At 41.6% G+C, this 60,948-nt stretch overlaps 1 protein-coding gene across 1 annotated transcript; it reads right to left on the reverse strand.

Moving 5' to 3' along the window:
• Nucleotides 1–25,432: 25,432 nt before the first annotated feature.
• ATOX1 (antioxidant 1 copper chaperone) lies at nt 25,433–60,325 on the reverse strand. Its single transcript, XM_077137457.1, has 4 exons — nt 60,160–60,325; nt 52,503–52,578; nt 27,915–28,084; nt 25,433–25,579 (listed from the first exon to the last, which is right to left on the reverse strand). Exons 1-3 carry the CDS (start codon nt 60,163–60,165, stop codon nt 27,960–27,962), a joined length of 207 nt encoding a protein of 68 aa, XP_076993572.1. The 5' UTR covers nt 60,166–60,325; the 3' UTR covers nt 25,433–25,579; nt 27,915–27,959.
• Between the last annotated feature and the right edge of the window lie 623 nt (nt 60,326–60,948).

Consider the following 60,948-nt stretch of genomic DNA (forward strand, 5'->3'; position numbering starts at 1 on the left):
CCCTCAGATTATTCATTACTAGTGTATAGAAACACTGCAGATTTTTGAGTGTTGATCTTGTAACCTGTCACTTTGCTGTACTCATTTATTAGCTCTAGTAGTTTTGCTGTGGATTTTTCAGGGTTTTCAACATATAGTATCACATCATCTGCAAACAGCTTCCTTTTTTTATTGCTTCCTTTCCAATTTTGACGCCTTGTATTTCTTTTTCTTGTCTAATTGCTCTGGCTAGAACTTACAACACAATGTTGAATAACAGTGGTGATAGTAGACATCCTTGTCTTGTTCCTGATCTTAGGGGGAAAGTTTTCAATTTTTCCCCATTGAGGATGTTAGTTGTGGGTTTTTCATATATTCCCTTTATCATTTTGAGGAAGTTCCCTTCTATTCCTGCTCTTTGAAGTGTTTTCAACAGGAAAGATGTTGAATTTTGTCAAATGCCTTTTCTGCATCAATAGAGATGATCATGTGGTTTTTCTGCTTTGATTTGTTAATATAGTGTATTGCATTAATTGATTTTCTTATGTTGAACCATCCTTGCATACCTGGGATGACTCCTACTTGGCCATGGTGTATAATTATTTTAATGTGCAAAATTCGATTTACTAGAATTTTGTTAAGGATTTTGCCTCTATATTCATTAGAGGGATTGGTCTGTGGCTTTCTTTTTTTGTAATATCTTTGTCTGGCTTTGGTATGAGGGTAATGTTGGCTTTGTAGAATGAGTTAGGTAGCTTTCCCTCCTCTTCAATTTTTTTGAAGAGTTTGAGCAGGGTTGGCACTAATTCTTTCTGGAATGTTTGGTAGAATTCACTTGTGAAGCCATCTGGTCCTGGACTTTTCTTTTTGGGGAGCTTCTTAATGATTGATTCAAGTTCTTTACTTTTCATTGGTTTGTTGAGATCGTCTATTTCTTCTCAAGTAAATGTTGGTTGTTCATGCCTTTCTAGAAAGTTGTTCATTTCATCTACATTGTCGAGTTTATTAGCATAAAGTTGTTCATAGTATCCTCTCATTACTTCCTTCATTTCTGTGGGGTCAGTGGTTATGTCTTCTCTTCCATTTCTGATTTTATTTATTTGCATCCTCTCTCTTCTTCTTTTTGTCAACATCACTAAGGGTCCATAATCTTATTGATTTTATCATAGGACCAACTTCTGGTTTTATTGATTTTCTTGATTGTTTTCATGTTCTCAATTTAATTAATTTCTGCTCTAATCTTCGTTATTTCTTTCCTTTTGCTTGCTTTAGGGTTATTTTGCTGTTCTTTCTCTAGTTCTTCCAAGTGGACAGATTATTCCTTGATTTTTGCCCTTTCTTCTTTTTTGATACAGGCTTTTAGGGCAAGGAATTTCCATCTTAGCACTCCCTTTGCTGCATCCCATAAATTTTGATGTGTTGTGTTTTCATTTTCATTTGCCTCGAGATATTTACTGATTTCTCTTGTAATTTCTTCCTTGATCCACTGGTTGTTTAAGAATGTTGTTGAGCCTCCACATATTTGTGAATTTTCTGGCACTCTGCCTATTATTGATTTCCAACTTCATTCCTTTATGATCTGAGAAAATGTTTTATATGATTTCAATCTTTTCAAATTTATTGAGACGTGCTTTTTGACCTGGCATGTGGTCTCTCCTTGAGATTGATCCATGCGCACTTGAGAAGATAGTGTATCCTGCTTTTCTAGTTTGCTAGCTGCCAGAATGCAATACACCAGAGACAGGATGGCTTTTTTAAAAAGCGGAATTTATAAGTTGCTACTTTACAGTTCTAAAGCCGAGAAAATGTCCCAATGAAAACAAGTGTATAGATTGTCCAATCAAAGGCATCCAGGGAAAGATACTTTGGTTCAAGAAGGCCAATGAAATTCACGGTTTCTTTCTCAAGTGGAAGGGCACATGGCGAACACAGTCAGAGTTCCTCTCTCAGCTGGAAGGGCACATGGCAAACACGGCATCATCTACTAGCTTTCTCTCCTGTCTTCTGGTTTCATGAAGCTCCCTGGGAGGCATTTTCCTTCTTCATCTCCAAAGGTCGCTGGCTCATGGACTCTTTGTGGTGCTGCTCTCTCTGAATCTCCCATTTTCCAAAATGTTTCCTCTTTTATAGGACTCCAATAAACCAATCAAGACCCACCCAAATGGGTGGAGACATGTCATCACCTAATCCAGCTGAACAACCACTCTTGACTAAATCATATCATCAAGGGAGATGATCAGATTACAGTTTCCAACATACAGTATTGAGTAGGGATTATTCTACCTTTATGAAATGGGATTTTGATTAAAACATGGCTTTTCTAGGGGGCATATATCCTTTCAAATCAGCACTCCTGTTGTTGTGGGGTGTAATGTTCTATAAATGTCTGTTAAGTCTAGCTCATTTATTGTATTATTCAAATTCTCTGCTTCTTTACTGATCTTCTGTCTGGATGTTCTGTCCATTGATGAGAGTGGGGACTTGAAGTCTCCAACTATTATGGTAGATATGTCTATTTCTCTTTAAAGTGTTTGCCTCATGTATTTTGGAACATTCTGGCTCAGTGCATAAATATTTCTGATTGTTATGGCTTCTTGTCGAATTGTTCCTTTTATTAATACATAATGTCCTTCTTTGTCCCTTTTAACTGTTTTACATTTGAAGTCTAATTTGTTGGATATTAGTATAGCTACTCCTGCTCTTTTCTGATTATTTGCATGATACATTTTCCCAACTTTTCACTTTCAACTTATGTTTATCCTTGGGTCTAAGATGTGTTTCCTGTAGACAGCATATAGATGGGTCCTGTTTTTTAATCCATTCTGCCAGTCTATGTCTTTTGATTGGGGAATTTAATCCATTAACATTTACTGTTATTACTGTATGGGTAATACTTGCTTCTATCATTAAATTTTATATGTCATATCTAATTTTTCTTCTTTTTACCTTTACTGATAGTCTTCATTTCTACATTCTTCTCCACACCTCTCTCTCCTGTCTTTTCATATCTACCTCTAGTGCTCCCTTTAGTATTTCTTGCAGAACCAGTCTCTTGATCACAAATTCTCTCAGTGATTTTTTTGTCTGAAAATGTTTTAATTCCTCCCTCATTTTTTGAAGGACAGTTTTGCTGGATATAGAATTCTTAGTTGGCAGTTTTTCTCTTTTAGTAATTTAAATATATCATCCCACTATCTTCTCACCTCCATGGCTTCTGCTGAGTAATCTACAGTCTTATTGGGCTTCCCTTGTATGTGATGAATTGCTTTTCTATTGCTGCTTTCAAGATTCTCTGTTTCTCTTTGACATCTGACATTCTGATAAGTAAGTGTCTTGGAGTGCATCTATTTGGATCTATTCTGTTTGGGGTACACTGCACTTCTTGGATCTGTAATTTTAAGTCTTTCATAAGAGTTTGGAAATTTTCTGTGATAATTTCCTCCATTAGTGTTTCTCCTCCTTTTCCCTTCTCTTCTCCTTCTGGGATACCCACAACATGTATATTCATGTGCTTCATGTTGTCATTCAATTCCCTGAGTCCCTGCTCATATTTTTCCATTCCTTTCCCTATATTTTCTTTTGCTTTTTGGATTTCAGATGTTCCATCCTCCAGTTCACTAATCCTATCTTTTGCCTCTTGAAATCTGACATTGTAGGTTTCCATTTTTTTTTCCATCTCTTCTATTGTACTTTTCATTCCCATAAGTTCTGTGGTTTATTTTTTCAGACTTTCAATTTCTTCTTTTGGTTCATTCCTTGCCTTCTTTATATCCTCCCTCAATTCATTGATTTGGTTTTTGATGAGGTTTTCCATGTCTGTTCACACATTCTGAATTAATTATTTCAACTCCTGTATCTCATTTGAATTGTTAGTTTGTTCCTTTGACTGGGCCATATCTTCCATTTTCCTAGTGTGATTCATTATTTTTTGCTGGCATCTAGGCATTTAATTACCTTAATTAGTTTATTTTGGAGATTGTTTTCACTTCTTTTACTTAGGATTTTCTTTGTTGGGTGACTTTGTTGTCTATATGTTCTTTGGCATTCAGTTCAGCTTATTCTTGACCACTAGCTTAGGTTTTGTTTAATAGATCAGAATTTTTCAGTTCTTGTTTTTTTGTTTCTTGCCCTGCCTGTGTGGTGCCTTTCTGCCCCCCACCCTTAGGAGGGTTTACTTAGGTATTATAAACCCCAGCCAGATTTTCCCAGGCCAAATTGGCCTCCTGTCAGGAGGAAAGAGTTACCTACATCAGTTTTCCCTGAGGGTGAGACCCAGCAGTTTGAAAGACTTTCCTGTGAAGTCTCTGGACTCTGTGTTTTTCCTTTCCTGCCCAGTATGTGGTGCTTTTTTTCTGTGGGTCCCATCAGCATAAGGTGATGTGGTACTTTTAACTTCAGCAGACACTTCCTATTGGGGGTGTGGGGAGACAGAAGAGAGGTTGTAGGGTGGCTTTAATCACTTCAATTTTCCAGACCCTGGAGTCCGAATTCTTTGACAGAGGGATTCCACCTGAGCTGGGCCCCACTTCTCTCCTAGGGAAGGCACAGACTCCAGACAAGTTCTTAAACAAGCTTGTCTCTGCCTATGCCTGGGGCAGCTGCAGCCTGAGAAGCCCTGCCACTGTATCCAAAGGTAGTCAAGCCACAGAAAGACAAGCACAAAGAAGAGAGAGAAAAATCCTTCTCAGAGTAGGCCTCTGTTCCTTAGGTTTGCCAGCCAAGAGCATAAGTTGGTATGTTGATTTGTGTACCTTCAGATCCTACGTGCCCCCTCCTTTCCTTCAGGGCCCAGACCCTTTCAAAATCACATGCTATCTAATCCACAAAAGCCTCTGTTTCTTTTTTCTTTTTCTGTCAGCCCTGCCCCCTCAGCGCAGGGCAAAAATCAGCAACCTCCAGTTTGACATGAGGTTCAGTTGAGCTGGGGGCCTATTTTTAGCAGTCAGAATTTCTGCATTAATTCCACAATAGGAGCTTTGTTGCGCTCAGCCCCTGCTGCTGGTAAAGTCTCTTTCCTTTTCCCTCTGGGAAGCAGCCTGCAGGGGAGGGGCGCTGGCCGCCGCGGCTTGGGGAACTCATGGTTCTGGAGGGGCTCACAGCCCGTCCAGCTAGTCCAGACTGGGGTATGCTGTGTGTCTGGTCACTGTCGTGGCCCAGCAGTTGTTCTGTACTGTTCCTGGCTATTTAGTAGCTGTTCTGGAGGATGAACTAAATCCCACACTTCGCTAAGCCGCCATCTTGGCACAGCCCCACAAATCAAACTTTTTTAAAAGTAAAAAAAATATTGGCAGGAAGGAGGACAAGAGCAAATTCCACAAATCATGCATGGGTGAATAGTTTTGTAGCATTTCCTAACAGCTGGGAGAGAGGAGTGATGAGATGAAAGAATTTGATAGGAGTAAATGTAGAATTTTCTATGTGTTATTAATTAGACATATAAGTAGAGACTGTGAAGCTTCAGACATGTCAATTTGGAACTTTGCTTTTTGAATTGTGGCTTTGATAGACTGGGCCATATGAAGCTTTGGGATTTCCCTAGGCCGTGCAGGTAGAGCACTCTTTCCAAAAGCAAGAGGTCAGCTATGCTGGTTCCCTTTCATTATTCCTGTTCCCCTACCCCCACTCTATCCATTTTCTGAACAGGTTTCCCAGAACCTCCAGCCCAGTGTTCCTCTCAGAAGAGTTGTCAGAATAAGGACAAAAACAACCCCCTCTTCCTGCAGGCCTTTCTAGAGGGCATATAGTCTCTAAGGCCCATTATCTCATATCATCTTCCATTCATCTCTGAAATGGATCAAAAGCCTCCTGTGCTGGAGGACAGGAGAGGCCAGAAGAGCAGGGGATAAGCTAAACTGCTTAGACTCTCCACCATACTTCTCACCCAGAGAACTTCCTGTTGTCCCTTTGCCCAGATGAGTGGTTTCTCCCACTCCTTTGCACAGGGAAAGAGTGATAGCAGGTGGAAAGCACAGCTGCTGCAATACCACCTGCATGCTGTTACTGCTGCCCAGTGAGTCCAGTAATGACCTGTCTTTGGGGAGGCTGAGGTCCCCACATATCTAAGGTACAAACCTTGGTAAGGTTTGAAGCTCTATCAGTTCAGTTTATAACTGAGAAAACAGGATTTAAGGGATGCTTTTGATTACTGAATCATTATATAGATAATTCCTGTTTACTTTCTGGCATATTAGAATAGACAGAGGGAAATTCCTGAAATCTCTGAATTGTAATACAGCTGCCTTGATCTCTGATAATGATTGTATGGCCCTCATCTTCTGCCCCTGTCATTGTAGAAATCTTGTGACTCACCTCCATTTGAACCCATATCCAGTTGTTCAACTTTAGAGTCTTACAATCACTAACGGTCCCTGATGTTTATTAATGAAAGGTCTTGGGTCAGCCCAGAACTAACCCACCCCAAGTTCAAAGTAATCTTGATAACCAGGACTGAATCTAGCCAAAATGGCCCAACTGACATATGGAGTTGTTCAGACTTTAACCTACAAGTCACCTATACCTCATCCTGCCATTTTCCTATGCTCATTCTGTAACTAAACAGGTATCAATCTGTGCGTGCTCAATGATTAGATTACCTTTAATTACATTGTCTGGAGCCACTGTGCTCATTATCCTAAAACCTGCCCATCTTTTCTCTAATAAAACTATCATTTTGGGGAGACAGATTCTGGGCCAATAGGCCATCTGCTCTCCTACTACACGCCGAGTAATAAACTTTCTCTTTGAAACCCGTGTCTCAGGAATTGGTTATTGAGCACATCAGGCAAAAGAATCTAATCCATGGCCTTTGTCCAGTAACAAGTTTGCAATGTCGGGGGCTGACCCTCACTGGCAGGGTGAGACAGATGCTCTTAGTAAATGCCAATGTACCCAGGTGCTCTGGTGGATGGGCTCCTGTGCTGGCAGAAAGTTTTGCATCCACACCTCAGGGCATGTTTCCTGAGCCAACATGCTGAATTTTTAGATGTCAAGAGATTTTTGGAGGTATAAACAGTTGAGATATAGGAACGTGTCATCCGAGGGGCACGATGAAGAGTTTGTGCTCCATGGTGAAGTCTGTCCTTCTCCTCAAACAAATAGCAATGCTGGGATGCAGTAGTTTTTTTTTTTTTTTTTTTTTTTATTAATTAAAAAAAGAATTAACAAAACAATTAGAAATCATTCCAATCTACATGTACAATCAGTAATTCTTAATAACATCACATAGTTGCATATTCATCATTTCTTAGTACATTTGCATCGATTTAGAAAAAGAAATAAAAAGACAACAGAATAAGAATTAAAACAATAATAGAAAGAAAAAAAACAAAAAAAACAAAAACAAAAAACCTATACCTCACATGCAGCTTCATTCAGTGTTTTAACATAATTGCATTACAATTGGGTAGTATTGTGCTGTCCATTTCTGAGTTTTTATATCCAGTCCCGTTGTACAGTCTGTATCCCTTCATCTCCAATTATCCCTTCTCTTTTTTTTTTTTTTTAATTAACGGAAAAAAAGAAATTAACCCAACATTTAGAGATCATACCATTCTACACATGCAATCATTAATTCTTAACATCATCACATAGATGCATGATCATCATTTCTTAGTACATTTGCATTGGTTTAGAAGAACTAGCAACATAACCGAAAAAGATAAAGAATGTTAATATAGAGAAAAAAATAAAAGTAATAATAGTAAAATCAAAACAAAACAACACAAAACAAAACAAAAACCTATAGCTCAGATGCAGCTTCATTCAGTGTTTTAACATGATTACTTTACAATTAGGTATTATTGTGCTGTCCATTTTTGAGTTTTTGTATCTAGTCCTGTTGCATAGTCTGTATCCCTTCAGCTTCAATTACCCATTGTCTTACCCTGTTTCTAACTCCTGCTGAACTCTGTTACCAATGACATATTTCAAGTTTATTCTCGAATGTCCGTTCACATCAGTGGGACCATACAGTATTTGTCCTTTAGTTTTTGGCTGGATTCACTCAGCATAATATTCTCTAGGTCCATCCATGTTATTACATGGTTCATAAGTTTATCTTGTTTTAAAGCTGCATAATATTCCATCGTATGTATATACCACAGTTTGTTTAGCCACTCTTCTGTTGATGGAGATTTTGGCTGTTTCCATCTCTTTGCAATTGTAAATAATGCTGCTATAAACATTGGTGTGCAAATGTCCGTTTGTGTCTTTGCCCTTAAGTCCTTTGAGTAGATACCTAGCAATGGTATTGCTGGGTCGTATGGCAGTTCTATATTCAGCTTTTTGAGGAACCGCCAAACTGCCTTCCACAGTGGTTGCACCCTTTGACATTCCCACCAACAGTGGATAAGTGTGCCTCTTTCTCCGCATCCTCTCCAGCACTTGTCATTTTCTGTTTTGTTGATAATGGCCATTCTGGTGGGTGTGAGATGATATCTCATTGTGGTTTTGATTTGCATTTCTCTAATGGCCAGGGACATTGAGCATCTCTTCATGTGCCTCTTGGCCATCCGTATTTCCTCTTCTGAGAGGTGTCTGTTCAAGTCTTTTTCCCATTTTGTAATTGGGTTGGCTGTCTTTTTGTTGTTGAGATGAACAATCTCTTTATAAATTCTGGATACTAGACCTTTATCTGATATATCATTTCCAAATATTGTCTCCCATTGTGAAGGCTGTCTTTCTACTTTCTTGATGAAGTTCTTTGATGCACAAAAGTGTTTAATTTTGAGGAGTTCCCATTTATTTATTTCCTTCTTCAGTGCTCTTGCTTTAGGTTTAAGGTCCATAAAACCGCCTCCAGTTGTAAGATCCATAAGATATCTCCCAACATTTTCCTCTAACTGTTTTATGGTCTTAGACCTAATGTTTAGATCTTTGATCCATTTTGAGTTAACTTTTGTATAGGGTGTGAGAGATGGGTCTTCTTTCATTCTTTTGCATATGGATATCCAGTTCTCTAGGCACCATTTATTGAAGAGACTGCTCTGTCCCAGGTGAGTTGGCTTGACTGCCTTATCAAAGATCAAATGTCCATAGATGAGAGGGTCTATATCTGAGCACTCTATTCGATTCCATTGGTCGATATATCTATCTTTATGCCAATACCATGCTGTTTTGACCACTGTGGCTTCATAATATGCCTTAAAGTCGGGCAGTGCAAGACCTCCAGCTTCGTTTTTTTTCCTCAAGATGTTTTTAGCAATTCGGGGCACCCTGCCCTTCCAGATAAATTTGCTTATTGGTTTTTCTATTTCTGAAAAATAAGTTGTTGGGATTTTGATTGGTATTGCATTGAATCTGTAAATCAATTTAGGTAGGATTGACATCTTAACTATATTTAGTCTTCCAATCCATGAACACGGTATGCCCTTCCATCTATTTAGGTCTTCTGTGATTTCTTTTAGCAGTTTTTTGTAGTTTTCTTTATATAGGTTTTTTGTCTCTTTGGTTAAATTTATTCCTAGGTATTTTATTCTTTTAGTTGCAATTGTAAATGGGATTCGTTTCTTGATTTCCCCCTCAGCTTGTTCATTACTAGTGTATAGAAATGCTACAGATTTTTGAATGTTGATCTTGTAACCTGCTACTTTGCTGTACTCATTTATTAGCTCTAGTAGTTTTGTTGTGGATTTTTCCGGGTTTTCGACGTATAGTATCATATCGTCTGCAAACAGTGATAGTTTTACTTCTTCCTTTCCAATTTTGATGCCTTGTATTTCTTTTTCTTGTCTAATTGCTCTGGCTAGAACCTCCAACACAATGTTGAATAATAGTGGTGATAGTGGACATCCTTGTCTTGTTCCTGATCTTAGGGGGAAAGTTTTCAATTTTTCCCCATTGAGGATGATATTAGCTGTGGGTTTTTCATATATTCCCTCTATCATTTTAAGGAAGTTCCCTTGTATTCCTATCTTTTGAAGTGTTTTCAACAGGAAAGGATGTTGAATCTTGTTGAATGCCTTCTCTGCATCAATTGAGATGATCATGTGATTTTTCTGCTTTGATTTGTTGATATGGTGTATTACATTAATTGATTTTCTTATGTTGAACCATCCTTGCATACCTGGGATGAATCCTACTTGGTCATGATGTATAATTCTTTTAATGTGCTGTTGGATACGATTTGCTAGAATTTTATTGAGGATTTTTGCATCTGTATTCATTAGAGAGATTGGTCTGTAGTTTTCTTTTTTTGTAATATCTTTGCCTGGTTTTGGTATGAGGGTGATGTTGGCTTCATAGAATGAATTAGGTAGTTTTCCCTCCACTTCGATTTTTTTGAAGAGTTTGAAGAGAATTGGTACTAATTCTTTCTGGAACGTTTGGTAGAATTCACATGTGAAGCCATCTGGTCCTGGACTTTTCTTTTTAGGAAGCTTTTGAATGACTAATTCAATTTCTTTACTTGTGATTGGTTTGTTGAGGTCATCTATGTCTTCTTGAGTCAAAGTTGGTTGTTCATGTCTTTCCAGGAACCCGTCCATTTCCTCTAAATTGTTGTATTTATTAGCGTAAAGTTGTTCATAGTATCCTGTTATTACCTCCTTTATTTCCGTGAGGTCAGTAGTTATGTCTCCTCTTCCATTTCTGATCTTATTTATTTGCATCCTCTCTCTTCTTCTTTTTGTCAATCTTGCTAAGGGCCCATCAATCTTATTGATTTTCTCATAGAACCAACTTCTGGCCTTATTGATATTCTCTATTGTTTTCATGTTTTCAATTTCATTTATTTGTGCTCTAATCTTTGTTATTTCTTTCCTTTTGCTTGCTTTGGGGTTAGTTTGCTGTTCTTTCTCCAGTTCTTCCAAATGGATAGTTAATTCCTGAATTTTTGCCTTTTCTTCTTTTCTGATATAGGCATTTAGAGCAATAAATTTCCCTCTTAGCACTGCCTTTGCTGCGTCCCATAAGTTTTGATATGTTGTGTTTTCATTTTCATTCGCCTCGAGGTATTTGCTAATTTCCCTTGCAATTTCTTCTTTGACCCAGTCGTTGTTTAGGAGTGTGTTGTTGAGCCTCCACGTATTTGTGAATTTTCTGGCACTCTGCCTATTATTGATTTCCAACATCATTCCTTTATGGTCCGAGAAAGTGTTGTGTAAGATTTCAATCTTTTTAAATTTGTTAAGACTTGCTTTGTGACCCAGCATATGGTCTATCTTTGAGAATGATCCATGAGCACTTGAGAAAAAGGTGTATCCTGCTGTTGTGGGATGTAATGTCCTATAAATGTCTATTAAGTCTAGTTCATTTATAGTAATATTCAGATTCTCTATTTCTTTGTTGATCCTCTGTCTAGATGTTCTGTCCCTTGATGAGAGTGGTGAGTTGAAGTCTCCAACTATTATGGTATATGAGTCTATTTCCCTTTTCAATGTTTGCAGTATATTCCTCACGTATTTTGGGGCATTCTGATTCGGTGCGTAAATATTTATGATTGTTATGTCTTCTTGTTTAATTGTTCCTTTTATTAGTATATAGTGTCCTTCTTTGTCTCTTTTAACTGTTTTACATTTGAAGTCTAATTTGTTGGATATTAGTATAGCCACTCCTGCTCTTTTCTGGTTGTTATTTGCATGAAATATCTTTTCCCAACCTTTCACTTTCAACCTGTGTTTATCTTTGGGTCTAAGATGTGTTTCCTGTAGACAGCATATAGAAGGATCCTGTTTTTTAATCCATTCTGCCAATCTATGTCTTTTGATTGGGGAATTCAGTCCATTGACATTTAGTGTTATTACTGTTTGGATAATATTTTCCTCTAACATTTTGCCTTTTGTATTATATATATCATATCTGATTTTCCTTCTTTCTACACTCTTTTCCATATCTCTCTCTTCTGTCTTTTTGTATCTGACTCTAGTGCTCCCTTTAGTATTTCTTGCAGAGCTGGTCTCTTGGTCACAAATTCTTTCAGTGACTTTTTGTCTGAGAATGTTTTAATTTCTCCCTCATTTTTGAAGGATAATTTTGCTGGATATAGGAGTCTTGGTTGGCAGTTTTTCTCTTTTAGTATTTTAAATATATCATCCCACTGTCTTCTAGCTTCCATGGTTTCTGCTGAGAAATCTACACAAAATCTTATTGGGTTTCCCTTGTATGTAATGGATTGTTTTTCTCTTGCTGCTTTCAAGATCTTCTCTTTCTCTTTGACCTCTGACATTCTAACTAGTAAGTGTCTTGGAGAACGCCTATTTGTGTCTAATCTCTTTGGGGTGCGCTGCACTTCTTGGATCTGTAATTTTAGGTCTTTCATAAGAGTTGGGAAATTTTCAGTGATAATTTCTTCCATTAGTTTTTCTCCTCCTTTTCCCTTCTCTTCTCCTTCTGGGACACCCACAACACGTATATTTGTGCGGTTCATATTGTCCTTGAGTTCCCTGATACCCTGTTCAATTTTTTCCATTCTTTTCCCTATAGTTTCTGTTTCTTTTTGGAATTCAGATGTTCCATCCTCCAAATCACTAATTCTATCTTCTGTCTCTTTAAATCTATCATTGTAGCTATCCATTATTTTTTCTATGTTTGCTACTTTATCCTTCACTTCCATAAGTTCTGCGATTTGTTTTTTCAGTTTTTCTATTTCTTCTTTATGTTCAGCCCATGTCCTCTTCATGTCCTCCCTCAATTTATCGATTTCATTTTTGAAGAGGTTTTCCATTTCTGTTCGTATATTCAGCATTAGTTGTCTCAGCTCTTGTGTCTCATTTGAGCTATTGGTTTGTTCCTTTGACTGAGCCATATTCTCAATCTTTTGAGCGTGGACAGTTATCTTCTGCTGCTGGCGTCTGGGCATTTATTCAGATTTCTCTTGGTGTTGGACCCAGCAAGGTTGTAATATTTTTCTGTGAAATCTCTGGGTTCTGTTTTTCTTATCCTGCCCAGTAGGTGGCGCTCGTGGCACCCGTTTGTCTGCGGGTCCCACCAGTAAAAGGTGCTGTGGGACCTTAAACTTTGGAAAACTCTCGCCGTCCTGGGGGTTCGCTAGCCGAAACGGCTTGAGCCGGCCTGGGGTCCGAACGCAGGGAGGGTTGCTGGTTGCCGTAGCCAGGGAAAGAGCCCGTCCGAATTTCCTAGTCGGCCCTGGGCAACAAGCGTGGCGGGAGGGCACCAGCGGCAGCGGCCCGCCCGAGAGAGTGCACGTTCCCCGGGAGTCACGGGTTTGGAAGGGGCCTCCCCCACCCGTCACCGTTCTCCGCGGCCTGGGGGTTTCCGATCCAATTCTCTCAGTTGGTCCGGGGGCTGCGCGTGGTGTGGGCGCCAGCCGTCTTTGTTTCAGTGGACCGCCTCTCCAATTCTCCCAGCCGGCCCGGGAAGGGGGAAGGGAGTAACTCCGGCCGCTTGCCACCCCGCCCGGTAAGGCCCGCGCGCCTCGGCGATCTCACCCGAGCTGCTTCTCTCAGCCAGCCAGCCGTTCCAGGATGGGGTACGCTGTCTTTTTTATCTCTGTTGTGGCTTTGGGCGCTTTCTGTATCGTTTCTACTCCCCTAGTAGGTGTCCTGGAGAAGAAACTAAGATCCGCGCGTCTTACTAAGCCGCCATCTTCCAGGAAGTCCCCGGGATGCAGTAGTTTTTGACATAAAGGTTAAAGTGTAGGCTTTGCAGTGGGACTGGTTGTGTTCCAATGTGGCCTTGAGCAAGTTGTTTACCTCTCTGAATAAATTGTGAGGATTAAATGAGATACTGCATGTGACATACTTAGCTTGGAGTCTGGGACATAGTAAGCATGCATTAAATTCAAGCTATTATTATTAATGGAAATGGAAAGCATCAGGACAAGTCAGTTCCATGCCCAGGCCTGCTGTAAGTTACTGGCTACTTCAAGTAAATCCCTCAACCTCCCTGGATCCATGCTTCCTCTTCTGAAACATGAAAGTATTGAGCCAAAGGTAGACCCTTCTACTATGACTATCTCTAAAAGTCTTGAAGGAAAGTCTTAGCTACTCCCTTGCTAAAAGCAGCCGCTGCTTCAAAGTGCTGTGTTTTCAATGCTTCAGTAAACTACACTCCCTCTGGGGAACTCCCAGCTCAAGACAGAAAGCTGCTGAATGACAGAGAGCTTTTCAAGATATTTGGCTAGGGCTGTGCTGACTCAGAAAGAACAACGAGCATAGTTCTTAGTCCTAATGGTAACGTGAAAGTCCCTGCCAATCCTCAGAGAGAAAGCTCATTGTAAGCTCATGTATGGGGGTAGGGCTTTCATAGAATTCTAGAATGTCAAAGCTGCAAAGCTCTTGGGGAGTTTCTAGTTCAGGGGGTTTTAAGCTATGTTCTGTGAGGGCTTTCACAACTCCATAACTTTCATCTCATTTTGTATACCTCAAGCTGTATTTAAAACTGTGATTGAAAAATGATGGAGAATCCAAAGCCAGTCACTCAACAAATTTTAACACATCAGAGACCAAAGTCCATTAAAATGGTTTGATGGCTTCTCCTGGCTGTCCCCTAAGTCTACCTTTCCCTTTTTCCTTTGTTACAGAAGCTAGAATGGGTGGAGCTCTGGCCTCCCAGGTTAAAGACTGTGTTTCCCAGCCTCTCTTGTAGCTAGGTATGACCATGTGGACTGTCTGACCAATGGAATCTATATGAAAGCTATATGTGCAACTGTCTGGAAGTTTCCTCAACATGAGGGGACATGTCCTTTGAAAAAAGGAGGATAAAATCCTCCTTCTTGCTTGTTCTAATGTGGACATGATGGTGGAACTCAGTCATCTCGGACTTTGAAGTGAAAACTCCACGTTGAGGATGGTAAAGAAAAAGAGGGAAGGAAACATGGATTCTCAACTTCACTATCTCCAGACTTCATTTACATGAAAGAGGCAGCTTATGTAAGCCACTTTTACTTTGAGCTTTCTGGCTTTTGCAGCCACATCTAAATTGAAACATTTGTGTTCTTAGTGATTCACTTTATAATATACTAATAATATCATGTTTTTATAGCTTACTTAATGACTATAAGGAACACAACTCCTTGTTAACACCACCCAGGTCAAGAAACAGAATTTTGCAGCCAGCTGAGAATCTTCCCATGCGCCCTGTCCCAATCACAACCACATCCCTCCCCCTAAAATTTCATCCTGACTTTTATGGTCAACTCATCTTTGTATGCATGCCTTTAGAATTTCATAATTATAGAACATTTAACTTGAAAACATTTTGGTCAAAGACCACCTTTACCTATTTTGTATGGATTGCCACTTAAGACTTTGACAGAAATGTTCCCCTGATCAAAAATTAGAAAAATCACTGAAATAGTGTGATCTCACTCCCATCTTACAGAGGAAAAAAATGAGGCTGGTGAGGGGGAGGAACTTTCCAAGTTCAACCAGCGTATTGGTGGCAGAGCAGTCCATGATTCAGGTTCTCTCTGACTCCACAGCATTTCACTTTACAATTCCTTTCAGGGGGAAGGGGCCTAGACACAAGGTACTAGTCTTGCCCAATGACTCAAGGTTAAGAAATACACTCTCTGGTGTGAACCATTCCATCCTTACCCAACACCGAACTTGGCTCTTTCCAATAGACCTCAGAGTAGAGAGACATGGAGGATCTTGGCAAGCATTCTTCCCAAGTGGCTTTGCATTTTAGCGCAAAGAAATGCACCTGCAAAGATGGAATCACAGACACAGAGCCATGCAAAGGGAATACTGAGGGTATGAAGGGACCTTCTCAGGCCTCCCCAGAACCCAGTACAGGGGCTTGTATCCCATGGTGCCGTGTGCTCTGAGCCTGACACATAGAGGCCCTTGGTTAGGTGTGAATACCCGTCTCTGGAGACTGAGAAATGTGGTGCAGAGTTGCAGACTAGAGGAAGCCTAAGCCTTTCTGCCATATTCACTCCACTTTTCTGACCAACATGGGTTGTTCCTAACTGAACTCTAGGAAAATCTTTCATGGTCATGAATGTCAGTTGTTTATATTATGAATGATGCCCCTTAAGCTTTCATCTAGAGCATGGTGGCATCTGAGGTCTCTCCTTGGCCAGATTCTCTCTCTGTCCTAGATTCTTGGATTCTTAAGGGCAGACCTGTTGGCTTCTGCCTTATCCTAAAGCTTTGAATTAGCAAACAGCATTTAGCGAAGATGTTAACAGGTGCTCTTTGCTAACCAAATACACTAGCCCCCCAAATATGCTCCAAGGACCAAATGTTTAGCACATCAAAGACCCTGGGAATTCCTACAATATAGAATTTTGCTTGGTTTTGATGGACCTGGAGTTTCCTTGACTTTTTTGAATTTTGGTCCCTTATTTCATCAACGGCATTCTGCAGAAAACTGTTCGGCAAGTGATGCCTCAGCCTCTTTAATGAAGCACATTCTTTATCCATCAAGTAAGAACACATTTGGACAGACAATGTGGCTGGACCAGGTAGCCATCTCTCTGGAAAAGTACTGAATTGTCCCAAATTCTGTAAAAATCCACTATTAAGACCCAAGAAGGCACTGCAGAACTGACCTAAACATGCCCAGTCTTGGGTGGGTTCCTGGGGCAGAGCTGGGCTGGGCTCCACAATCTGGCACTGGGTTTGTTGTACCAAAAGCCCCAGCCAGCAGGAGCCACCCAGTGTGTGTCTGGACTTGTTTTTTCCTTCCTTTCGCTGTTCCTTTTAGAACATAGCTGAATGGCTCTAGTCTCTCAGCCCTGTTCCCAGCCAATATTGGACCCTTCAGAGTCTGGCCAACTCCTCTCCCACCCGCTTTGATAAACAGCCCCTCCGTGCTTGGAGCCACAGCACTGGGCTGTTTTCCTCCGCATGCACCCCAGGAAGCCTCTCCCCTTTGCCTGGGCGTCCTTCCCAGGGCCTTGGCTGCCAACCCATTTTAAACTCATCCTCAGCCCAGTCAGTCACCTGAAGAAAAAGAGACTCACAGAAAGTCCAAGATGAAAGGGTCTTTAATCCTGTGACTTGGTGAGTTTTGTTTTTAGCAGGAAAACCTTATTTTCAAAGCAAATTATTATGCAGAATTTACCAGTTTACAGAACAGATAAACAAGGACATTTATGGTCAACTTGTTTATTATAGCAAAACATTGGGAAAAACTAAATGTCCATCAGTGGGGAACTGTTTTTAATAAATTACCATGCAGTCATACAATGGAATATTATGCAGCTTTCTGAAACCTAAGGCAATTTCCAACAACAATTTTAAAAACTCTTTGTTTTGTATGGATACTATTTGGCTAACAGTTTCATTTTAGTGCAAGACAAAGCTCACCATTAGGTTTGTTATAAATTGCTACCTCTTGTTCAAACGCATTTCATGTTTAAATGGTGCTTACCTGTGGTGACCAACATACTGGTTTGCCCAGAACTTAGGGGTTTCCCAGGATGCTGAACTTTCAGTGCTAAAACCAGGAAAATCCCAAGCAAACCAGAACAACTTGGTTAACTATATTTCTATAATTAACAGAAATTAACACTTTAGTTTAAATAGACACTTACTAATTTTAGCCCATTGTTACAGCCAGTATATTCACAAATGGAATTTAACCATAATTTGAACTTTAAATGAAAGTGTATAAAAGGTAGAGTGATAAGTAGAAAAAAGGCAAAATGCAGAACAGTGTGCTGAGTAGGCTAATTTTTAAAGTTTTCTCTCTTCTTTTCTAAAGATTGGAGCACGGGTGCTATGGGGGATGTATCCACATAAATAAAATAAGGTTTGTGACTTCATGTTTATTTTTAGACTATGTCATAAGAAAATAGCTGAATTGTTATTCATTAAAACTTTGAGCATATGTTTAGGATATGTCTGAGTTAAAATATAGGTTGTGTGGCACATGAAGAAAGTTGTTCTGGGGACCCTGGAGAGGCTGCTTCAAAGAGATAAGTGGTCATTCTCCAGAAAAGCTGGCCCTAATTAAGAGGAGGGACCTGCAGTAATTGGAAAAGACACATCAAATGGGTTCAGGTCCGCTGGCAGAGAAAATAGTTTTCAAAGAGAGCCTGAAATGAAGTGTCACGAGGTAGATTGTCTCAGTGGAAGGCCTTAGGATGCAGTTGAGCTGCTTTGCACCTGAGCAAGCAGAAGCAGCCATCCACTGGAACACCGCTGCCGGTACCCCAGCATCTCCATGCGTAGGTTGGGCGGCAGGAGCAGCCAACATCTGTGGGAAAATGACCTGTCCCAAATTCCGTCTTCCAAAGCTGGCAGAGCTCATTTAATTGATGAAACCTAATTTTCAACGAGAACTGTAGCTGCAAGAAATCTGGTGAGCATGGTTTTAGCTTTACAGTTTCGTGTATAGGAAAGTACAACAGAAGGAAGTTGGAAGGGATGTGGGGTGCCAATGAACTATACTGATTTCTCTGTGGGAGAGTAGCTAAGTCAATTAAGGTACGTTTTCACAGTGCAATGTTTTCTGGCCGTTGTAACTATAATGTTTTTTAGTCATTAAATAGTTTTTGGCCATTTAAATGGGTAAGAAGGGACAAATCTTCTTAGAAGAATTCAAAATAATATATTCCAAATAATCTATTTAGATACTCCCCCCCTTCCAGGAAGTGGCGCTTATTTCCCCCCACCCCCCTTGAGTGTAGCCAGATTAGTGACTTGCTTCCCAAAAATAGTGTATGAAAAGGGGAAAATATGACTTTACAATGGAGGAAACTGGCAGACATACCCTCATCCAGGTCATCAAGCGAATGTCACCGGTGATGGGTCATACGAGTCCCGTGTGCCCTGATGTTATGATAAGAAAGGCACCTCGCCTTGGGGATCCTCCTCTCCCAAACCCCTATCTCCGGTCTAATCATGCAAAAAATTCCAGGCAAACCCCTTAGACGGACACTACAAAATACTTGACCATTATTCTTCAAAACTATCAAAGTAATGAAAAACAAGGAATGACTGATTAATGGTCACAGATCAGAAAAGCCTAAGGAGGCACCATGGCTGAAGGCAATGTGATCTCCTGCATTGGATCCTGGAACAGAGAAAGAGTGGCAGAAAAATGAGGGAAATACAAATAAAGTCTGAAGTTTACTTAATAGCAATGTACCAATGTTACTACCTCAGTATGACATGCTCCAGAGCTATGCAAGAGTAACCCAAGGGGAGGCTGGATGAAGGGTAGATGGAAACTCTCTGTACTGTCTTTGCAACTTTCTTTTAACTCTAAAATCATTCCCTAATACAAACTTTATTTTTTTTTTTAAAAAAAGGATAAATGTTGCTCTTCGTTAATGTGAAAATGTATCCATGAACTATTTAGTGAAAAAAACAGATTACAAAACATCTAAGCATGGTTAATGTTTATCAAGTGCTTACCACATGCCAGCCACAGTGCTAAAGGATGAACATGGATTAGCTCCTTTAATTCTCAGAACCACCCTATGATGTTGATGCTAATTTACTGATGGGCAAAGAAAGGCCTGGATGGGTTAATAAACTTTCCAGTAAGATATAGAGCTGGAATTTGAAACCACAGGGTCTAATTCCAGAGCTTGGGCTTTGAAACGGTACCTTATACTATGTTAACATTCTAGAGTCTTAGGGGCCACAGCCATCCCAGCAGGTCTGGTCTGCTGCGTGGGGAATCAGACTCTCTCTGAGCCTCCAGGCTGCCCTTTCAGCCTTCGGCCCTCAGCCTCTCCCTCCAGCCCTCCCTGCTGTTTCAATGGCTTTTCTGGCCTCTCTAATTACTAAGTGCGTAAGGGGAACCACAGCTTCTGTTTGGGCTGAAAAGGACTTAAATACCCACAAATGGCTGCCATAATGAGAGCCGTTTCCAAATTGGACCCTGGGAGGGACAGCAACTGTACCCTGGCCTGTGAGAGGGAGGAAAGCGTTGTGGCCAGGCTGACATTGGGTGTAGGCTGACTATGCAGGCTCAGTTCCTTTACAAAGTGGCAAGATTGAGAGAATACATTCTCAAAACTGTAAGGCACAGTAGCCAGCAACATCTGAGCACCTAGCACATGCTGGGTGCTTCAGGCGCCTTCCTGTGAGCAGGTGATCCTGAGCCCTCGCGTGAGGAGAAGTGGATGACCCACCCAGGTTCACTCGGCTTGATGACTTTGTGCTCTCTCAACTCCTGCTCCAGCTCTTTCCAGGCTGGGTTGGGAACTGTGTAAACTGGCGTGGGGTCAGTAGGGGCCCTTTCCATCTTTCCTCGGCTTCCACCATCAAAAAAACATTGGCAAAGAGGCTAGTGACCAGGTGGTCCCGATAACTCAACACCCTGTCCCTGAGGGATGGCTGAGGGAGAAAACCTAGGCTATTCTTTGTAGGGCAGGCCAGAGAGGGGGTGATAAGTGTGGAAAAGGGAGAGGACTTTCTGCCTCTGAAGAATCACCATGGGGAAGAGCTAGGCTGACGTCCTGCATGTCAAGATAAACCCAACACTGGTTGTGAGAAATGCCAGGCACATAAGTGTGGGCTCAACATCACACCTTTCCCTGCCAGAGCTGTCTAGAGCAGAGAGTGGCTCACTGCGCTCCCTCTCAGGGGCAGTACAGGCCAAGCCTTGGGGACCACCCATCAGAGGTCAGGATGTTGGTATGGGGCTAAATGATGTTACAATGGTCATAATGGTCACACTGAGCACTTTCTGTGGGCTTGCATCATCATACTTCATTCTACGAAGAAGGTATTATTATTTTCATTGTTTACAGATGAAAAAACTGAGATCCTGGAAGGGTAGGTTTGCACAGCTTATAAACAGCTGGGCTGGGACTTGAACCTGTGTCTGACTGCAGAGCTTACATTCTTATCCAGGATACAGCCTCCTTCTAGGTGTCTGGGGACGTATAGTTCTAAAAGGATCAGAATCCCAGGAGCCCAGGAGCTGCAGACCCATGGGAGGTGACATGCTTAATTCCAGAGGCTCTGATCTTTTATTTCAAGGCTCCTGTTAGCAGTCATGTTCTCTGCCCAGTGACATGCAGGAAGCAGATGGGGAAACTTGTCTTGCTCACTTAACTGAAGTGGCACAGCGCCTAAAGCCATGGAAGTCTAAAACATCTCTGATGGACACTCCTAAGAAATTACAGGCTCAGGCCTTTGAAGAGACTGACACTAATTAAAGGAGAGTGCTATGGAGAGGGTGGCGACCAGCACAGGGGCCCTTCACCCTCCCGCGTGGTGCGGTCCTCAAGGTTCCGTTTCTATTTTTCATGGTCTGCCTGGGTTGAAGGATCACTAGATCAAAAAAGTTTCATCTTTTTATAATTGTGAAAGTTTTTCAAACTTCAGATTGTGTAATTGTGAAACTTTCTGTTCAAACATAAAAGCTTTTGCCTGTGGAATGCCATTATAGATAAATAGGCACACGATGATCTTGTTTCATTCCATCAACTCACGTTAGGTAGGTACTATTAGGATCCCCGTTTTACAGAGGAGGAAACCGAGTTGCACAAAATTATCAGTAACTTCCCTAAGGACACGCAGTTACTAAATGGTGGGGGAGGAACATGAATTCAGATTTGCTGAAGTCCAAAGCATGGGCTGAGATTGCTTCCAGCTGGAAGCAATCTCAGGAAGTTCAGTAGACAAGGTTACTAGTTGAGTGGCCTTGGTTTGGATTTGGACTTGTTGCGTTTGGAGAATCGAGCCCATCGAGACTCTCCCTTGTGCTGTGTACCACTGCTATCTCCAGAGATCAGTTTAAAAAACTGGATATAAGTCAAATGCCCATCAACAGAGGGATGGATAAACAGATTGTGGTATATCCATACGACATGGGTGAGTTTATATTGCTATGATAGTGTTCTAGTTTGTTAGCTACTGGAATGCAATGTACCAGAAACGGAATGACTTTTAAAAAGGGGAATTTAATAAGTTGCCAGTTTACAGTTCTAAAGCTGAGAAAATGTCCCAATTAAACAAGTCTATAGAAATGCCCATTCTAAGGCATCCAGGGAAAGATACTTTGGTTCAAAAAGGCCGATGAAGTTCAGGGTTTCTCAAGTGGAAGGGCACATGGTGAACACAGTCACAGTTTCTCTCTCATCCAGAAAGGCACATGGTGAACACAAGTCAGGGTTCCTCTCTCATCTGGAAGGGCACATGGCAAGCATGGAGTCATCTGCTAGCTTCTTCTCCTGGCTACCTGTTTCATGAAGCACCCCGAGAGGTGCTTTTCCTTCTTCATTTCCAAAGGTCGCTGGCCTGTGGACTCAGCTTCTCATGGCTATGTCGTTCTGCTCTACTCTCTCTGAATTGCTTTCATTCTCCAAAATGTTTCCTCTTTTATAAGACTCCAGAAACGTATCAAGACCCACCCAAATGGGTGGAGACATGTCATCACCTAATCCAGTTTAACAACCACTCTTGATTAAATCACATATCCAGGGAGATGATCTGATTACAGTTTCAAACATACAACATTTAATAGAGATTATTTTGCCTTTATGAAATGGGATTTAGATTAAAACATGGCTTTTCTAGAAGACATACATCCTTCCAAACCAGCACAGATGGCATGTGTCTAAAACTCTAGAAAATGCAAACTAATCAATGGTGGCCAAAAAAAAGCAGATCTGTAGTTGGTTGCAGATGGGGAAAGAGTGGTGGAGATTCCCAAGGGGTGTGAAGAAACCTTTTGCACTGATAAATATGTTCACCGTATTGATTGTTGTAATGGTTTCCCAAGTGTATGTGTGTGTACAACACACACATATATGTCAAAACTTAAATTGTGCATTTTAAAAATGTGTAATTCGTTGAATGTCAATTATATCCTTAAAAAAGAAAACAACACCCCAAACTTAAAAACTTGTATTTAACAGCAGGCAGAGAGGGGAGGTGGCTTGTGCATGCTCACCCAGCTCCTGCTGTGGGGTGCTCCCCTGTGCATTCTTACCCAGTTCCTGCTGTGGGGTGCTCCCCTGTGCTGGGGAGGTGGAGGTCTGCCCTCGTGCAGCCCTCGAGCAATAGTCTAAAACATCAAAGGGACAGAGTGGCTTTCTTTTCTCCAGCCATGGCAATAAGTGGCAACATGCAGGATAAAGTTCACTCAGCTTTACCCATCAGTCATGGCCAAATTTTCCTCCAGGGATCCTGGAAACAATGGCCCGTTACTGGGAACATTCCAGGTTTGGCTGCAGGCTGTACTCCCTAAGAGGGATCTTTGGAAAAAATACAAACCTGCTAAAAGGATTAGGCCCCACGATTTCCTCCTCTGTAAGGTGAATTCAACTAGCACTTGTTGAGTCTGTCCTAGTCCACTATCTTATGAGGACCAAGTGAGGATGAAATGAGGCCAGTGCAAGCGCTGACTAAAATAGCACCCCTAAAGTGGCGGCCATCTCCCATCCACCCCCCAACACTGGGTGCGTGGGAAGGAGAGATGCCTGGCCCGATCCCTAAGGACAGGAAAGGCACATGGACAAAATGCTTTGTCACAACAGCGAAGCTTACGAAATAAATGCTTTGGGGGCCAAAAGGAGAAATAAGTGATTTCATCTGTGTCCAGCCTTCTGGGAGGATGTGATATATAAGGAAGGGAGAAGGACTTGTATAAGGAGATGAGGAAATAGTGGGGAGGCAGGCGGAGGGGATCCACCTCTGGGGGGCAGCGGGAGCAAAAGCTAGAGACAAATGAGGGGCGACCTGGCTGCAGGAAGGGTCGAGCAGGGAGGGTGGGAAAGGATGGAAAGGTGGGCTGAGGCCAGGTGCTGGAGAAACGTATCTGAGTGGCATGTGAACATATTGCACCCCATCCCCCACACTCACCCACCCTGCAGGAGCCTTTGCTTTGTTCTGAAATGTCATTTGCTCCATGGACCGCCAACCTCAAAGAACAGAACCAAGGGCTCCAGCTGGAAACTTGGATTCTCCAAGTGGGGGGTGGGGGGTGGGTTGTGCAAGGAAGAGCCCAAAGAGAGGAACCTCTCCAAGGACCACTCACCCTAAAAGGCACTAGTGTCTGGACTTCAGGGTGCTCCCAATGGGCCAGGCAGCCTGAACCAGTTCTTCTGGGGAAATGGTGAAAATGGAAAAAATCCTCAAGTTTGTGCTCCCAGAGCCCACAGAACCTGCCTTCAACTTCTTAGATCTGGAGACAGCAAAAAAATGAGGGTAGGGAGGGAGGCACGGAGGGATTGAATCAAATCCGAAGGACACTGCTCACTGGTGGCCAAAGAACCCATACACCATCAGAGCTGCAGAGGCCAGTCCTCCTTGAAGGCTGGAGTCCCTGGGCCCCTTCGGGTCCAGAAAGACAGAAATGGCTCTGAGACTTGTTTAATACTTTAACAAGAGGATCACAACATGCAAGCACGCCAGTTTAGAGCAAAAGTGACATCTCATTTCTGGCTGCCAAGTCCCAGGTTCTCACCATCCCAAGGTGCAAGTCTTACGATACCCATTGCACAGATGAGGAAACTCATCTCTTCTGGAAGAGATGAGGTGACTGGTCTAAGGTTACAGCTTGTCAAATGCACGGCCAGGTCATGTCCTGGCAACTAGCAAAGTTGGGCCCCTAATAAGTGCCCAATAAATGGATAAAGTAGTGATTCTCAATACATGTGCCCCAAGATCCTTTCAGAAGGCTAATGAATTAAAAAGAAACATTTCCATAGGACATTATTTGCCTTTCAAATTTCCTCTCACTAGGGTACAGTGGAGTTTTTGAGTCTGCATTTGATGACCTCACCACTCCTGTGACATGGCACATGTGCTGTGTGTTCTTGAGCTCTAAAAATTCCTACTTTAATTTCTAATATAGTAGTGTTGATGGATATAACCAAATGCTTTTTGAGAGCGTAAAAGGGTCTTAAGGTCAAAAGTCTGAGAACTCCTATTTTAATACTTTTTAAATTTTCAAATAAAGTTACACAGACAGACTAAAATATTTCCTTTGTTTTGATTTAATTGAACAGCTCTGTCAGGCATTAATTCTTAAGGCTGACTGGAATTCTAGTTGCCATTTCTACAGATCTTTGATTAATGAAACACTGAAAAATGGGTCAATAGGTAATGCTTCCTGAGTGATTTCTACCTGGCTAGCACTACTCTAAGTGATTTACATGAATCACCTTATTTAATCCCCACAACCACCATTTGCAGTAGATGCTATTTATCACATTTTGTGCATGTAGATACTGAGAAGCTCAGTGTCCTGTCAAAAGTGGCTCAGCTGAGAGGTACTAGAGCTGGGACTCTAAACCAGGCAGTTTATCTTCATGGCCTGTACTCTATCCCACTAATCTAACTGCCATGATTAACATAAGACATCCTTAAATGAAAATCACTTGATAAAAGTTTTCAAAACATGGAGTAAAAGAAGTGAAAAGAAAGTGATCTGGCCTAACTTCACTTTATAGATGAGAAAAAATGAGGTTCAGAGAAGGGAAGTGACTTGCTATGGACCACACAGCAAATTGTCAGATATAGAATCAGGGTCCAGGCCGGTGACTGGTGCTCTTGAAACTCCAATACAAGCGAAAATTACAAACACCAAGGTCTGCACATGAGCAAGCAACATTAAGACCATGCAAGAGGCAGCATTTTCAAGAAGAGCAGCTTGACTTTATTGCAGGGAAGCTAGGGAGGAGCAGAGTTGAGTGACAGTGTCCACAGGAACTCTCATCGCTGAGCAGGGCTGCCAGGTCCCAGGTCTGTTTGGAAGCCAGGAAAAGAGACAATCAGCCGTCCTAGCAGAGAAAGACGAGAAGTTAGGTAGAACAAAGGCGCCACCTGCTGGCGCATCGCAACAATGCAAGAGCAATAAAGGTTCCACCAAGAAGGACTTACCAGGCAGGGGTGAGGTGGGAAGCCCTGGGCAGCAGGACTAGAACTCCAGGGTCCATCCCCCCACACCACACCCACAAAGCCCGTTATACTTGATTTAGCCAGTGCCCACTACCGTTACAAGCCAATCACCGCTCAGGCCCTCTTCTGGGGAACTCCCAGGGCTGCTGGGGTATTCAGAGGACAGTACTCCTGTCCTGTCTCAGGTTTAGGGTGGGAAAGCAGTGAATAAAATTATAAGCAAACAAATATGCCAAAGCCAGATAATCATGATGATGTCATAATCAATAAATACTGACGGTTTTCTTTCTCTGTGGTTCTCAAACTTAACTGTAAATAAGTCATTGGGGGAACCTCTTAAAATACCAACTCCAGTAACAGGAGCTGCCTGGGTGTTTGGGATGACTGGCTTGATTTATGATTCTTACCCAGCGCTGTGTATCTGAATCTCTGGGAGCTTTTCTCAAACTACATATGTGTATTGAAATATTCACAGACAAAATTATATGATGTCCTGTGCTTGATTCCAAATGATCTGTAAGGAGGCCAAGGATGAAAACAATGATGGCTGTGATTTGATCATTGTTGGATCCAGAGGATGGATATATGTGGATGCATTTTACTACTCTGCTGGAGTATGTGTGCCATTTCCTATGATAAAAAAGCTAAAAACAAATAAATAAAACTCTTATGGGAAAAAATGCACATTAAACTACATATGGTTTACAACCAGCATCTATTAAATACAATTCATATGTCCGGGCCAAGAGTTTCCTGTTCAAGCTGTCTGGGTTGAGGCTCCCCATGTGTACTGCCAGCTTGGAAAGAGTTTTACCTCTTCCCTCCCTCCATCCCTTCCTGTTACAGAGCACTTTTACAGAACACAATCTTACCATCTACATGGAGACCCAACATGAAACAGACAAAAGCAGGGTTTACTTGGGCTAGAGAAGCCCAGAGCCCCACCTGCTCACCTTCTCCACAAAAAACCCTAGAGATGGAGAACGGTGTGTTGAACACTGCTCTGCTGGGCGGTGGAAATGGTTTTACCTTTCTGTGAAATAATCCCTCACATTTAGAAGATACTTCACAGTAACCCCCATGAGGCAGGAAAACAGGGGGCATGTTTTGCTCCATTTTACAGATGAAGGGAACAAATCTCAGGAAAGTGGGGAGACATGCCCAGAGTCAGTGAGAAATTAGGGCAGAGCTGAATGTGGAATCCTGGATTATTCATTCAGGGCTCATTCCTGAACCTGGGGGACAGCCATGGATTGAAAGGGGGTGGGGAAAACAGATACCTCTGACATCTCACGATGTCACCATACACACAGGACCCGACCCTAGGTCAGATGACAAATATGTGCCTTCGGGAAGGAGGCTGTACTTGCAGGGGACTGCCCAGACCTGCCAGAGCTGGCCTCTGCCTGGGGAGCTCTCTGTGGGTCCATTCATGGGGACAACAATGCCAGTTACAGCCATCAGAGAACTGGGATTTAGGCAGCCTGCCTCTTGTCCGGCCTCAGCCACTCATCCTTGTGAGGCCTGGGTCAAGTCACTTTCTCTCCCCAGTGGAGCCAAGCCACATCAGGGATGGCAGGCATTGTAATTTACATGTCAAATGCACTGCACAGGGAGGCACAACCAGGTGGGCTCTGTTGTGGATTCTGAGCCTGGCTGGGCATGGTGGGTAGGATGCAGGGTCAGTGAGTAAGCTCTGCCCTAGGTCCAGAGGGAAGAGTACAGGCACGGGGCCATTTATCTGCCTCCTTTGTTGACAGGAAATCTAAGGGAACATCCATCTTAGACACACTTTCGTTTCATACTAGTCTGGGCTGAGAGCATGCTCAGGAAGCTGATGGCAGTTCCTAGTGGGGAGAAAGGCAAAGTCTAAATTAACTTGCCTGGTCAGTGCATAGAAGAATGAGGTCCAGGGCACAGGTTTCATTTCAGATGGAACAGTCAGTTTATCAAAGCAAAAGACAGGCTGCTCCAGGGTCAGACACTCTAACACAGACCCTGTAGACAAGGAAATAATGCGCTCTCCTCTCCTCCAGTCGTAAAGGGAGTCCAGACAGTGCTCTGCCTACTTACTGGGAGCTATAAGGCTTTTCTGAACTTTGGGATTTGCATTCAATAATAATGAAATATTTGTAACCTCGCCAAAGAAACAATCCAGGGTCAGCCCCTGCTAGGAGGTGTGGGTAAATTTCTTCAACCAGCAGGAGCCGCACCCACCTGCCCCCTTTGGTCCATCCTGTGGGCTGGAGGCCCAGGTCCTTGCTACTTGGGGCCAAGGTAGGAAACGGTCTTTCCTGTTTTCTTCAGGGTCTCCAGCAGAGTGTCCGTGCTGTGCTCCGACTCAATGCAAACCTTCTTACTGGGCAGGTCAATTTCAAAGTCAACTCCTGCAGGAAGTGGAAACAGGGTGCGGGGAAGGGGAGGAAGTAGAGACCCTCCCAGTTAGAGGAAGAAAGCATTCAGGCTCTGAAGTTATCATTCACAACCAACCTTCCCTTTTCCTCTAGACCAGGCGTTAGCAAATTTTTTTTGGTACAGGGCCAGAGAGTAGATATTTTGGACACTCTGGGCCACATATGGTCTTTGTTACACTTTCTTCTGTGTTTGTGTGTGTTACAACCCTTTAAAAATGTAAAATCCATTCGGAATCCATTCGTCGTTTGTAGGCTGTACAAAGGCCATGGGCTAGATTTGGCCCACAGGCTGTAGTCTGCTGATGCCTGCTCTAGACGAGGGCTTATTTTAATTTTATTTTCAATTACAAAATAATCAGACATGCCATTATAAAAAAGGAAACATTTCTGAATAAATTTACAAAGTAAAAGTCTCCTACTACTCCTACCTTTAGAGATCACTGTGGATGGTATATTATCTTTCCCCCTGAAAGACAAATGAAAAATAATCCCCCCAAATGGCTTCACTATATAGACAAGTCTTGATATATTTCACTTTTCAATATGCAGGATATCTTGCCATTTTAGCATGTACAGAACTACTTCATTTTTCTATTTAACAGTTTCATGGTGTCCTATAGTATGGATGCATCACAGCGTTCAATCAAGCCTCCTGTTGAAGGACACTGACGCTGCTTTTAATTTTTCACTATCCTTGTAACAACACTACACTAAACATCCTTGAATATATCTTAGGAAACCTGTGAAAGTATTTATGTACCAGGAATTCATAGAAAGGGAATTATGGGACCACAGATGGGCACATTTTAAATATTAACAGATATTGTAAAATTGCTCTCCTGAAAGGCTGTGCCAATTTAAATCCCCAGCAGAAGGTGGAGTGCCCAGGGTGAGTCCTGTTGGGACAACAGGATGGAGAGGGAGAGCCCTGGATGGGTTCTAGGCTTGGTTTCACCACTTGCTTGCTGGGTGACCATGAGCAGGTCCTGCCTATTCTGGGCCTCAGTTTCCCCATCTACACGTGAAGAATTCAGTTGGCCAGCCCTGCTGGTCTTCCTAGCTCAAGTGTGCCATTATTCTCTGATTCCTCAGGCCCAGCACTGTCCATCTAGGCTCCAGCCAACTGAGAAGACCCTTCTGACCCTTCCCAAGAGGCCACCCAAGTAGAAACAGTCGTGAAGGATGAAAATAAACCAGCCCATGCTCACAGGCAGAGTCAATCAAGGGGCCTTAAAAATCACTTTATACAGGGTTTAGTCATAATCTTTATACAATGGATAACTGAAAAAAAAAAAAAAAAAGGAAAAGTATAGTGTGTCCTTGCTACACCATGGATTTTTGTCTTTTGGTTCAGAAAGTGCATCCTTCTTCTCTGGAATAGACATTTTGGCAGCATTATAGAGCTGGAAGAAAATCTGGGATCATCTGATGCAGTGGTTTTCAAATTGGCTCCTTGAAACCCAAGTTTCTGGGCAGGTGTCCTCAAACAGGGAAAGGCAAAAGCAGACCAGCTCCCTTCCTTCAGAGCATGCCACTATGCATATGAGGGCTTCTACACAGAACTCCACTTACTAAAATATCCACAGAAAAAAAAGCCAACAGAGATTGACATTCCCATACTACTGTCACATGGCAAGTCAGCAGCTAGGTTCTTCCCTGTTTCATATACTTCCCAGTTAGGATCCCACACAGGATGAGAAGCTGGCCACTGACTCACCACAGGACTCTGGGCAAGTCATTTCCCCTCCTGGACATGGGCATCTATATTTCCACTCCATAGTCGGAAAGTTGGGCTCAGAGGATCCTTGTAAGTGCCCAAGGAGGAAGCCTTTTGCAAACTGGGACTCATTATTATATATGGTTCTTAAAAAGAAAATCTTAGAAGACTGACTGGGCCTCAGCACTATCAGAGCTCTAATCACAACTCAGTCATTACCCCATTAAGCCTTCTTTCCCTGGGTCTCAATTTCCCCTGCTTCGATAGGTCCCTGGACCAGACAAGTCCTGAAACCTAAAGGGGCCAGCCCCTCCAAGACATCAGCTAGTTCCAGCACCCTACCCCTTACTACTGACAGCCCCTTCCAACATGAAAATGTTAGAATGGGCATAGCCCAAATACCGCTAAAGAGTGTGAGAAAGACCAAAGGTGATGATGGAGTTATACAGGAAGGTAGGGTTTAACAAACGAAAATCACTGCTGAATCATTATATTGATTTTTCTTTTAGTCTCCAGTATCTTATAGAAGCTAGAGGTAAAAACCTAAAATTGTGGAATTATAACCCGTACCAAACTCTGAAATCTGTTATACAACTGTTACGCTACTCTTTGAAATTTATTGTTTTGTATTTTTTTGTATTTTTTGTCATACAAATATGTTATTTTTCACAAAAAAAGAAAAAAGTGATGATTAAAAAATATATATTCTTTCTAGCCTCCAGTGTTCTGGAGCAGCTAGAAGGAAAAATCTGAGTTGATGGTATGGTAGACCACGACAGACTCTGGGATCTGTCCTGTAACTACTTGCTGAAGGGTGCTTTAAAACTATTGCTGGGTGGGCCACAGTGGCTCAGCAGGCAGAGTTCTTGCCTGCCATGCCAGAGACCTGGGTTAGATTCCTGGTGCCTGCCCATGCCCCCAAAAAGAAAACCATTGCTTTTTTCTTTCTTTGCTTTGTATATATGTTATATTATACAATAAAAAAGACCCCTGCTGTGAAATGAGGGGGGGGATGAGGTTGGGGTGAGGTCGGTGGAGGAGAACAATGACTTTCTAAATATTTAAAAAGAGGGTCTTTAAGACTTTTTTATACAACTGATTCAAAATTTATTTTTAAAAAATATTACAAATTTTAAAATTGTAATAAAAATCTACCAACCATACTCAAATGTGCTATATATTAAAAACTAACACACTAGACTCTATGGCCAGTTGATTTTTTAAAAAATATTTGTACTGATAAACAACTTATAAACACAAACATTCTTAACATACAAACATTCTATACATGGTGTACAATCAGTGGCTCACAATATCATTACATAGTTGTGTAATTTGTCACCATGATCATCTTTTAGAACATTTGCATCACTTCAGAAAAATAAATAAAAAGAAAAAAGGCAAAACTCAAAACTCATACATAACATACTCCTTACCTCTCCCTCTCATTGACCACTAGTATTTCCATCTACCCAATATATTTTAACCTTTGTTTCCCCTGTTATTTCTTTATTTATTTTCAACTATTTTATTGTATCATATAACATACATACAAAGCAAAGAAATAAAAAACAATAGCGTTCAAAGCACTCTTCAACAAGTAGTTACAGGACAGATCCCAGAGTTTGTCATGGGCTACCATACAATCCTCTCATATTTTTCCTTCTAGCTGCTCCATACTACAGGAGGCTACAGGGCTTAAATCTTTTTTTATCATCACAATCAACTTTGTTTCTTCCTTTTTTGTGTAAGAAATAACACATATACAAAAAAGCTATAAATTTCAAAGCACAGCACCACAATTAGTTGTAGTAGAGATTTCAAACTTTGACATGGGTTACAATTCCACAATTTTAGGTTTTTATTTCTAGTTGTTCTAAAATACTGGAGACTAAAAGAGATATCAATTTAATGATTCAGCGTTCATATTCATTTGTTAAATCCTATCTTCTCTGTATAACTCCACTGTCACCTTTGATCTTTTCACCCCTCTCTTTAGGGTTGTTTGGGCTATGGTCATTCTAAATTTTTGATATTGGAAGGGTCTGTCACTAATATGAGGTAGGGAGATGGAACTATCTGATGTTCTGGAGAGGCTGGCCGAGGTTTCAGGAATGATCTGGACCAGGGACCCATCTGGAGGTTGTAGGTTTCTGGAAAGTTATTTTAGTGCATGGAACCCTTGTGAAATCTTATATATTGCCCTAGGTGTTCTTTAGAATTGGCTGGAATGGTCCTGGTTGGGGGTTGGAGGTTATGATAGGTAGCGAGGTCTAACTGAAATTAGCATAAAAGCAACCTCCCAAATAGCCTCTAGAGTCTATTTGAACTCTCTCCAAATAGACTGATACTTTATCAGTTACACTTCTTTTCCCCCTTTTGGTCAAGATGGAATTGTTGATCCCACAGTGCCAGGTCTGGATTCATCCCTGGGAGTCATCTCCCACATCGCCAGAGAGACTTTCACCCCTGGATGTCATGTCCCACGTAGGGGGGAGGGCAATGATTTCACTTGCAGAGTTGGGCTTAGAGAGACTGAGGCCACATCTGAGAAACAACAGAGGTCCTCCAGAAGTAACTCTTAGGCATGCCTACAGGTAGTCTAAGCTTCTCTGCTACCTACATAAGCTTCATGATCGAGGGCATGGCCTATTGATTTGAGTGTTCCTAAAATTTGACACAGTATTCAGGGGATTCCTGATGGTAAGGTTTAATATTTCCACATTCTTCTCCCATTCCTCAGGTGACTTTGCCAATACTTTTTGATTGTCTGCTTAATATACTCTAGGACATATCCAGGCATTACAAAAATCTATGTAGGATTAAAGGACCTCTTTCTTATTCTGGGCTCCCTGTGTTTCAATTGTTCAAATGAGCTATATACAAATAGGTTGAATCAGATTATACACTACAGAAAATTTCAGTCCAGACCAAATAAACCTTTTTCCATTGGTCTCAAAAAGCATGTGTGGTTCTAAAATATAGACACTGTCTTCCTTACCCCTGTGTTCTGAATTACTTTAAACCCAACCTGTTTGGCTTCGTTCTTATCTCTAAATATCAGGTTATATATATAAAACAGCCTCTCAAAGTCCAGAATAATAATCACCACTATGGACTTAACATGTGTGCTCTAGAAGTTTACCTGTTTTCTTATAATCATTTTCTAAAGGTGACCATACCATTCTTGTTCTTTTGTTTCTGGTTTATTTTGTCTCACCAAGTGACCCACATGTTCATTCACATCTCTGCATGCCTCATGACTTTGTTCGTTTTTGTAGCAGCACAACTTTCATTTGTAAATATACACCACCATTTGCCTATCTACTTCTCCAAAGTGCATCCCTTAGCCACCTGCATTCATCAGGCATCATGTATAGTGCTCAAAGTCCACAGTCCATCAACATTCTCAATTTTAGATAATTTCATTGTTTCCAAGAAAAAGAAAACCAATAAACACACCCTTGCCAAATAGGAAATCGAAACCTCCTCCTAATTCTTGTCCCTCCCCCGCTATTTACCTCTGCTGTTGCTGTGATCGTGCTGATGGTTTCCTTTGGAACATAGCTTAAAGCATGCAATAGCAGTTTTCCCCCATACCCTGGACTTAAACACTGTTTGTACAAGAATTAGTTCTCTTGAGAGAACATTTCTAGTGTTAATCAGTGGGACACATAGGTCTATACAACCCCTTTCAATCTTGTTCATCTTCAATATGGTAATATTACTTATAGACCCACTGGAGAACCACCTTCACTCCTATCTACTTCCTTACATTGGAGTTCAACCTCATTAGCTATCAGTTCACCCATCCCTAGCTTCTATGTATCTCTAAGTCCCCTTATTTTGTATTATAAGCCTCTGATTATACCTTTATGCTGGTCATAAAAGTGGAATCATACAGTATCTATCCTTTTGTGTTGGGCTAATTTCACTCAGCATTATGTCCTCAAGGCTCATCCATCTTGTCATGTGTTTCAGGACATTATTTTGTCTTACTATCGCATAATATTCCATCATATGTATATACCACATTTTGTTGATCCACTTGTCTGTTGATGGGCATTTGGTTTGTTTCCATCTTTGGGCGATTGTGAGTAACCTTGCTATGAACATAGGTGTGCAAATGTCTGTTTGTGTCATTGCTTTCAGTTCTTCTGGGTATATACCAAGTAGTGCTATTGCTGGGTCATAGGGTAACTTGATATTTAGCTTCCTAAGGAACCGCCAAACGGTCTTACATAGTGGCTGCACCATTATACAGTCCCATCAGCAGTGCATAAGTGTCCCAGTTTCTCCACATCTTCCCCAACATTTATAGTTTCCTGTTTGTTTAATAGCTGCCATTCTTATAGGTATGGGGTGGTACCTCATTGTAGTCTTGATCTGCATTTCCCTTATAACCAATGAAAATGAGCATCTCTTCATGTGCTTTTGAGTCATCTGTATTTGCTCTTCAAAAAAATGTCTATTCATATCTTTAGCCCATTTTATAATTGGGTTGTTTGTTCTTTGTTGTTGAGTTGTATGATTTCTTTGTATATACAAGAAATCAAACCGTTGTCCAATATGTGATTTCCAAATATTTTCTCCCATTGAGGTGGCTGCCTCTTCACTTTTTGACAAAGTCTTTTGAGGTGTAGAAACATTTGATTTTGAGGAGTTCCCCTTTGATCTATTTTTCCTTTTGTTGCTTGTGCTTTGAGTGTAAAGTTTAGGAAGCAACCTCATGTTATTAGGTCTTGAAGATGTTTCCTTACATTTTCTTCTAGAAGCTTTATGGTGCTAGTTCTTATATTTAGGTGTTTGATCCACTTTGAGTTCATTTTTGTGTACGGTGTAAGATAGGGGTCCTCTTTCATTCTTTTGGCTATTGATATCCAGTTCTTCCATGCTCAATTATTGAAAATGCCCAATTATTGTCCCAGTTCAGAGGATTTGGGGGCCTTGTCAAAAATCATTTGACCATAGATTTGGTGGTCTATTTCTGTACTCTTGATTCGATTCTGTTGGCCAGTGCTTCTATCATTGTGCCAGTACCATGCTGTTTTGACCACTGTGGTTTTATAATCGGTTTTAAAGTCAGGGAGTGTTTATTCCTCCCACTTTGTTCTTCTTATTTTAGGATGCTTTTAGCTATTCGGGGTCTCTTTCCCTTCCAGATGAATTTGATAATCAGCTTTTCCAAATCTTCAAAGTAGGTTACTGGAATTTTGATTGGTACTGTGTTGAATATGTAAATCAATTTGGGTGGAATTGACACTTTAACTATATTTAGCTTTCCTATCCATGAGCAGGGAATATCTTTCCACCTATTTAGATTTCCTTTGATTTCTTTTAGCAATGTTATGTAGTTTTCTGTGTACAAGTCTTTTACGTTCCTAGTTAAGTTCATTCCTAAGTACCTGATTCTTTTAGTTGCTATTTTGAATAGGATTTTTCCCTTAACTGACTCCTCAGCTAGATCACTGCTTGTGTATAGAAATGTTACTGATTTTTACACATTAATTTTATATCCCACCACCTTGCTGAATTTGTTTATTAGCTCAAGTAACTTTGCTGTAGATTTCTCAGGATCTTCCAAGTATAGTATCATATCATCTGCAAATAATGAGGGTTTTACTTCTTCCTTTCTAATCTCGATGCCTTTTATTTCTTTGTCTTGTCTGACTGCTCTAGCTAGAAGCTCTAGCACAATGTTGAATAACAGTGGTGACAGTGGGCATCCTTGTCTTGCTCCTGATCTTAAGCTTCCAGTCTCTCTCCATTGAGTACAATACCAGCTATTGGCTTTTCATATAGTCCCTTTATCATACTGAGGTAATTACTTTTGATTCCTATCTTTTGGAGTGCTTTTATCAGAAAAGGATGCTGGATTTTGTCGAATGCTTTTTCAGCATCAATTGTGATGATCATGTGATTCTTCCCTTTCGATTTGTTAATGTGCTGTATTACATTAACTGATTTTCTTGTGTTGAACCATCCTTGCATTCCTGGTATAAATCCCACCTGGTGATGTTGTATAATTCTTTTTTTTTTTTTAATTTTTTATTTTTTTATTAACGGAAAGAAAAAAAAAGAAATTAACACAACATTTAGAAATCATACCGTTCTACATATGCACTCAGTAATTCTTAACATCATCACATAGATGCATGATCATCGTTTCTTAGTACATTTGCATCAGTTTAGAGGAACTAGCAACACAACAGAAAAAGATATAAAATGTTAATATAAAGAAAAGAAATAAAAGTAGTAATAATAGTAAAAAACAACAACAAACAAACAAACAAACAAGCAAACAAAAACAAAAAAAACCCTATAGCTCAGATGCAGCTTCATTCAGTGTTTTAACATGATTACTTTACAATTAGGTATTATTGTACTGTCCATTTTTGAGTTTTTGTATCTAGTCCTGTTGCACAGTCTGTATCCCTTCAGCTTCAATTACCCATTGTCTTACCCTGTTTCTAACTCCTGCTGAACTCTGTTACCAATGACATATTTCAAGTTTATTCTCGAATGTCCGTTCACATCAGTGGTACCATACAGTATTTGTCCTTTAGTTTTTGGCTGGATTCACTCAGCATAAAATTCTCTAGGTCCATCCATGTTATTACATGGTTCATAAGTTTATCTTGTCTTAAAGCTGCATAATATTCCATCGTATGTATATACCACAGTTTGTTTAGTCATTCTTCTGTTGATGGACATTTTGGCTGTTTCCATCTCTTTGCAATTGTAAATAACGCTGCTATAAACATTGGTGTGCAAATGTCCGTTTGTGTCTTTGCCCTTAAGTCCTTTGAGTAGATACCTAGCAATGGTATTGCTGGGTCGTATGGCAATTCTATATTCAGCTTTTTGAGGAACCGCCAAACTGCCTTCCACAGTGGTTGCACCCTTTGACATTCCCACCAACAGTGGATAAGTGTGCCTCTTTCTCCGCATCCTCTCCAGCACTTGTCATTTTCTGTTTTGTTGATAATGGCCATTCTGGTGGGTGTGAGATGATATCTCATTGTGGTTTTGATTTGCATTTCTCTAATGGCCAGGGACATTGAGCATCTCTTCATGTGCCTCTTGGCCATCCGTATTTCTTCTTCTGGTAGGTGTCTGTTCAAGTCTTTTTCCCATTTTGTAATTGGGTTGGCTGTCTTTTTGTTGTTGAGTTGAACAATCTCTTTATAAATTCTGGATACTAGACCTTTATCTGATATGTCGTTTCCAAATAGTGTCTCCCATTGTGTAGGTTGTCTTTCTACTTTCTTGATGAAGTTCTTTGATGCACAAAAGTGTTTAATTTTGAGGAGCTCCCATTTATTTATTTCTTTCTTCAGTGCTCTTGCTTTAGGTTTAAGGTCCATAAAACCGCCTCCAGTTGTAAGATTCGTAAGATATCTCCCTACATTTTCCTCTAACTGTTTTATGGTCTTAGACCTAATGTTTAGATCTTTGATCCATTTTGAGTTAATTTTTGTATAAGGTGTGAGATATGGGTCTTCTTTCATTCTTTTACTTATGGATATCCAGTTCTCTAGGCACCATTTATTGAAGAGACTGTTCTGTCCCAGGTGAGTTGGCTTGATTGCCTTATCAAAGATCAAATGTCCATAGATGAGAGGGTCTATATCTGAGCACTCTATTCGATTCCATTGGTCGATATATCTATCTTTATGCCAATACCATGCTGTTTTGACCACTGTGGCTTCATAATATGCCTTAAAGTCCGGCATCGCGAGACCTCCAGCTTCGTTTTTTTTCCTCAAGATACTTTTAGCAATTCGGGGCAACCTGCGCTTCCAGATAAATTTGCTTATTGGTTTTTCTAATTCTGAAAAATAAGTTGTTGGGATTTTGATTGGTATTGCATTGAATCTGTAGATGAGTTTAGGTAGGATTGACATCTTAATTATATTTAGTCTTCCAATCCATGAACACGGTATGCCCTTCCATCTATTTAGGTCTTCTGTGATTTCTTTTAGCAGTTTTTTGTAGTTTTCTTTATATAGGTTTTTTGTCTCTTTGGTTAAATTTATTCCTAGGTATTTTATTCTTTTAGTTGCGATTGTAAATGGGATTCGTTTCTTGATTTCCGCCTCAGCTTGTTCATTACTAGTGTATAGAAAAGCTACAGATTTTTGAATGTTGATCTTGTAGCCTGCTACTTTGCTGTACTCATTTATTAGCTCTAGTAATTTTGTTGTGGATTTTTCTGGGTTTTCTACGTATAGTATCATATCGTCTGCAAACAGTGATAGTTTTACTTCTTCCTTTCCAACTTTGATGCCTTGTATTTCTTTTTCTTGCCTAATTGCTCTGGCTAGAACTTCCAACACAATGTTGAATAATAGTGGTGATAGTGGACATCCTTGTCTTGTTCCTGATCTTAGGGGGAAAGTTTTCAATTTTTCCCCATTGAGGATGATATTAGCTGTGGGTTTTTCATATATTCCCTCTATCGTTTTAAGGAAGTTCCCTTGTATTCCTATCTTTTGAAGTGTTTTCAGCAGGAAAGGATGTTGAATCTTGTCAAATGCCTTTTCTGCATCAATTGAGATGATCATGTGATTTTTCTGCTTTGATTTGTTGATATGGTGTATTACATTAATTGATTTTCTTATGTTGAACCATCCTTGCATACCTGGGATGAATCCTACTTGGTCATGATGTATAATTCTTTTAATGTGTTGTTGGATACGATTTGCTAGAATTTTATTGAGGATTTTTGCATCTATATTCATTAGAGAGATTGGTCTGTAGTTTTCTTTTTTTGTAATATCTTTGCCTGGTTTTGGTATGAGGGTGATGTTGGCTTCATAGAATGAATTAGGTAGTTTTCCCTCCACTTTGATTATGTTGAAGAGTTTGAGGAGAGTAGGTACTAATTCTTTCTGGAATGTTTGATAGAATTCACATGTGAAGCCGTCTGGTCCTGGACTTTTCTTTTTAGGGAGCTTTTGAATAACTAATTCAATCTCTTTACTTGTGATTGGTTTGTTGAGGTCGTCTATTTCTTCTTGAGTCAAAGTTGGTTGTTCATGTCTTTCCAGGAACCTGTCCATTTCACCTAAATTGTTGTATTTATTAGCGTAAAGTTGTTCATAGTATCCTGTTATTACCTCCTTTATTTCTGTGAGGTCAGTAGTTATGTCTCCTCTTCCATTTCTAATCTTATTTATTTGCATCCTCTCTCTTCTTCTTTTTGTCAATCTTGCTAAGGGCCCATCAATCTTGTTGATTTTCTCATAGAACCAACTTCTGGTCTTATTGATTTTCTCTATTGTTTTCATGTTTTCAATTTCATTTATTTCTGCTCTAATCTTTGTTATTTCTTTCCTTTTGCTTGCTTTGGGATTAGTTTGCTGTTCTTTCTCCAGTTCTTCCAAGTGGACAGTTAATTCCTGCATTTTTGCCTTTTCTTCTTTTCTGATAAAGGCATTAATTCCTGCATTTTTGCCTTTTCTTCTTTTCTGATAAAGGCATTTAGGGCAATAAATTCCCCTCTTAGCACTGCCTTTGCTGCGTCCCATAAGTTTTGATATGTTGTGTCTTCATTTTCATTTGCCTCTAGGTATTTACTAATTTCTCTTGCAATTTCTTCTTTGACCCACTTGTTGTTTAAGAGTGTGTTGTTGAGCCTCCATGTATTTATGAATTTTCTGGCACTCCGCCTATTATTGATTTCCAACATCATTCCTTTATGATCCGAGAAAGTGTTGTGTATGATTTCAATCTTTTTAAATTTGTTAAGACTTGCTTTGTGACCCAGCATATGGTCTATCTTTGAGAATGATCCATGAGCACTTGAAAAAAAGGTGTATCCTGCTGTTGTGGGATGTAATGTCTTATAAATGTCTGTTAAGTCAAGCTCATTTATAGTAATATTCAGGTTCTCTATTTCTTTATTGATCCTCTGTCTAGATGTTCTGTCCATTGATGAGAGTGGTGAATTGAAGTCTCCAACTATTATGGTATATGTGTTTATTTCCCTTTTCAGTGTTTGCAGTGTATTCCTCACGTATTTTGGGGCATTCTGGTTTGGTGGGTAAATATTTATGATTGTTATGTCTTCTTGCTTAATTGTTCCTTTTAATAGTATATAGTGTCCTTCTTTGTCTCTTTTAACTGCTTTACATTTGAAGTCTAATTTGTTGGATATTAGTATAGCCACTCCTGCTCTTTTCTGGTTGTTATTTGCATGAAATATCTTTTCCCAACCTTTCACTTTCAACCTATATTTATCTTTGGGTCTAAGATGTTTTTCCTGTAGACAGCATATAGAAGGATCCTGTTTTTTAATCCATTCTGCCAGTCTATGTCTTTTGATTGGGGAATTCAGTCCATTAACATTTAGAGTTATTACTGTTTGGATAATATTTTCCTCTACCATTTTGCCTTTTGTATTATATATATCATATCTGACTTTCCTTCTTTCTACACTTTTCTCCATGCCTCTCTCTTCTGTCTTTTTGTATCTGACTCTAGTGCTTCCTTTAGTATTTCTTGCAGAGCTAGTCTCTTGGTCACAAATTCTCTTAGTGACTTTTTGTCTGAGAATGTTTTAATTTCTCCCTCATTTTTGAAGGACAATTTTGCTGGATATAGGAGTCTTGGCTGGCAGTTTTTCTCTTTTAGTAACTTAAGTATATCATCCCACTGTCTTCTAGCTTCCATGGTTTCTGCTGAGAAATCTACACATAGTCTTATTGTGTTTCCCTTGTATGTGACAGATTGTTTTTCTCTTGCTGCTTTCAAGATCCTCTCTTTCTCTTTGACCTCTGACATTCTAACTAGTAAGTGTTTTGGGGAACGCCTATTTGTGTCTAATCTCTTTGGGGTGCGCTGCACTTCTTGGATCTGTAATTTTAGGTCTTTCATAAGAGTTGGGAAATTTTCAGTGATAATTTCTTCCATTAGTTTTTCTCCTCCTTTTCCCTTCTCTTCTCCTTCTGGGACACCCACTACACGTATATTTGTACGGTTCACATTGTCCTTGAGTTCCCTGATACCTTGTTCAAATTTTTCCATTCTTTTCCGGATAGTTTCTGTTTCTTTTTCGAATTCAGATGTTTCATCCTCCAAATCACTAATTCTATCTTCTGTCTCTTTAAATCTATCATTGTAGGTATCCATTGTTTTTTCCATCTTTTCTACTTTATCTTTCACTTCCATAAGTTCTGTGATTTGTTTTTTCAGTTTTTCTATTTCTTCTTTATGTTCAGCCCATGTCTTCTTCATGTCCTCCCTCAATTTATCGATTTCGTTTTTGAAGAGGTTTTCCATTTCTGTTCGTATATTCAGCATTAGTTGTTTCAGCTCCTGTATCTCATTTGAACTATTGGTTTCTTCGTTTGACTGGGCCATATGTTCAATTTTCTGAGCGTGATTCGTTATCTTCTGCTGGCGTCTGGGCATTTAGTCAGATTTCCCTGGGTGTTTGACCCCACAGGTTGAAAGATTTTTCTGTGCAATCTCTGGGTTCTGTTTTTCTTATCCTGCCCAGTAGGTGGTGCTCGTGGCACACGTTTGTCTACGGGTTCCACCAGTGAAAGTTGCTGTGGGTCCTTTAACTCTGGAAAATTCTCGCCGTAGGGGAGGTTCGGCAGCTGAAGCGTCTTGGAAGAATGCCAGCCGGCCCGGGGTTCCGAATGCGGGGAGGGTCGCCGGCCGCCGCAGCACGGGAGAGCGTCCGGCCGAATTAGCTAGTCGGCCCGGGGCGCCAAGCGTGGCGGGAGGGCGCCAGCTGTTGCAGCCCGGGAGAGTGCACTGTTCCCAGTCGGACGGGGGAGTCACGTGTTTGGAAGGGATCCCCCGGTCACTGTTCTCCGCAGTCTGGGGATTTCCGACCCAACTATCTCAGTTGGTCCGGGGGGCCTCGCGTGGTGGGGGCACCAGCCGCCGCGGCCTAAGGGGACCGCCTGTCCAATTCTACCAGCTGGCCTGGGAAGGTGGAAGGGAGGGACTCCGGTCGCTTGCCGTCCCACCCAGGAAAGCCCGTGCCCCTTGGTGATCTCACCGGAGCTGGTTCTCCCAGATAGTCAGCTGTTCCAGGATGGGGTACGCCGTCCCTTTGATCTCTTTCGTGGCTCCGGGAGCTGCTCTGTATTATCTCCACTCCCCCAGTAGCTGTTCTGGAGGAGGAAAGGTGAGGGCGGCAAGGCTGTCGAGGCTGGTAGCGGAGGAGCCAGTGAAGGCGGGGGAAGAGGGCACCGTGGTGATTGGAGAGCCGCCGGAGCAGGAGGGGAAAGAGTGGGGAGAAGGAGGGCGGGCGGGTCGGCTCTCTCTGTTTCTTTATTGATCCTCTGTCTAGATGTTCTGTCCATTGATGAGAGTGGTGAATTGAAGTCTCCAACTATTATGGTAGATGTGTCTATTTCCCTTTTCAGTGTTTGCAGTGTATTCCTCATGTATTTTGGGGCATTTTGATTCGGTGCATAAAATTTATGATTATTATGTCTTCTTGTTTAATTGTTCCTTTTATTAGTAGATAGTATCCTTCTTTGTCTCTTTTAACTGTTTTACATTTGAAGTCTAATTTGTTGGATATTAGTATAGCTACTCCTGCTCTTTTCTGGTTGTTATTTGCATGAAATATCTTTTCCCAACCTTTCACTTTCAGCCCATTTTATCTTTGGGTCTAAGATGTGTTTCCTGTAGACAGCATATAGAAGGATCCTGTTTTTGAATCCATTCTGCCAGTCTATGTCTTTTGATTGGGAAATTCAGTCCATTAACATTTACTGTTATTACTGTTTGTGTAATACTTTGTTGTACCATTTTGCCTTTTGTATGATATATATCATATCTGATTTTCCTTCTTTCTACACTCTTCTCCATACCTCTCTCTCCTGTCTTTTCGTATCTGACTCTAGTGCTCCCTTTAGTATTTCTTGCAGAGCTGGTCTCTTGGTCACAAATTCTCTCAGTGACTTTTTGTCTATAAATGTTTTAATTTCTCCTTCATTTTTGAAGGACAATTTTGCTGGATATAGGAGTCTTGGTTGGCAGTTTTTCTCTTTTAGTAATTTAAATATATCATCCCACTGTCTTCTAGCTTCCATGGTTTCTGCTGAGAAATCTACACATAGTCTTATTGGGTTTCCCTTGTATGTGATGGATTGTTTTTCTCTTGCTGCTTTCAAGATCCTCTCTTTCTCTTTGACCTCTGACATTCTAACTAGTAAGTGTCTTGGAGAACGCCTATTTGGGTCTAATCTCTTTGGGGTGCGCTGCACTTCTTGGATCTGTAATTTTAGGTCTTTCATAAGAGTTGGGAAAATTTCAGTGAAAACTTCTTCCATTAGTTTTTCTCCTCCTTTTCCCTTCTCTTCTCCTTCTGGGACACCCACAACACGTATATTTGTGCGGTTCATATTGTCCTTGAGTTCCCTGATACCCTGTTCAAATTTTTCCATTCTTTTCCCGATAGTTTCTGTTTCTTTTTGGATTTCAGATGTTCCATCCTCCAGTTCACTAATTCTATCCTCTGTCTCTTTAAATCTACCATTGTAGGTTTCCATTGTTTTTTTCATCTCTTCTACTGTGTTTTTCAATCCCATAAGTTCTGTGATTTGTTTTTTCAGACTTTCCATTTCTTCTTTTTGTTGATCCCATGTCTTCTTCATGTCCTCCCTCAATTTATCGATTTGGTTTTTGAAGAGGTTTTCCATTTCTGTTCGTATATGCAGAATTAGTTGTTCAGCTCCTGTATCTCATTTGAGCTACTGGTTTGTTCCTTTGACTGGGCCATATCTTCAATTTTCCTGGTGTGACTTGTTATTTTTTGCTGGCATCTGGGCATTTAATCAGATTTCCCTGAGTGTGGGACCCAGCAGGTTGAAAGACTTTCCTGTGAAGTCTCTGGGCTCTGTTTTTCTTATCCTGCCCAGTACGTGGTGCTTGTCTGTCTGCGGGTCCCATCAGCAAAAGATGTTGTGGCTCCTTTAACTTTGGAAGACTCTCGCTGCTGGGTGTGTGGTAGAGACAGAGGAAAGGTTGCAGGTTGGTTTTAATGGCTTCAAATTGTGAAGTCCTGGGATCTGAATTCCTTGAAAGAGGGAGTCCACCTGAGTTGTGTTTCACCCCTCCCGCGGGGAAGGTTCAGGTGGTAGAGAGCCCTAGAAGCAGCCTGTTTCTGCGTTTGGGGCAGTTGTAACCTATGTTATCCCAGCGCTGAGCCCAGAGGCAATGAAGCCTCCGTAGAAACAGCCGCAGAAGGCTCTGTTTCGCCCCCTTTCCTCTTTTTCAGTTAGCCCAATTGGCGACTTCCGCCTTCATCAGTTTCGCCTGAGCTGAGGGCCTATTTTTAGTAGTCAGAAGTTGTTCCTTAATGCCACTATTGGTGTTAGGTTGGGCTCAGTCTCTACTACTATTGGAGACTCTTTCCTTTCCCTCCGGGAAGTCGCCTGTCGGGGAGGGTCGTCAGCCACCGCAGCTTGGGGAACCGCTGTTCCGAGGCTACCAGCTGGCCCGGGAAGCCGCGTGTGTGGAAGGGGCTCTGGTCGCCGCGGCTTGGGGAACCCGATCCAAAGCTCCCAGCCGGCCCGGGAAGGAGGGAGGGAGGGGCTCCGGCCGCTAGCCACCTCAGCCCGGGGAAGCGCGTGCCTCTCGGGGACCTCACCGCAGCGGAGTCTTTTAGCCGGTCCAGCCGTTTCGGAATGGGGTACGCTGTGTGTCTGGTTTCTGTCGTGGCTCCGGGAGCTGTTCTGTATTGTTTCTAGTTCTTTAGTAGTTGTTCTGGAGGAGGAACTAAGACCTGCGCGCCTTACTAAGCCGCCATCTTCTCTGCAAGTCTCACTGGGCTTCTTTGACTTGTATATTTATGTCCTTCATAAGGGTTGGGAAGTTTTCCTCCATTATATCCTCAACTACTCTTCCTAGCCCTTACTCCTCTGTTCTCTTTCTGGGACACTAATGATCTTATATTTGTGCACTTTGTTTTGTCTATCATTTCTCTGAGATCCAATTTAAATTTTTTCATCTTTTTTGTCATTTGCTGTTTTGAGTCTTCAAAGTCAGTTATCCTGTCCTCTATATCACTTATTCTTTCTTCTGTCTCTTCAAATCTGATGTTGTGTGCCTCTGGTATGTTTTTTATTTGGTCAACAGAGTCTTTAATATCTATGATAACTGTTATTTTCTATTTATTCTTTCAAATTCCTCTTTATGTTCTTCTACTATCTTCTTGATCTCTTTTATGTTATTTCCAATCCACTTATTTTATTAAGTAGAGTTGTATGAACATCTTTGATTAGTTATTCCAATGTCTGTGTCTCCTCTGGTGTTTTAATTTGGTCATTAGGCAGTGCTATAACTGTCTGCACTGTGATATGCTTAGTCATCTTCTGCTGTCTCTGTGGCATGTAAATATCTTGATTGATTGACTTTGGGAGTTGATTTCTTTCAGTAGTCTAAGGCCTTGTGTTTGCAGGATGGTTGTACAGCAGGGAGCAGGGTATGGGGTGGGGCACTCAATGCAGTGATTTATAGATGCAGGTCAGGGATGTTACACTGATGCTTGTGAACATGGACACCCAGTGCCTAGGGAGGATATAGCTGTGTCGGTGCACCAGTCTGTGGGGTGTAACCCTGGTGTGCACTGGTCTAAGGCACAGGGACCTTTGTGCACATGTGTAGAACTCTGCCTTCATGGACTGGGGACAGATGTCACCTGGCCGTGTAGGTCAGCACTTTCTCAAAGCTGGGAAATGTGGCTGAGGGCTGTGTACAAGCATGGTTCTGGAACTGCTGTAAACTGAGGTTCCCAGAGCTGAATGACATAATTGGGGGCCTGTGCACACGCCTGGGTCTAGGAGTGCTGTAAACTAATGCACAGAGCTGCAGGGGCGGGGGGGAGGGGTGAGGTGGTGTGACAGTATGGGCAGGGGGCGGGGGTAGCCTGGGTGTGGGGGTTAGTGTCTGCAGCCTTTATGCACTGGTTACAGCCTGCAGGGAACAGGGAAGGGGAGGTAGTGCTCAGGAGGGGTGCAGGAGAGGTGGGTTGGGCTGCACTTGGATTGGGGGTGTGGGGCAGGTACGTGCACTGGGGGTTGGTGGGGTAGGAGTGCCTGGAGCGTGGGGAATGGGAGCAGGTGACGGGGTTCAGGAGTGTGGGGTGAATTGCCAGTCACGGGGCTGCACTGGTGAGGCTAGCCCACCCAAGGAACACAGCCTGGCTTACTTCCTAATCCCCAGCTCTGGTCCATGCACTCCCGTGGACTCTGTGCCTCCATGCCAGGTGCCCGCTTTCTGCCTCTCAGTTTCTCAGCCTCTGCATCTAGGACTGCCCTATGCGGTGCAGAAGGCTCTCCCAGGTCAGCCACACTCCCAAATTGCCACCTCAGTTGCCTTCCTGTCCCTTCTCTAATTTTTCCGTGAAGCAGGGCTAATCTATTTGGCCATCTTCCCAGAAGTCTTTCCTGGCCAGTTGATTTTTGACAAGAGTGCCACATCTACTCAATGGGGAAAGAACAGTCTCTTCAACAAATGGTGCTGGAAACACTGGATATACATGTGCAAAAAAATGAAAGTGGACCCTTACCTCACATCACATATATAAATTAATTCAAAATGAATCAAAGACCTAAATATAGGAATTAAAACTATAAAATGCCTAGAAGAAAACTTAAGGGAATATCTTCCAGATCCGGTATTAAGCAATAGATTCATAGACTTTACATCAAAAGCATGAGTAACATCTTTTATCCAGGGTATGGACAGATGAGTAAAAAAATATGGTTATAGAATAAATAAATAATAGAAGACAAAGGATAAAATAAATTGGGCAGATGGAAATACTAGTGGTCAATGAGAGGGAAGTGTAAGGGGTATGGTATGTATGAGTTTTTTCTTTCTTCTTTTTTTTTCTTTTTTTACAATGATGCAAATGTTCTAAAAAATGATCATGGTGATGAATATACAACTATGTGATGATATGGTTAGCCAATGATTATACATCATACATGGAATGTACGTGTTTGAAGATTTATCAATAAAAATGTACATATATTAAAAAATAATAACCCTGCCCCCCCAAAATCATGAGCAAGAAAAGAAAAAGATGAATTAGACTTTATCAAATTAAAAACATTTGTGCAAAGGACTTTATCAAGAAAGTAAAAAGATAACGTACAGAACAGGAGAAAATATTCAGAAACCATGTATCTGATAAGGGTTTAATATCCAGAATACAACAAAGAGAAACAACCCAATTTAAAAAATGGGCCAAGGACTAGAACAGTCATTTCTCCAAAGAGGTTATATAAATGACTAAAAGGCACATGAGAGGATGCTCAATATCATTAGCTATTAGAGAAATGCAAATCCAAAAGCACAATGAGATACCACTTCAACCCCACTAGGATAGCTATTACTTAAAATAAACAGAAAACAGGACGGTGCAACAGTTGCTCAGTGGCAGAATTCTCGCATGCTATGCCAGAGACCTGGGTTCGATTCCTGGAGCCTGCCCATTCCCAAAACAAACAAACAAACAAGCAACAACAAAAAAACAGAAAACAAATGTTGGTGAGGATGTAGAAAAATAGGAATCCTCATGGATTCCTGCCAGGAATGTAAAATGCAGGAATGTAAAAGCTTGGTAGGAATGTAAAATGGTGCAACAATTGTGGAAAACAATCTGGTAGTCCCTGAGAAATGGCACTCATTCTAGAGTATAGAATTATCATATGATCCAGGAATCCCACTTCTCGGTATACACCCAAAAGAACTGAAAGTAGCACCTTGAACAGGTATATGCTCAACGATGTTCATAGTAGCATTATTCACAATAGCCTAAAGGAGGAAGCAATCCAAATGGATGAATGGATAAACAAAATGTGGCACATACATACAATGGAATATCATTCAGCTGTAATAAAGAAATGAAATTCTAATACACATCACAACAATGGCTGAACCTTGAAGGTATCACGTTGCTTGAAACAAGTAAGATACAAAAGGACAGATTTTGTATGATCTCACTTACATGAAATACATGAAATAGCCAGAACATGCAAATTCATAGAGACAGCAAGTAGATTATAGGGTATCAGGGTGGGGAATAGGTAGTTAATGCTTAATGGATACAGAGCTTCTGTTTGGGGTGATGGAAAACTTTTGGAAATAGATCTTGGTGATAGTAGCACAACATTGTGAATACAATTCCATTGAACTGTATACCTGAAAGTAGTTAAAAAGGAAACTATTACATTGTATATATGAAACAATATAAATTAAAAGGAAAAAAGTTACACACTGGAGACCATTAACATATTAACTAGAACTGGCAGGAGCCTGGATTTCAATTGCCTGATTCCAGCCAAGTTAAAACTTCTCTGAACTTCAATTACCTCCTGTTTAAAATGGAAATAGTCCAATTGTAACAAAAGTAACACACTAATGAAAAATGTTAGTAATAGGAGGCATATATGGGAACTCTGTATTTTCTGCATGATTCTTCTGTAACCCTACAATTTCTTTCATTAATACACATATTCATATATATACATATGGTATTTAGAGATAAGAACAAAGTTAATCAGGTCAAGATTAAGGTAATTTGGAATACAGGGGTAAGGAAGATATTGTCTGTGTTTTAGAACTTCATCTACTCTTTGAGACCAAAGGAAGAAAAGTTTATTTTGTCCAGAACCTAAATTTTCTGTAGCACATAATCTAACTCAACCTGTCTGATTAGATCACTTAAACTATCCAAACACAGGGAGCCCAGAACAAGAATGAGGGCCTTTAATCCTGTATAGCTTAATGTAATGCCTGGATACATCCCAGAGTTTATTAAGCAGATAATCAAAAAGTATTGGCAAAATCCCTTGAGAGGTGGGAAAAAATTATGGAACTATTAAACTTTACCACCAGGGAAACCCCAGGTAATGTGTCAAACATTAGGGACACCCAAATCAATAGGCCAAGCCGTTGATCTTAAGGCTTGCTCTTGTGAAGCTTTTATATGTAGCAGAGAAGCTTAGCCTACCTATAGGTATACCTAAGAGTTACTTCTGGAGGACCTCTTTTGTTGCTCAGATGTGGCCTCTCTCTCTCTAAGCCCAACTCTGCAAGTGAAATCATTGCCCTCCCAGTTAAGTGGGACATGACATCAGGGGTGAAAGTCTCACTGGTGGCATGGGAGATGACTCCCAGGGATGAGACTGGCCATGGCACAGTGGGATCAACAATGCCATCCTGACCAAAAGGAGGAAAAGAAGTCTAACAAATAAGGTATCAGTGGCTGAGAGACTTCAAATAGAGTTGAGAGGCTACTCTGGTGGTCACTCTTATACAAGCTTCATTTAGATATTGCTACCTATCATAGTTTGCCAAACCCCAAATAAAACAATTACTGCCAATCCTAAAGAACACCTAGGGACTTCCGGAGAAGATGGCGGCTTAGTAAGATGCGCGGGTCTTAGTTCCTCCTCCAGAAAAGCAACTAAAGAAACAGAAACAATACGAAACAGCTCCCAGAGTCACGACAGAGACCAAAAAGACAGCGTACCCCATTCTGGAACGGCTGACGGGCAGGGAGAATCCGCTGCGGTGAGATACCCGAGGGGCGTGCGTTTTCCCAGCCGGGGCGGCTGGCGACTGGGGTCCCCTCCACGCACGTGGCTCCCCGGTCTGACTGGGAACGTTGGATAGCAGGGCCCTCCCGTCACGCTTGGCGTCTCAGGCCAGCTGGGCAATTTGGACCGGCACTCCCCCAAGCCGCGGTGGCCGGCGACCCCCCCACTCCATGCGCAGTTTCCGGGGCCGACTGCGAGATTCGGATTGGCAAGTTAAAGGAGCCACAGCATCTTTTACTGGTGGGCCCCACAGACAGACGAGCGCCACGAGCGCCACCTACTGGGCAGGAAAAGAAAAACAGAGCCCAGAGATTTCACAGAAAAACCTTTCAACCAGCCGGGTCCCACACCCAGGGAAATCTGATTAAATGCCCAGACACGAGCAGAAAATAATGGATGACGCTCGGAAAATTGAAGATATGGCCCAGTCAAAGGAACAAACCAATAGTTCAAATGAGATACAGGAGCTGAGACAACTAATGCTGAATATACGAACAGAAATGGAAAAACTCTTCAAAAACCACATCAATAAATTGAGGGAGGACATGAAGAAGACATGGGCTGAACAAAAAGAAGAAATAGAAAATCTGAAAAAACAAATCACAGAACTTATGGGAGTGAAGGACAAAGAAGAAAAAATGGAAAAAACAATGGATACCTACAATGGTAGATCTAAAGAGACAGAAGCTACAATTAGTGAACCGGAGGATGGAACATCTGAATTCCAAAAAGAAAGAGAAACTATAGGGAAAAGAATGGAAAAACTTGAGCAGGGGATCAGGGAACTGAATGACAATATGAAGCGCACAAATATACGTGTTGTGGGTGTCCCAGAAGGAGAAGAGAAGGGAAAAGGAGGAGAAAAACTAATGGAAGAAATTATCACTGAAAATTTCCCAACTCTTATGAAAGACCTAAATTTACAGATCCAAGAAGTGCAGCGCACCCCAAAGAGAATAGACCCAAATAGGCGTTCTCCAAGACATTTACTAGTTAGAATGTCAGAGGTCAAAGAGAAAGAGAGGATCTTGAAAGCAGCAAGAGAAAAACAATCTGTCACATACAAGGGAAACCCAATAAGACTATGTGTAGATTTCTCAGCAGAAACCATGGAAGCTAGAAGACAGTGGGATGATATACTTAAGTTACTAAAAGAGAAAAACTGCCAGCCAAGACTCCTATATCCAGCAAAATTGTCCTTCAAAAATGAAGGAGAAATTAAAACATTTATAGACAAAAAGTCACTGAGAGAATTTGTGACCAAGAGACCAGCTCTGCAAGAAATACTAAAGGGAGCACTAGAGTCAGATACGAAAAGACAGAAGAGAGAGGTATGGAGTAAAGTGTAGAAAGAAGGAAAATCAGATAGGATATATATAATACAAAAGCCAAAATGGTAGAGGAAAATATTATCCAAACAGTAATAACACTAAAAGTTAATGGACTGAATTTCCCAATCAAAAGACATAGAATGGCAGAATGGATTACGACCCAGCAATACCACTGCTAGGTATCTACTCAAAGGACTTAAGGGCAAAGACACAGACGGACATTTGCACACCAGTGTTTATAGCAGCATTATCTACAATTGCAAAGAGATGGAAACAGCCAAAATGTCCATCAACAGACGAGTGGCTAAACAAACTGTGGCGTATACCTACGATGGAATATTATGCAGCTTTAAGACAGACTAAACTTATGAAGCATGTAATAACATGGATGGACCTAGAGAACATTATGCTGAGTGAGTCTAGCCCAAAACTAAAGGACAAATACTGTAAGGTCCCACTGATGTGAACCGACATTCGAGAATCAGCTTGGAATATATCATTGGTAACAGAGACCAGCAGGAGTTAGAAACAGGGTAAGATAATGGGTAATTGGAGCTGAAGGGATACAGACTGTGCAACAGGACTAGATACAAAAACTCAAAAATGGACAGCACAATAATACCTAAGTGTAATGTAACTATGTTGGAACACTGAATGAAGCTGCACCTGAAATATGGTTTTTTGTTTGTTTGTATCTTTTGTTTTTGTTTTTTTTTCTTTTTATATATATATATATATTTTTATTAGTATTATTATTTTAATTCTCTTCTCTATATTAACATTCTATATCTTTTTCTGCTGTTTTGCTAGTTCTTTTCCTAAATCGATGCAAATGTACTAAGAAATGATGATCATACATCTAAGTGATGATACTAAGAATTACTGAGTGCATGTTTAGAATGGAATGATTTCTAAATGTTGTGTTAATTTCCTTTCTTTTTTTGATTAATAAAAAAAATTAAAAAAAAAAAAAAAAAGAACACCTAGGGCATTATACAAGATTCTACAAAGGCTCCATGCACTAGGGTAACTTTCTAGAAACGTACAGCCTCCAGATAGGTCTCTGGACTAGATAAGTCCTGAAATGCAGAGGGTTCAGCCTCTCCAGAACATTTCCCTATCCCATATGATCGATAGTTCCTTCCAATATGAAGAAGTCAGAATGAGCATAGCCCAAATACCCTTAAAGAGTGGAAGAAAGACCAGAGGTGGTGGCAGAGTTATACAGAAAAGGTATATAAGTATGAGTGCTGAATCATTATATTGATATTTCTCTTAGTCTCCAGTATCTCAGAGCAGCTAAAAGTAAAAACTCAAAAATTATGGAATTGTAACCCATACAAAACTCTGAAATCTGTTCTACAACTAATTGTTGCAATGTTTTGAAATTCATTGCTTTTTTGTATATATGTTATTTTTCACAAAAAAGAAAAAAAGTTGATTGTGATGTTAAATGCACAGCTATATGATGATATTGTGAACCACTGATTGTACACTTTGGATGATTATATGGTATGTGAATATATAATATATATCAATAAAAACACATGTATATATATTGAAAAAAATAGAGATAGTCAAAAGACCTACCTGAAAATGTGGAGTGCTTGGCACATGGTAAGTGCTCAGTATATTGTAGTTTCAAAAATTATAATCAGTTTAAACAAAAGCTTCTCCTACAGTATGTTGGCATGCCTTTGAACATGATATAACTGTATGTGCAGCCCCCACCCCACTCCAGGTAAGAGCCACTCACTCACCTCCCAGCTTGTTGAGAACCCGGGTGACTGCATTAGCACAGCCCTCACAGCTCATGTCCACGGAAAACTCGTGCTTCTGAAATCAGCAAAGGGAGACCATGGGTCAAGTCCTGCAGAGTGACCCCCAGATCCCACCAGCACAGGCACCCTCTCAGCAGCTAAGACAGAAGGCAGAGAGACTGGGTAGGATATGGGTAGCTTCAGACTTGCCAGTAGCCTGTTTTAGTCTCAGTCTCTTCAACTGTGAAATGGGAGTGACCAAGGTTTTCTATAGCTCACATTGTATTAATGAGATAATCCCTATAAATCCTTGAGAACAGAGCTGGCATACAATGAACAGAATCATCTGGGGAGTTTAAAATATTGCTTTTCCGGTTTCACCTTAAAATACCAATTCTTGAAAGGTGGTGTGTCTCAGGACCACCAATAACTCTGATGTGTGCGAGCCTCCACACTCTGAGCAACGCTGATCTGGTGGTCCCCTGTATGGATCAGAAAATCACTTTCTGCATCAGAACCACCTGAGAGTTTGCAACAATACAGACTGTGATCAGCTAGTCTGGGCTAGGGCATGTATTATTTCTAGTAAGCTTTCCAGGTGATTCTGGAATATGGAGATCAACGCTCTTGTCCAAGCACCTCATTCTCAGAGACAGCATCTGAGTTGAGGGAAGAGAAAAGATTTGCCTAGGCTCCCTACTGAGTCGCAGCCAGGCCAGAAAGGGAACCCAGGCCCCAGGACTCTTTGAAGGCTGCATCGTATAGTCTCCAGCTATCCAAACGGGGAGCTGAAGTTAAGCTCCCACAAAGACAGAAACTTTGTTCAGTTCACTGCTGCATCCCCAACAACTGGAACCATGCCTGGCAGAGTGGGTACTTAGTACATTTTGTTGAATGAACAGATGATTGGCATAGCTGGTAGAGGACCACTGGGCCCTTTCCCTTTGCTTTCAGACAAGGATTGCTTATACCAATATGGTATTTTAAAATCTCTGGATCTCTAGGTTCAAGCTTGTGGCCATGAGTAAATTATTTAACCTCTGTGTGCCTTAGTTTCCATAACTTCAAAATGGGGATAAAGAGTACTTCTCCAAGATGGTGAATGGGATATACGTAACACTTTGGTGTGCCAGCATTCAAGACGGTCCCCAGTGATCTCTGCCTCCTGTTATTTTAATACCTTTGAGTGGTTCTATCCTATTATGTATAAAGCTTGGTCTGTGTGACCAACAGAATAGGGCAAAGCAATGCTATGTGACTTCTTGGGCCAGATCATAAAAGACACTGAGGCTTCTACCTTGCTCCTTCTCTTGGATCACTCACTCTGGAGGAAGCGAGCTGGCATACTATAAGGACACTCATGCAACCCCATGGACAGGTTTACGTGGTGAGGAACCGAGGCCTCCTGCTAAAAGCCAGTGAGGAATCACATCCCCCAGCCAATAACTGTGTGGATGAGCCATGCTGGAAGCACAATCTTCAACCCCAGTCAAGCCTTCAGATGACTGCTTCCACAACTGACATCTTCAGGGCAAACTCATGAGAGACCCTAAGCCAGAACCAGCCAGCCAAGATGCTCCTACATTCAGGACTGGGTGAGATAACGAGTGCCTGCTGTTTAAACCCCTGAATTTGGGGTAATTTGTTACCCAGGAGCAACTAATACATTAGGTAAAGAGACTGGAGCCTAGTACTGGGTTCCATTGCATAAAAAATTACCCACTCGATTTTTATTGTAACTAAGTTGCTCCATTTCTTTCTTTCCTTCCCTTCAAAAAATAATAGTTATGCTTTCATAGCCCATTTCAAAAGATTTCAAATATCTTATCTCAACTGGAATTCTGGGTACAACAGTATATCTTGTTGGAAGACCTCAGGCCAAAATACTTGCCTCTCAAGGGCCCCAGTTCCCTTATCTATGCTAAAAGGGCCAAATTAAGTTTCTCAATTTCAATGTATGTAATAATTACCTGGGGAGCTTGTAGAAAGTGCAGCTCTCCATGCACCTGCCTCAACTGGCTCTGTGGGGCTGAGGTGGGCTGCAGGGCTCTCCATTTTCAATGCACTAGGGGGTGGGAGAGAGGTAGGGAGTGAAGAGGCTACTCCTGAGAAAATCTGGACTAAGTGGCTTCTCAAACTCTTTCCAAGTCCCAAACTACTTTTAGGTCTCAATTATCATCCTATTGTACAGGAGAAACTGAGGCTAAGGGTTAAGTAGCTTGGTTTTCCAATGTTGGATTGTTTCACCTTCTCTGACTAGGAGACCACTCCTTTTATCGAGGCCAAATCTGCAAAACATTCTTCTGGTGGTTTGGAACTATGTACTCCGGAAAAAACATGTTCTTAAACTTAATCCATTCTATGAATGTGAACCCTTGTAAACTGGACCTTTTGATGAGGTTTCTTCAGATAAGGGGTAGCTCTGAATGGGTTTTAATCCTATTACTGAAGGTCTTATAGGAAAGGTTACAGAGAGAGAGGACAAAGGCTCTAGTGGGAGTAGCCAGAAGCTAAAAGCTAAAAGAACCAGGAAGAGAAGGGAGAGGCCAGGGGAAGACACCAGGTGTCCTGCCATGTGACAGAGGAACCCAGGACCAAGGATTACCAGCAGCCAGCCACAGAATGACTATCTTTGGGAAGAAAGCATCTCCTTGATGGTGTCTTGATTTGGACTTCTCCAAGCCTCAAAACCATGAGCCAATAAATTCCCATTTTTCAAGGCAACCCATTGCATGTTATTTACTTTAGCAACAAGAAAATGAAAACGTTGCCTTAAAGAAAATGACTAATTTTCCCCAAGTTAAACACCTCCAGCTCCTTCAACTTGTTTCATGACTATTCCAAAACAACCACAACAAATCCTGAAAAAATGAATTTGTAGTGGATATTCCAAAATCTTGTCTTTAAAGTGTGGTCCTTGGACTAATAGTATCAGTATCATCAGGAGCGTATCAGAAATGCAGAATCTCAGGGCCCCTTTCAGACCTTCTGAATCAGAATCCTCATTTTAAAAGACACCCAGGTCATTGCAGATTGAAATGCTGCGAGAGAACAGGGATCAGCAAACTACAGTCTGCCTGTGACCTGGTTTTATAAACAAAGTTTTACAGGAACACAACCAAGCTCTTTTCTTTACCAGAACAGCAGAGTGAGTAGTTATAACAGAGACCACACACTGTTTGTGAAGCCTAAAATATTTACTATCTGACCCTTTCAGAAAAAGTTTGCTGACTCTTGCTCTAGAATAACTAACAATAAAGATTCATCAGTGGTCTGCAAGTGACCTGGCTTCCTATGCTTGCAGTAAAACTCTGGTGTCACTAATAAAATGCTGTTGTTTGCAAACTCAGTTCCGATTTGTCTTTCAAGAAGTTTGAAGATACAGAAGGTACCTTTTGGGACTATGGGCTCTGGCAACTGGCCAGGTGAGGCACACAACAGACCCTTTTGTGTCAGCTATCCAATCACCAAGACTCTAAAGCACCCAAATGTCAGCTTGAAGACACTTTCAAGATTATTTTGGGAACTTAAGTATGTAAGTGCTTGCAACTAGCTACAGGTCAGAGCTTCATTTTCAGCAAAAATAAAATTAAATAAAGGGACTTTAAATGAGAAGTAAGATCTAGGTTGCCTTTCCTGAGATTGTTTTATAGTGAACACTAAATAACTGTCAGCCAGAGAACTGATATTCTAGAAGAGACATCAACAAAAGACTGCTTTAGAACCTAGATTGAAAGCACCTTATCAAGTCTTACTGACCACAACTATGGCAGTTAAACTACAGAGAATTTACCCCAGGGTCCACAGGACTCAACTTAAACATGCATCATGCCCTTGAGAAGCCACTCCCATTTCAGATCTCAAGTTAAAACTAACATGAGGATTCCACAAGCAGATGGCATCTGATGTACAGAGCTTTGGCCCAAAAGGTCAGAACAAGGAGATGATACTCAATATCACAAATCAAGACATGCCTGAATTTCCTTATTTTATTCTGTCTCTTCCTTTTCACCATCTGTCTATACTGTCTCTTATTCATCCTATATGCCTTACAATGTCCAATCTCCATCCCCAATAATCCCCACCCTTCACCATGATTTTCTTTTATTTCCTCTTTCTCCTATTTCTGCCCTATGGACAATTTCTGTCCATCTGGTATACCACACAACAAATGGAAACAATCAGAGTCACTGTTGGGTCTGTGCCTATCCCCCTCAGCGTCCCAAGACAGGTAGTCCTCTAATAACATCCTCCTTACACTTGTACACCTGGCCATGACAGAAAACTTCAGATACCCAATCAGACAGATCTCCTTTTTGGAATGGCTCTGGGCTGTGCGTTGAGAGCCCCAGAGACTGGAATTACAATGTGACCTCTCTAACCCAAGGAATGTGGTGTTTTTGCTAGAAACCAGACAGATAAAACTGGCCACCCATAGGGTATAGTAGGTGTTCAATTTCTATTTAAAAAAACTTCATCTGTAGTTTGTACTTATATATCTTTCAAAGCTTTAAGTATTTGCAAGATCAAAATAAAATCTAAATTTATAGAATGCCTACTATATGCCAAATGCTCTTTATACAGTAACTAAGTTAGTCCTCACTCAGCTTGGAGTGGGAGCTATTTTACCTAGGAGGAAAATGAGGTTCCCAGAGGCTAACTAAGCTGCCCACAGTCATATGTTAAGTATTGAGGATGTGATGTGAATCTAGGCCTTCCTCGATTCAGGGAAATCTTGCTGACTTTGGATCAGTAAACTGCACCACCACCTGCTGCCCCCCACAACCCTGACTCTTAGCAGGAGCTGAGAGTGGGAATACTTTCTCCAGGATATAGAAAACACATTTTTTTTTTGCTGCCCAAGATCCTGAAGTTAATAGCTAACTGAAGCTTTCTGCTGTTGACTATAAGCAATGGGTGTCATTTCATCCTCCACAGCAGAGGTCAGAAGCCAGGAGGTGGCTGCTGGAAGCAAACATAGTTCAGTACCCTCCTCCCCCACCTCTGAGTTGCAAAAACAAATCTGGGGGTGGTGGAGGATCTGCTTAATGGACAAAGTGATAATCCATTCTTTACAGGAAATTCCTCAGACCTCCTCCATCATTGGATGCTTGATTTTGGTCAGTTCTGGCCCCTCTGGGTCTGAGCTTCTCACCTAAACAATGAGTTCTTAAAAGTAGAAATCTGATTGTAAATTTTGACATACAATCATAAAAGTAGAAATCTGAGATGATGGAATGGTAGCTCATGACAAACTATGGGATCTGTTCTATAACTACATGTTGAAGCGTGCTTGAAAATTATTGCTTTTTTCTTTGCTTTGTATATATATTATACAATGAAAAGAGTTAAAAAAAAAAAAAGTAGATGAAAAAGTCCAGTAAGCCGTACAATTCTTTTAACAGAATTTCAACACTGGAAGGGCAGGGATAGAGCAGGGTCACTTTGGCCAGCCTCCTTCTAGTGAAGGCATTCTTAAATATCTGGGATATTCAGTCCTTGATACCCACCCCGGTTACTGGGAGTTTATTAGTACTAATATATTTGAATTCTTGCTATGTGCCAGGCATTTCTAAGCACTTATAGGCATTATCTTATTTAATCTTCACAAAGGGCGATATTATTATCCCTTCTTTACAGATGGGGGAACTGAGCTTGAGGTGAGGTCACTCACTTGGGTCATATAGCTAGAGAGTGGCATGACATGGGACTGGATGCAGACACTCTCCAAAGCCTAATCCTGAACCACTGCAGTCCTTGTTAATATTGTGTTCAAATCTGCATGCCTATAGTTCCACCCCTCTCTTCTGCCCTAGGTCTACCCTAGAACTACCATTTCTTGGGACCGGCTATGTCAGTGGCTATGCTATACATTTGACTATTGTTCTTCCAGTTAATATTAACAATAGTCTCGTGAGGTCAGATTTTTTGGGGGGGGGGGCGGGGCATGGGCAAGCTCTGGGAATTGAACCTAGGTCTCTGCCACAGCAGGTGAGAATTCTGCCACTGAGCCACTGGTGCACCACCCAAGGTCAGACTTTTATCCCCATTTTACAGATGAGTAAACCAAGGCACAGAGAAGTAAAGCAACTTGCTGAGGTCACCCAGCTGGCAGGTGTGGGCACAAATGTTCACAGAAGTTTCTGGGATCCCACAGCCTGTGTAAGTGCTTGTCTGAGAAATCTGAGGTGAGATACTCTTCCCCTTCTGATTTTGAAGGCAGTCTCTGGACTACTATCCTTTCTCCTTCAGCCATTCATCTCAAGAATGCCTTCTTGAGATGTCTTCGGTGTTAATGCCTTCCCCATCCCCATTATCCTCTCCAGAGTCTCTGGTTTGTCAAAATCCCCAGAAATGGGCAAAGAGTATTGTGATCCTCAGGCTGGCCTTTCCCTCACTACCATTCTCCACAAAAACCCTAGTGGCCTCTACAATCTGGTCCCAGGGTGATTAATGCTGTTTTCTAACATTGCCACAGTGGATTTGCTAAGCTGGGAGGGCAGATTCTGTCAGGCTCTTTGTCTATAGCTTGTGATGTCTGAGGATTTGTCTCAAGGAACCTGGCAAGACCCAAGGGAACTGACAACTGAGATGTTTGTGGCTCTGCCCAGGGGGGCGGTGGCTCACCTGTCAGCTCCCCAATGACAGGCTGCTAAGACACAGGGTGTCTGGGAACACTTCTGGGCACTCACTTGGAGTAGAGCCAGGAACTAGACACCGTGGAGGGAAAATGCTAAACACCACCTGACCCCAACCAGGATCTCAGAGAGGCAACTGGAATTGGAGCTTTCTCCCAAGCAGGTGTGACTGCTTTTGCAGGTTGCTTCCCTGTGTGATTAGGCCAGGAAGGACTGGAAGCTGGAGGATAAGGGGCTTAATTTTGGTTCCACCCATCTCTCAACACAATTTTGAATAAATTACTGGGCTTTTAATTTTTTTTATCTGCAAAAGACTTTAATTTGTTATCTACAAAATGAGGCCATGACCAAAGATGTATGTGCAATAAGGCTGAGTGAGCTGCAAAGGCAGGCTAAGACCTGCTCATTCCTCCCCAAACTCTGTCACTGAGTAACTGATGACTTTGAGCAGGACTCTGAACCTCTCTGGAGCTCATGGATTCAGGTTCAGAAACTGACCAGTTGAAAAAGGTCAAAAGTACTGGCGCCATTCAAGTTCGTCCAACACCGACCTGAAAATCTGCCAGAGTGGGCAGGGAAGTGAAGAAAAATATGGATCTCTGAAAACCTGCCCAGTCAGGGTGGCAAGAGTCGGGCTCATAACTTGCTCATAACCACCCCACATTCTTCTTTAAGGTCAGCTCCCGGGAAAGGGGCATCCAGGAGGAAGGTGCAGAACTAAGGTTTCCCATTCCAGCTTGCCACCAATTCTCTGTGTAACCTCGGATGTCTGCCTCCTTTTTGGATCTTAGTTTCCCAGTACATGCAAGGAGGGTTTGGGCTCGTGATCGTTGGAGGCGTTGTAACTCCAGCATTCTGAAGCCTGGCTCCTTGAATCACTTCCTCTCGGTTCCGATTTTCTGGAGGGTCCTAGAAGCTGGGGGGGGGGGGGTAGCAACCCCTGGTCAAGCAGCAGTGCAGCCAAGGCGCGACCCAGGGGCCCCAGGTTTGGGCAGGGCCGGGACGACGCGGCCACTTACCGGCATAATGGATGGCGGGAGCAGGGGTGAAGGGGTTGGCGGTGCAGCCTCCCGGACGCTAGGCAAGTTCGCTGGGGCAGCGCTTCCGGGTGAGCGCGCCGGGAGGAGACGGGCCACTCGGCCAAGCCCCGCCCTCTCCGGGGTCGAACCGCCGCCAGGCCCCGCCCTTTCCGCCGCTGCGCTGGCACCTCCTAGTCGGTGGGCAGATACCGGACCACTACCGGTAGATTCCCGCCAAGTGAATCCCCATTGGCGCTTGGCCATTTTTAGAACGCCTGCTCCATGTCAGGCCTTGTAGTAGGGACTGGGAATACAAGGGCACCAATAGTCAACAGAACAGATTCCATCCCTCGTAAATACATGCACAATACACGGTCTCATTTTTTCGTGATACACAATCTCATTTACTCAGTCAATATTTATGGAGTACTAACCGTGGGCTAGCACTGTGTTAGGCATCCCAAGGTGCTGTAGTGGAAAACGACGTACCTTCGAAGGGAGCGAAAGAAGCAATGAATAATGCAGCCATAAAGGAGCTATGAAGGGTTGTCATGGGAGTTTAGACAAAAGGTTCCTAATTCAGACTGGAGTGCGGGAAGGGAGAGGCGGAGGCTTCTGGAGGATGTAATATCTGAGTTAAAGAGGAAGAATCAAATTCACCTGATGAGGAAGATGAGCTCATTAGGGGAAAGGGAGGTATGGGGAACAGTGTTTTGGGCCCAGGGAACAGCATGAATTAAAAACTGGAAGGCAAAAGTGAGCAGATTTGAGAGACAGAGATATTAAGCC

The sequence above is a fragment of the Tamandua tetradactyla genome, chromosome 20 (assembly GCF_023851605.1).
Source record: "Tamandua tetradactyla isolate mTamTet1 chromosome 20, mTamTet1.pri, whole genome shotgun sequence".
Classification (NCBI taxonomy): Eukaryota; Metazoa; Chordata; class Mammalia; order Pilosa; family Myrmecophagidae; genus Tamandua; species Tamandua tetradactyla.

Bases quoted from the DNA above. Each gene is read 5' to 3' on its own strand.
- ATOX1 (XM_077137457.1), bottom strand. The intron at 28,085-52,502 runs GTGAGTGAGTGG...CACTTCCTGCAG, and splicing joins GGTTCTCAACAAGCTGGGAG to GAGTTGACTTTGAAATTGAC.